Source organism: Kogia breviceps, chromosome 2 (genome assembly GCF_026419965.1).
Source record: "Kogia breviceps isolate mKogBre1 chromosome 2, mKogBre1 haplotype 1, whole genome shotgun sequence".
In the NCBI taxonomy this organism is placed as follows: Eukaryota; Metazoa; Chordata; class Mammalia; order Artiodactyla; family Physeteridae; genus Kogia; species Kogia breviceps.
The window spans coordinates 38,443,946-38,504,893 of NC_081311.1; the positions used below are offsets into that span (position 1 = coordinate 38,443,946).

Genomic DNA, 60,948 nt, shown 5'->3' on the forward strand with positions numbered 1-60,948 from the left:
CCAAGCTTACCTGAGCATTTAAGTCAGGGAAAGGTGAGGAGGGAAGGAGGGTGGAGGGAAATAGACATTCACTGTTGATCACATAGAGTGTGCTACACACCATCTTTTTCCTGAGCCTTTACTTACATTCTCAGGTTGACTCCTTCACAGGACACATCATGGAATTATTATCTCTAATGTACAAATGAGAAAGTTGAGGCTTTTAAAATTAACCAATGAGTCAAGTTCACACGGTTAGGAAATGACTGCAAAAACAGGTGAGTTCAGCTGTTTCACCCCAAAGTCAGTGGTCTTTCCATTATGCTTGCAATGGACTCATCAGCCAGTCAAGTGCACTAGAAACTTTGAGTATATTTTCTAGTTTAGATTACTGACTATTTACGTAAGGAAACACACTGTATTTAGGTAAACGGAAGAAAGCTGCTTAGCCATAGGAGGCAGCACGACACAGGGACTCACAGACTATCTCTGATGCCCAGTTGTCAGGTTTGAATACAAACCCTGCCACTGCGTGACCTTGGGCAAGTTTCTTAACCTCTCTGTGCCTTGGGCTTTTTATCTGTAAAATGGGAATAAGAATATCACTACTTATAAAGTTATGAGAATCAAAAGAGAAGGTAGTTAGAACATACATAAAAAACTACCTTCTGCAGAAGGCTAGCTCTGAGGGATACCAGAGGAGGAAGACAAGAGCAACAAGAGGAACAGGTAGATTCTAGTCCAAAAGTTTGAGGAGTGTGGCAGCTGTGCCACTCTAGGATATTTACAATGTCGGGTAATTAATCCAAATCCTACATTACAGAACTAGGATTTACTTTGCGTGGCTACTCTTTCTCCAAGTGTATGTGAATGCAGTACCCCATGCCACCTAACCCTGGAACAAGTCTTCTCACTTTGGGGAAGGCTGCTTTAGGAGAGCAGGTATCTGGCACTCAGCAATTTCTCCCCTCCCACAAACCCAGTGCAACAATCAAGGGGACATGAGAATGCTCTGATCCTGTTACAACTTTTTACTTGGTGTTTTAAAGAGTCAGGTGGATTGTTCCATTGGTAATTTGCATGTTGTTCCCACGATTACATTTTGAACTAGATGAGTAATATTTAGAAGTAGAAAGCTTTCCACTTCTAGTTCCTCTCCTTGTATGTGATGTAGGCAGTTAATTAACCTGTCTGGGTTGAGTGTTGCTTTCTACCAGATGCAGAACCATTCATCAAATGAATAATTGCTATGTCTTTTCAAATATAGCCAATTGCATTTCACTAGAAATGTCTTTTTTTTTTTTTTTGCAGTACGCGGGCCTCTCACTGTTGTGGTCTCTCCCGTTGCGGAGCACAGGCTCTGTACGCGCAGGCTCAGCGGCCATGGCTCACGGGCCCAGCCGCTCCGCGGCATGTGGGATCTTCCCGGACCGGGGCACGAACCCGTGTCCCCTGCTTCGGCAGGCGGACTCTCAACCACTGCGCCACCAAGGAAGCCCACTAGAAATGTCTTGTCCAACCTCCTCTCCCACCCCCCCCCCACAAAATCCCAAGAATAATTAACAAATTGAACAATAAAACATATTTACTTACAATTAGAAAACAAAAGACTGAGTATGTCATTCTGCCTGCATGCGTGTCCCACCAGCCTTTGAACCTCTGTTACATAGTAGCCTGCGAGGGTTTAGCTGAAAACCAGGAGACTGGATACTAAAGTTGCATGTGACATAGGTACATAGGAAAAATGGCTACATCTCTAAAAGGACGTATTTTCTACTTTAGCTAGAAGAAGGTGCCCAGGAGAAAAATAATAAAGTGATTTAATCAGGAACGATTGGACCAGGCCTGACTCTGCAGTGGCAGATTTCATGAAACAGTAAAAAAAAAAAAAAATTAAAGTTTGTTCATTAAGGTTACCAACATTTGTTTTTGTCAAATAAAAATTAAAATAAAGAAATGTTATTATCTACCAGCACCACATTTCAGTAAAGAGACATTTTACTAATATAGAAATAAGAGGTACTTAATTTTAGAATAAAAGACAGTTCTTAAAATTGAATAAATTTAGTGATGTGAAAGCCTCACTACTTTGCCTTGCTTCTCTCACTTCCTCATGCATCATTGAACTCCATCCCATAGTGACACGAGTCCAGGGGACAGTATTTGGGAATGACTGCTCTAGTGAAGAGTCCTCTTCTGGCTCATCCATGCGACCTGGGGCAAATCATTCTGCTTCCCTGAGGTTCAGTGATCATCCATGAAATGGAAATAATGTGTGTTTGCCTGACCTACCTCACAGGACTGTGGTCAAAGAAGACACAGTAACAATACACAAAATGGCTCTAGAAAAGGTGAAGAACTATACCAATGTTCAGGGTTGTTTAGTCTTTCTCAACTTAAGTTATACACTTATTCCCAAACTCCTGGGATTAGATGATTTCACTATAAAATTATTCATTTCAGAGACACAGCAAATGCCAGACGCTAACACATTTTCTCCACTAAGAATATAAAGCATGATTTGAATTGATAGTTTACTGTGAATACTAGGAACACCATCAAATATCGTCCACTATTAAGGGATATTTGTTTAGGTCCATCCTTAGACTCTGGGCAGGTTCCATCTAAACCAAGTCACACGAATGGGAGTTGCTACCATTTTAAAGATGTCAACAGAAGTTTCACAGACTCAAGATTCAACACTTCACAGACAACATATTTTATTCATCTCTGTATCCACAGAACTGGGAACAATGCCGGGAACATAATGGGGGCTCAGTGAATGCTGAATAAATGAATAAACCTAGGATCTGGGCCCTGAGAAAGCATTTTTCAGTTTATTGCCCTGGTGTCCTCACCAATAAACTGGGAAGGAAACTACTAGCCTAACTCCTGGGGTGGTTTCAAATATTTGGTATTAAAAACAACTAAAAAAAGTATATGGTTGATGGGAATGTAAAATAGCACAGCCACTTTGGAAAAACAGTTTGGCAGGTCCTTAAAAAGTTAAACGGTAGAATTACCATATAACCCAATAGTTCCACTCCTAGATATATACCCGAGAGAACTGAAAACATACATTCAAACACTAAGTTGTAAACAAATGTTCATACCAGCGTTATTCATAGTAACCCGAAAGTGTAAATGACCCAAATGTCCATCAGATGGTGGATGGATAAACAAAATGTGGTATATCCATATACTGGAATATCATTTGGCAATGAAAAAAAAAGAAGTACTGTTACATACTACAACCTTGGAAACATTATGCTAAGTGAAAAAAGCCAGACACAACAGACCACACATATTGTATGATTTCATTATATGAAATGTCCAGGACAGACAAATCCATAGAGACAAAAAATAGATTAGTGGTTGACAGGGGGTGAGCGGGTGGGGCTGAAAACTGCTAGTGGGTATGGTGTTTCTTTTTGGGGTGATGGAAATGTTCTGGAATTAGATACTGGTGATAATTATACAACATAATGAATATACTAAAAACCACTGAAGTGCACATTTTTTTAAAATAGTTGTGACTTTTGTTTTTGAATTTAATTTTATTTATTTTTTTATACAGCAGGTTCTTATTAGTTATCCTTTTTTTTTTTTTTTTTTTTTTTTTTTTTGCGGTATGCAGGCCTCTCACTGCTGTGGCCTCTCCCGTTGCGGAGCACAGGCTCCGGACGCGCAGGCGCAGCGGCCATGGCTCACGGGCTTAGTTGCTCCGCGGCATGTGGGATCTTCCCGGACCAGGGCACGAACCCGTGACCCCTGCATCAGCAGGCGGATTCTCAACCACTGCGCCACCAGGGAAGCCCTAGTTATCCATTTTATACACATCAGTGTACACACGTCAATCTCAATCTCCCAATTCATCACACCACCAACTCATGACTTTTATGTTATGTGAATTATAACTCAATGTAAAAATATATAAATATAAAAGGCTGTAAGAAACAGGAGTGTTAGGAGTGATGAGGGGAATCGTATTTTCTCGAATCAGCCTTAAAGAAATTCGTTCCCAGTTATGCTTTCTCTGCTTTAAAAAGGGTCCTCATCTGCCAGAATTATTTATTTAAATTTGTGTCAGTAAATTTCTTCCTTTCACAGCACCTGGTAGATAATATGCACTCAACACATGGTGAACGAATGAACGTATATGAGAACCCCACATTCAGTTTCCTAATAGACAAGATTTTTTTAAAAAAATACGTTACATGCAGGACATAGCAGGAAAGACTGGCAGACTTTACTCCCCAAATCAGAAAGAATCAGTATAGTGGCCCAACTCAACACTGAGTAAGCACCAGGATCCTTGACCAGAGGGGTCTGGAAGCTAAAGAAGTTCAAGAGAGTTTTACTCAATGAATGATTTGAATCAAGAATACCCAAGGGCGGGCTTCCCTGGTGGCGCAGTGGTTGAGAATCTGCCTGCCGATGCAGGGGACGCGGGTTCGTGCCCCGGTCCGGGAAGATCCCGCATGCCGCGGAGCGGCTGGGTCCGTGATCCATGCCTGCTAAGCCTGCACGTCCGGAGCCTGTGCTCCGCAACGGGAGAGGCCACAACAGTGAGAGGCCCGCGTACCGCAAAAAAAAAAAAAAAAAAAAAAAAAATGAATACCCAAACTTTGAGATGCCATCAGTTATATCAAGTAAAATCTTAAAATCTAAAAGTTTTCAAAATAAAATTAACTGGACTTTCTTACATGGTTAAAGTTAATGTATTCTCTCTATTTAGGCAAAGAGAATAGTACAGAGCAGGCTAATTACAGCCAGGAATAGAAACTCCAAAAAGATTTGGCATAGCAATAATGAAAAGACGCAATCAGCTGAGACTTGTTCAGTCCTGGTGAATAGTTCCAATGGCCCAAGTGAATTGTGTTTCTAATGGATACCTGAGCTGGGACTGCTTGGTTCTGGCACTTCATAACCCATATAAACTGAATCCTTCATTGACAGAGGAGGAAAACAAGAACGAGGGACACAAAGGGACCGGTCTGAGACCAGTCTGCTGGTTAGGGGCCGAGATGAGCTTAGAACCCAAACTTCTTGATTTCTGGTTTTGTCTTTTCCCACTGCTGAAATTCTATACATTGTGTTGTTCTCAAACCACATGGGACACGCTGAGAAAATTTTGGAATTTTAATGCGGGGAAGGTGACCGTAATGGGTTTCCTCCGGAATCACAAATTTTATAAATACCGTAAGTGAAGGTTTGGCCCAGGTTCAAAAGAAAAAAGTATTTCCTACTTGCCCATAGGCTCCTCCCCCTGGCCTGGATGCTTGGAACTATTTGAAAAGTTGCCATTCTTCCCATAAATTTAGCTATCCCCTTCAGGTGGGCAAATCCATCCTTGGGCACACAACTTCAGTGAATGCTACTCATTCTTCGAGTTGGTGAAGGGGTGGGAAAAAGCCAGCTTTGACTTCAGGCTTTGCCAAGAACAAGTCATATAATTTATAGCAGAACTAAGGAAGGTATAATCTGCAAATTGGCTGTGTATTTATTTTTCTAAGACATAAGTGAAGTGTTCTTGGGAGGTAACACCACATGGCAAAGTGTAAGCTCTTTTGGAGGCAGGGGGATACAGAAACAAGTTCATGAGAAGAAACTGCAGAAGCCAACATGGAGGGCAGTGGTTGGTTTTGCCTGCCCAGCCCCCAATTCACCTTCTTTTGATAAAAGTGCCCTAGTTGCCCTTGGAAGAATACCCATCCCTCTCGGTCCATAAAATTTGGACAGAACTAAAATTTGCGCCCCCCTCAACCCCCATCAACTCAAAGGGTGGTCGTGTGGCTGAGGCTTGAGCAGTCAGAATATTCTATCCCCCACCAGTTGTGATGGGATCAAGGATGGCCATGTGAAAAAGCCAAGCCAGTGAAACTCTACTGCTGAACTTCAGCGATGTTTTGGGAAAGTAGGCTCTCTTGTCCCTTAAATCACCAACTGTGAGATGCCACTAGAGGCTACCACATGGATTGACTCACGGTAGGTGAAGGCAACACAGAGCAGAGCAGAGCCAAGAGACGGTGATCAAGAGCAAGATGGGCAAGAAGGAGACCCAGTGGAAACCTGTATCCTGCCTACCTGGAGCGAGAGATACCTCTGGGCTTTAATCACATCGCCTTTTTGCTTACATCAACTTAAGTTCGGTTTCTGCCATTTGCAATGGAGACGGACAATACCATGCAGTAGTGATACCACAAAGTGCAGAAACCAAAGTGTGGGTCCTGGATCAGCCACTTTCCGGTTATGAGACCTTAAGCAAGCTGCATAATCTCTCTACGTTGCAGTTTTCTCATCAACAAAATGGGGGCAATAATATCGGCTGCTGGAAGCAATGAGTCAATAGCCTATCCAAAGCACTTGTTAGAGTTACTGCTGTGTTGTTCATGTCCAACAAATGTGAGCTATAACTTTTAATGAACAAACTATAATAAAAACAACCCAATGCCTGCTACCACAAGTTTAAACTTACTACAATATTATTTCATTTTCACTAAGCTTCACTAGCACACAAGGGAAACTTGGCCTTTAAGTAGCTTATCAGAAGGAGGCATAGAAATGGAGCTAAATATCATTTTTATCCTATTTTCTCATGTTTCTAAAGAATTTGAAATAACATGGAAAAAATGCTTGTGGTAGCATACTAAGAGAATAAAGACTGCTATAATATAGCCCGTGTTCTTTTTGGTGACTATATTCAAAAGAAAAAAGCAAAACAAAATCTTTAAACCTGCGCATCAAAAATCCTGGGAGAAGTTGCAATAAAACAAGAGAATGAGATTGATATTACAATTAATACCTGATATTTAGATTTTTTTTTTTTGTCTTCTATTTTTCTCTGTTTTCCAAGTATGTCAGTGAGCATTGACTGTACTTCTGTCTTGAAGGTTTCACTGTCTGTGTGATCCACAACCACATCATTAGGCTTTTAGAATGTTGGTTTAAGAAACGGAGAATCGCAGACTATTAGATGTGAAAGAAACAACAGAGACCATTTTATGCAACTCTCTCATCTTACAGAATGGAAAAACTTGTCCGAGATCAAATAGCTAGACATTGGCAACAACACTGAAATTACTGCCTAACATTCCTACTAATTCAGAAAACTCCTTGAGGGAGACACTGTTGATTGGACCACATCCCCTAGGTTAATTCTACTAATCTTTCATGGCCCCATTTAAATATTACTTCCTTCAAAAACCTTTCCCTGGGCATCAACTAGAAGGAATCCTCCCAACTTTTAATGCCCACAGCACCTGGTTTTCACTTTTATTATTGCAATTATTACTCTACAAGTGTGTATGTCTTTTTTATTAGTCAATAAGTTCTTTGAAAGAGGATTTGTGTCTTTTTTCCTTTCTCTACCTTGAGCATGTGACACCATGCTTTGGCACACAGTAACCACTTGATAAATGGTTACTGAAAAACAGGCTATTGTATTGCTTTAGGACCTATTGAACCCAACTGGCTTAGCTTGCAAATAGGACTGAATTGCATAGACAAAGTCATCATCATAGGATCCTTCCTGGGTATTAGGAAGACAGTAGTCCTAGCCGCATTGCATTATGACTAGTTTTGGCCACAAGATAGTAAGCAGAAGTCACGTGTGTCACTTTCGTGCTCCAACAGTGAAAAGCCCTTGTGAGATCCTTCAGTTATACGTCCCCTTATCTCAGCATCCCCAAAGCCACACGCTAAGAAGAAGGGGCCATAGAAGGAAGCAGTCACCACACGGAGGAGAGCTACACTTCCAGAGTCACTGGACTTGGATCAGGCTTTGTAAGAGTGAGAAAGATGTCTTTGTTACAGGTCACCAAGATGTGAGGGTTACTTTGTTGTTGCCATATAGTCTAGCTGGATAATAGCCAGACTAAAACGCAGATATTGTGGCAGGGGTTGCTGGTGGTAATTCATTATTGCTTTATTTCTTACTAACAGAATCTTGGGTAATATGCCTAAGCTGAAAAATTACGTTACATTACATTACATCACATTACATCACATTATATTACGTTATATTATATATCAGCTCAGGGTGGCCAATGGGATATAAGTAAAAGTTATTAATAAGATTTTCAAGAAGTCCTCCCTTATTTCCTGATAAGAACTCATATGTAATGACTGGAGCTTCAGCAGCCTTCTTAAATCATGAGGAGTCATTAACAGTAGACGTCACAAACTAAGGGTGGTGGGGCAAAAAGACAGAATGAACCTGGTTTTCTGATGGCGCTGTGGAGTTGCTATACTAAGCAAAGAATGCCCTACCTCTGTGCTTTTGTTTAAGAGAATCACGTGCTTATACGTTTAAGCACTGTAGCTAGATCTTTGTTACTAGCAAACAAAAGTAATTCTTGGGGCTTCCCTGGTGGCGCAGTGGTTGAGAGTCTGCCTGCCGATGCAGGGGACACAGGTTCATGCCCTGGTCCGGGAGGATCCCACATGCCACGGAGCGGCTGGGCCTGTGAGCCATGGCCACTGAGCCTGTGCGTCCGGAGCCCGTGCTCCACAACGGAAGAGGCCACAACAGTGAGAGGCCCGCGTACCACACACACAAAAAAAGTAATTCTTAACTGGTGCAGCCCTTATGTCACGTATTCCAAAATAGTATCCTTGTACTGAACAGTATGCAAGAAGGTAGCAAAGAAGCACTGTTTAACACCTAACCCAAGTTAGGGAAGAATGGCATTCTATTCCATTTTGCTTTGATCTTCTGAGGAACAGAAAAAATAATGACCTCTCATTAAATCTTTTTTTTTTTTTAATTTATTTTTGGCTGCGTTGGTTCTTCATAGCTGCGCACAGGCTTTCTCTTGTTGTGATGAGCGGGGGGTTACTCTTTGTTGTGGTGAGCGGGCTTCTCATTGCAGTGGCTTCTCTTATTGCAGAGCACGGGCTCTAGGTGCGCGGGCTTCCGTAGTTGTGGCACGCGGGCTCAGTAGTTGTGGCTTGCAGGCTCTGGAGCTCAGGCTCAGTAGTTGTGGTGCATGGGCTTAGTTGCTTTGCGGCATGTGGGATCTTCCCAGACCAGGGCTCGAACCCGTATGCCCTGCATTGGCAGGTGGATTCTTAACCACTGTGCCACCAGGGAAGTGCTAAATCTTATATCTTTTTTAAAAATGCTTTTTTCACATTAGCAAATTCTGAAGGAAGCATAATCAAAATTACACTTTCCCAACATAATCATAAGTATCTTAACTGTGAAAATATGTGAAGGATGAGGTTTAGTCAATTTTTTCAATGAAAAAAATTTCAAAAGTAAAAATGACTTGATATTTCACATTAATAAGAAAAATTTTAAATGGGAGGCATTCTTCTGGGGGAAGCTGAATTTTGAGAGACTAGAAGAATTTAAACATTGGAGATTTTAAAAGCTGGTTCAGTGGAGCATTTTTTGTTCTTCTTATTGCTAGTGATTCTCTCAGGGACTCATCCACATTTAATAAAGTTTCATTATGTATGTGTCTGTTGTTACTTTAATAAGAACTGACATAAAAATTACAACTGACTCCAGAGCAAAGACTTAATATTCAGAATCACCAAGACATTCCTCTTTTCTGCATTTCTTTCTGGACCAAAATGCTAGCTCATTTCATCTCAGCTACACATGCCTCTCAAAATCTGGAGTTTTATAAAACAAAACAAAAAGTTTTTTAACTTATGCAACCGCTATTCCCCATCAAGTTTGCTTATTCAAATTGACACTAAAAAAACATAAAAATCTGTCCCTCTGGTAATGGGTGCAAACTCCATCTTTCTAAGTTATGTGACTCTGCTTTTTATAAGATTAGGAGACGTTCCTCACCCTTCCTGACCAATGGGGAATCTGAAACGGCAAGTGTTTCCAACATCAGGCATTTCAGGCCACCTGAACTAGTGACAACTATAAACACAGGGCAAGGAACATGTGCCCAGAAGAAAAGATTTCATTATCTGCCTTTAAATATAGCAGAGCAGAGTATTCCTGTCCAGTGTGAAATTTCTCAGGAAGTCTTTCACCCACCAGTTTTCCTAGAAAACATTGTAATGCATGTGCCCTTTTACACCCTATCTTCCCAGTTGTCCAGAGCTGGGCTTTCAGGATAGAACGGGAGTATGACCAAGCAGCAGTTATTTTAAATCTTCTTTTACTGAATATGACAAAATACCTTTTCAGTTGGAACTGCATTGTTTCTTAAATAATCCTTATTTCAATACAAAGCTTTTTAGACGACAACGGTTATGAGTTCCAGCATTCATCTAAAAATTGGAAAGCCTTGGGTGGCCTTAATAGTTCTTACACCCAACACTGGATTGCATAGAAGGGTTAAAAGTTAAGAATAAAAAGAGAAAGGCCTGAATTCCACTGACTACAGCTGCTACCAGCTGTGTGAACTTGAGCAAGTTACTAAATCTCTCTTAGCCTCCGTTTCTTCCCATGTAAAATGGAAGAGATAGTTCCTACCTTACATGGTTACCGTGAGGGTTGAACAAGACGATGCAAATAAAGCATTGAACATAATGACCAGCACATAGTAAGCACTCAATAAACATTAGCTATTGCTAAAGTATTCCTCTTTCTCTTTAGCTGACAACTCTGGAAGAATCACTGAAGGACAAATCCAGAAATTCTTGGAATTAATGCCAGACACAGATACTAAGTGGGGCCTCTGTGGGTTTTGGCCATTCTGAGCAGCAGTACTTGGTCCAAGTGGGTAAGCCAGGCACACAGCCTGCAGATCTGGGCTCTAAGATCCACCCACAGGAATTTTAAACGACATTTGGCAAACTGATGCCTATTCTGCATCTACATCTACCATGCCGCCCAGAGTGACTAAATCCTTTACAATAAACTGTTCCAGATTGCAACCTTTTTTCCCCTACCAGGCATGCATAAAAATGAATCCATATGTGTGTACGAAGTAGCAGTTCCAAAAATAATGGTGACTTAAAATACTGTGAGACTATAGGAGAGAAGAAATTGTCCTGAGGTAGGATGGTTAGGGAAGCCATCACTAAGGAAATGAGATTTGATCTGGGTTTTGAAGGATGAATAGGAGTTAGATATGTAGATTAGAGAGAGAGGAGGCCTTGAGTAGAGTAGAGCATGACAAAGCTACAGAGGCAGCAATGAGCAAGTGGGGGCAGTGGGGACAGGGGGCAATCAACAGAGCTGAGAGGCTATGTAGGGAAATGTGGGGATGGGACAGGAGGCCAGCTTGTGATGACATAAAGAGCTGAGGACCACTGAATAAGAAAGGGACCTGATAGGGTCATATTTATCTTTGTGTCCACAGAACAGTGCCTGGCACAGAGCAGTGCTCAGTAAATACCTGTGAGTGAAGCAGTGGATTCGGGTTCAAAAGCTTTTGCATTAAACTTTTTTCCTTTGGACGACATCCTAAAATTATGTTAAGCACTTCACACAGTATTTTGTGAAAAACTGAGATTCAGAAAACGAGATTTTACGGCTGGTATCATGCTGCTACTCTATGTGAAATCTTTCACAAGGGCTGGTGTAGAGCCTTGTGCTTCAAAAAACATCTACGTCAGGGTGGCCTGGGCATAGGGTCCAGGGATCTGCATTCTAATTTGCCCAACAAGTCATTCTGATGCTTGCTGGAGTTTAAGAATGACCAGCACGGGGGAAAGAGAAACTTCTAGATCGCCTACTGCTTTTGACCCACTGCAGCAGAAGGCAACCTAAGATAAGTGGTTAAATGTGAGAACCCTGGAGCTGGACTGGCTCGGTTCAAATCCCAGCTCTTACTAGCTGCCTGAGCTTGGGCAAATCATTTCATTTCCAAGGCATTAAATCTCTCCAATATTCCCCTATCTAAAATAAAGGAATAATAACAGTATCCCTTCATGGGGTTCCTATGAGGATTATGGGCGTTACCATAACATAGAACAGAGTTTTTCCACTTTCCTACCCAACTGTCTTGGGTAGGATAATTCTTTGTGGTGGGCCTGTCCTGTGCATGTAGGACATTTAGCAGCATCCTGGGCCTCTACCCAGTCAAAGCTGATGCATCCTCCTCACATTGGTGACAATCGAACATGTCCCCAGATATCGCCAAATGTGCTCTGGAGGGCAAAATCACCCTGGGTTGAGAACCACCGACATAGAACAGTGCTATCTCCTGAGCATTTGCCAGAAGTGATGCTGATATTTGATGGAACATCCATTGGCTCCATAATTCTCCCAACAACCCAGAAAGTTAGGTACTATCTCCAGTTTTATAAGGGGTCAGAGGGGTAAATACTTGCCTAAATCACTCAGCCAGTGAATTGTGGGGAGGAGCTCCAATCAAGGTCAGCCTGACGGTCAGTCCCCAGCTCTTTCTGAGCTGCTAGATAATCAGGGCTTCACAAGGCGGCTGATGGGGCAACTGTCCCTGTCACACTTTCCTCTAATGCCAGAAAGAAATCGCAGTCCCTGGCACCCTGTATCCGAGCATCACAGGAATGCACCTCTCTCCTGCCCCGAATCCTGAAAGTCTGCCATCTGTGGATTTCATCCATGTCAGTCAAGGGGTAAACTCCAGTTCACAGGAACTAACACCTGCCACTCACCTCGCTGTCTGGGTTAGGGCCCTGTTCCATCTGTTACAGGCGGTCACTCCCCACTGCCCACGCCCCAGTCCTCTTTGTCTCCTGTGAATGTTCCCTCCCGGGACTGGATGCTTCCACACTTCTGTTTCCATTACGTAAACACAGGCATGGCATATGCAGAGGCGCACTCTATGGGGACGGTTTCTCAAATAAATGAACGGCCTCCCTGTCCATCAACTCTGAGATACATCAGGGTTGGCCTCTGCCTCACTCTGATGTTCTATGAGCTCAAGGAAGGTACTACAGGCTTCCAGGGGTTCATCCAACTGGCTTTTCTAAACCTGACCAGCACGTGGGAGATTCAGGTGAAGTGCCTGAGTCCTTTAAGCAGGCGTTTCGGCTGAGATTGTTTAAAGAATGCCCGGCCAATATTGTGCTGAAAAAATCAGGGAGCACGCAGAACAAGGAGTTTTAACTCTCAAGGATGCCTTCCCCTTCTAGTTAACTATGTTTCAATCTATTTCCTCTTTTACGATTGAAGAGCTCTGGCATTGGTGTCAGATGGATGTGGGTTGGAATCGCTGCCCTACCACTCATTAGCTATGTGATTTTGGAGCAACATGTCTCACCCCCCTGAGCCTCAATTCCTTCATCTGTAAAATGGGAATATGAATAAGTACATCACAGTGCTGTTGTGAGGTTGGAGTGCATGGAGATACCTAAAATGTTTGAGACAGTGTCTGGTATACAGCGAGCACTATTATTGGTCATATTTGTATTGTCTTTCACAATAAGAAAGAATTATTTCATCGTAATAAGATGTCAAAATAGAAATGTGCCCAAGGCAAGTTTCAAAGGGAGGTGCTAGATAAAATGCACATGATGAGTTCAAAAGAGTGTTGCTCTTCACTACCTGCACCACTAAGTTCATTGTTATCATAAGAATACTAGAGACGTGCTTCACAGGATGCAAAGATAATCTGCAAATGACAGTTGGACTGTGCTGACACTAGGTAGAGGGGAGAAAAAAGGGCAGGAGGAGAAGATTACAGACCCAGATTTCACACGGAGCCCAGGCAGCCAGCGAGAGAAAGGTGTGAGGTGTGATTTGTGACCTAGTGCTTCCTGCCACAAAGCTGAGAACACATTTTCAACAAGCTCTGTGGGCACGGCACCCACAGTGTCCCCTTCTTACCCCCAAACTGGACTCTCAGACGCTGTCACCTGGAGCTGCAACAGATAACTTGGTCAGTTCTTCCTCTTAGAGCCGGTCTCCTACAACCTCGGTATTACAGGTCATGTAGAGTGCAGCCCCTCAGAAGCTGTGAAATAGAAACTTTCAAAAGATAAGCTCATGTTGAGCTGCACAACTTGTGTCATTTCATAATTCTAAACTTTCATCACTTGCATTTCCTGGGTGTAGCTGGCATGACGAAAGTGCCATGTAATTTGCTCAACACGGTGCTAGGAAGGACTCAACAAGGTTCTCAGGCGAATTGAATCAATCTTTGAAGGATACACCGAGCTTGATTTGGAATCAGTTTAAGAAAGCAGGGGTTGCCTTTCAGGTCCTCGAATATTCCCTTGACTCTCACCTCCTCCACCTTGCTATCCCCTCCCAAGGTGCCCTACACCCACCTGCCTCGGAGGACCCGCTCCTATTTCCTAGAGCTGGGGACACTTGACTATCTCCTATCTTCCATCTCTCTTGTATCTTCAATCAGATTATTTCCCCCATGACCTGGAAAAAGAGCTCATATCTCCTCTTTTTTTGCGGTACGCGGGCCTCTCACTGTTGTGGCCTCTCCCGTTGCGGGGCACAGGCTCCGGACGCGCAGGCTCAGCCGCCACGGCTCACGGGCCCAGCCCCTCCGCGGCACGTGGGATCTTCCCGGACCGGGGCACGAACCCGTGTCCCCTGCGTCGGCAGGCGGACTCTCAACCACTGCGCCACCAGGGAAGCCCATATTCTGACAGAAAAATTAAGGGAAAAAAAACGACCAGGAAGACTTCCTCAGCCCTACTCTACCCTCAAGTACATCCAATTTCTCATCTTTAATTTTCTCATCTTTAACCAGTGATTCACGAATGCTGCTGCTCTGTGGACTGGCTTCGTCTGAGCCACCTGTGGAAACTCAGTTTCATAGGCACAACCACTAAAGATTTGACTCACAAGGTCTGATGTGGGGCAGAGGAATTTGTATTTTTCAGGTCTCCTCCAAATGGTGAGGATGCTCGGCGAAGTTTTAAAACCACTGGTTTATCCTCCCTGGATTGATTTCATCACCACCCACTCCAAACACCCGTCAAGCCGACCCGATCACAGCAGCTTTCTCAAGAGTCGACCGTGACTTCTAACTGCCATATGCCGTGGGTTATTCTCAGGGTTCATTCTTGGCTAGTCTGTGGCAGTCAAGGCGGGAACAGGGCTCCGTTTTCTTGACATTCTCTTCTCCCTCTTCTGCTGTGAACTTTCTAGTAATAGTCTTATCACCGGGGCCATTACCCCACGTCTTTTGCTACATCCACTTCCTCCTTTCACCCAACACATGAGCATAAGCCGGACTGAGAGGACAGCTTCCGGCCGCTCCATCTTTGGAGACCTCATGCAGTCCGATCGCTCTAATGAGGCTTGAATGTGACTTCCACATACTCTCTCCAGCTCTGACTGCCCCCTGGAGCTAGACGATCACCTTCATCTCTATTCTCATCCTTCAACTGAGCAAGTCTCAAAGTCATCATTTCCCTTAAACGAATCACCCTTCCAGAAATCCCCACTGCAGCCAATGGCATCTTTCCTTCAAGAATCTCTCTTCACAACCTTGCAGTGTCTCTCACTTTTCTTCCCTTTTCCCCACACACTCATGCTTTTGACTCTTTCTTTGCGACATTCACCAGCATTACTTCTTGCACATCTGCCCTCCACCTGCAGAGCCTTTACCCGAGTCATCTCCTCTGCCTGGCATTCCCTCCCAACTCTCGTCTCCATTTCTTTAACTCCTGGACTTCCTTTAGGTCCCAAGCCAAATGCTACCTCTTTCCTGAAGCTTTTATGTCATGTCCACTCTAGAACATGGAGATGTCTCCTTCCTCTGACCACCATTAACATGTATATGCCGTTCTACTCAGGTAGCGCCCACCCCTTGCCTCCTGGTAATACTATTTCTCGCTCACATTTTGTCCCTGCCACTGGATTACGAGGGTTTCTGGAGGACAAAGACTCTGTCCAATATCTCTTTAAACCCCATCTTATAATACTATTCCTACATTTAATAAATGTTATTGACCACAGTTATAGAAACAAAAGCCTTTTGCCTCCTCAAAGCAAGAAGAAGCCTAGTTATTTGCATGAAAGGTAGAAGGCTAAAGGACTGAATTTCATTCAGCAGCTAGGACAGCTCACGCATCCATCGCCCTCTTGGCAAAATATGCGTGAGTGCTTCTCCCTTTATTGCAGGCTGGTGTGTCCAGCCATCATGTCCCAGCTCAGCAGAACGGCACCTGGCACCAAGGCAAACACCCATCCCAGCTGTCTGGGGAAGAACTGAGTCCCAACATATCTTATGGCCCAGCCCCTCCTTCTCACCTGGCTTAATATCCTGGAGGGACCCACCCAGGTGGGCAGATCCTTCTCATTTCCATTCTCTGCTATTCTTCATTGATGCCAGGCTGAAGGACTAGGTCCCTGTCATTAATTCAAAGCAGGTGAACAAACTCCAGAGAAAGGCATGATTGTGTTCCAGGTGCCTCTACAGAGGGTCAGAAGACAGAGTGAAAGGGAGCTGCTGAATTTTAAGCATTGTCCCAACCACTGGAAACCACTGTCAACTGGTCCAACTGCCTCTAGCATTGTAACATAGCTTCCTTATGAAGAGACCCTGGTGACAGAAAGCAGGAGTTGGTTTTCCAACAGGATATGTCTGTGCTCCCTCCCACCTCCTCATGACACATCCCTGCACATGGACAGAAGAACCAAGCAAAGTTAGTGGTTTGTACTGTGGCAGCTATGTAAACCAGATATGTCACAGCCAACCCAATTTCCAATCCTCTTGTAAACAGCAAAATAGTATCTTTAAGTAGAAGCTTTCTGGTCATTTCTATCTAGTCTTTTCTTGTATTTTGTTCTAATTTTCCTACAACCATCATGCATCACCTATGCAATAAATAATAAAAATGCAACATTGTAATAATAGGAAAAGAAGCATACACATGTGGAGAAATCTTTTCAGCCATTAACATCATTTATTCTTGTTGAGTCAGATGCTTCCATTTTGGTTTGAGAAGTTTGCGTACCATATAAGGCCAGGGCAACCCGCTGCCCTGGGCTCTTGAACCTTCTATAACCACGAATGCTAGTGAGTGAGGTGTTGGTAAACCAGGGGCACAAAATGCCTCAAGCATTTTCCCCAGCAAATGTACTTTCAAACTAAAGTGATTCAAGGCAACTGTGATCCCCTCTAAGACATTTCATACAGATTGGCTCTGCATGCTGGGCTCATTCTCTCAACCTTAAAATGTCATCTCGTGGATGTTTTGTGGAAGGAGAGGCTCTGACTAGGACATATGCATGGATGCCTGCCTGCTTTGATCCCCTAATTTAGACAGTGATTAGGGGAAAGGAGAGAAATGAGTCAGATACATTTCTAGAGGACTCCTAAGTTATTTAAAAGAATGAAGTGGATCTCTAGGTTACTAATTTGGAAAGATCTGCAAGGCATATTAAGCAGAAATCAGTGTGAACGGTATGATCCCATTTTTCTTAAAAGAATAAAGCTATAAATTTTCTCTATGTAAATGCATAGAAAAAGTCAAACATAATAGACATTATCTCTTTCTTGGAAAAGGACAACTGTGGTACGGTAAGTGGGAGTGTTCATTTTGCACTATATGACCTTTTATAAGAAGGATAGAATAATGGTTTCCTTGTATAATTTGAGAAATTAAAATATTATTTAAAAGAAGATAAGAAGTATCTAATCAAGAGTAATAAATATCCTAGGTACCTTTCTATCTAGGCCCGAAAATGACTACAATAACTTTTAGGTAGGGAGAAAAAAATGACTTCAAATAATCGACTTTCGTTATCCAATCCACCAGCAAATCCATTTGACTCTTCCACAAAATATATGTAGAATTCAAGTGCTTCTCATCACCTGCCCTGCTCCCCTTGTCTAAGTTTCACCATCACTCACAGGCATGATTGCAATGACCTCTTGACTGTTCTGTCCTTGTGTTTGTACAATCTGTTTTCCATACAACTAGTCCTGAAAAATGCTCCCCCTCTGCTAAGAAACTTCCAGTGGTTTTTCCTGTTATTCAGGGAAAAAGCCAGAGGTCTAACAGTGAGTGCAAGGCCCTGTGAGCCTCCGACTATCTCTCCAGCCCCATCTCCAGCCACACTGGCCTCCTTGCTTTTCCTTGAACACTCTAGGTACACTCCTGCCTCAGGGCCTTGGCACTTACTATTTCCTCTGCCTGAAATGCCATCTCCTCAGATTTCCCCATCATTTGTCCCTTCACTTCCTTCAGGTCTCTGCTCAGATGCCATCCTCAAGGCCCTCTCTGACTGTCCTAAACATTCCCATCTCATTTTCCTGCTTTATTTTCTGCTATCGTCAAACATACTATGTATTTTATAACTTATTTTGTTTATTGTCAGTCTCCCCTTACTAGAATAAAAGCTCCTTTTAGGTGGAGTTTTTTGTTGATGGTGGTGGTTTATTTGCTTGATTGTCTGGGTTTTTTCCAGCTTTATTGAGATGTAATTGACATATAACATTGTGTACATTTAAGGTATAAAGCATGTTGATGTGATACACTTATATACAGCAAATGATTACCAGCATAGCATTAGTTAACATCTCCATTCCGTCACATAATTACCATTTCTTTTTTTGTGGTGAGAACATTTAAGATCTACTCTTTTATTCGCTTGCTTATCTTTAATCAGTTTAGTTTTTGCTGCGTCCCAGCATCTAGATCGTTTCCTGGTCCTTATTAGGTGCTCAGTGATGTTTTGTGGAATGAATAAAATTTGAATGAGCCTCTTTAAAAACTGTATAAAAACAAAAAAAAATTTTAATAAGAATAAAAAGGAAAACAGATCAACAAAAAATTATGTAACCTATAATAAATGATAGTCATTCTAGTAGCATAAATAAATAAAGGAATACTCATTCAGTCTCAAAAAAAAGCAGGGGGAAGGACCTGAATCTGACCAAGTCATTCCTCTTACAACGTTTAGGTGACCTCCCTGTTGCTCTTAGGACAAAGACTAGGGTCCTTCTCCAGGACCTCCAGGCCCTTCCGATCTGGCCTGTATTCATCTGTGCAACCTTTCTGGGTCGCCTCTCTCCAGCCACCCTGACCTTCTGCCTCTCTCTTGAAGACACTGTCTCCTCTGCCAAGAATAGGCCCTGCTCCCAGCTCTTCACGGCCTGATCCCTTCGGGGCCCAACGGAAACGACATTTTCTTAAGGAAGATTTCCTGAACCTCCAGACGAGATTAGGTTCCCTAAGGGGCTCATGGAGACTTCTGCTTTCCTTCACAGATGTCATATTGTTAGTAACTCATTATTTGTGTGAGTCCACTGAATGTCTACCACTCCTAGACACTAAGGTTCATGAGGGCTGTGACCCTGTAGTCCTTTCTCATGGCTGAAGCAGTCCCCTGAGCTTAGCAGGGCTGGTCATAGAAACCGGCTTCATAAATATTTGTTGAATGGATAAGTGGAGTCATGCCTGGGTGGATAGATGCTGTTTTAGTCCAGGGGCGCCCAGTTCAGATCTCTGCAAGGTCCCTCTGGGGAATGTGGGTCATTCTGAGAGACAGATGGGCCGTAAATAGTGATCCTCTGAAAAGTGGAGGGCAAAAAATGTGTATTGATGGAGGGAAGGCCTTCATTCACAGGGCTTGTCAGCTAGGAGTCAACTCCATCAACAAAGGACACATGCACTGCTGGTGGTGGGCATGAGAATAGGACCTCTGCAATCCCAGGGCAATGGCTGCCCTCACTGGTGGGTCTAGCCCTGCCCTGTCCAATACGGCCTAGCCACGGGCCACATGTGACTAGCGAGCCATTAAAATTTGGCCCATGGGACAAAGAACTGATTTTTAAGTGTTATTTTATTCTATAACTGATATTTAAATTTAAAACTGTTATTTGAAAAAATTTCAGTATGTTTGGAATAACTTGGGTAGATGAAACTACTCTTTTAACTATAAATTTTAGGAAGTCTAAACATGGATTAAGTATGCCTTAATGAAAATTTAACATCTCATTTGAAATGCAACATGTACCAAAGTTCAAAGATAGTACCCCCAAATGGTGAAATTTCTCATTATTAATTTGTATACTAATTACATACTGAAAAAATATTTTAGAAAGGTTAAATCAAATAAAAAGCATTTTTTAAATTAATTTATCGGACTCAGTTTCTCTTTTCAGGGTGGCTGTTTAGAAATGTTTAAATTGCATATGTGGCCTGTATTCTGTTTCTTTTGGACACTGTTTCTCTAGACTGCTGATTTAGAGAAAGAAAAATGAAAGAACATATTCCTTTCAAACCAGAGCCCATAAGTTTTAAACCAGCATCACCGTGGCCCATATTTGGAAGGAAGAGACAATTGAAAAGAGGACCTTCCTTCTTTACATGAAAAAATTACCGTACTAAAATGTGAAATGGTAGACACTCGCGTTATACCAAGCATTGTGGAAAAGAAGCAGGATTTATCTTCTCCCACAGATAGCTGTAATGTTCCTCACTGCAGTATTTTCGACCATGAGGGAGTTGTAGATTGTGGAGACAGCCTCTTTGAGACTGAGCTGCCTGGCATATCAGCGAAACCGGTAATGAAATGACGATAGTGACTATAAATTACTTTGTTCGCCTGAAGTACCTTTCCTCCATAGATCTTGCAAGCTTTCACAAATGCTAATTAAATCTTTCACAATAGTCTACAAGGTCAAAATCTCACCTCGTTTTTTTGACTGGTGAGAAAGCAGAGTGGTGATTTGCCTAAGGCCACAGAACAAAGCCATCAAGACTAAGAAGGCCAGACGCACAATCCCTTTGCGGGGCTGCTCACCCAGCTTGCTTCTCTGAAGATGCCAGCCATTTAATCACAAAAATTATTCTCTCTTCCCAGAGGGCCAGCCTCCACTACCTCTGAAATAGCCCCTTCCTTGTTCAAGAGGAGTAATTGTCTTAGGTAAGTGACAAAAAACTGATTTTACCACGTACTGCTTCAGTGGAGAAGAAATGGTTGAAAAACAAAGTTTAGGCTGGTGAATTTTTACTGTTTCTTTGTAGACTGTGTGGTTTGGAGCCTTACTGCTCAAAACATGGTCTGCTGATCAGCAACGTTGCCATTATCTGGCATCTTGTTAGAAATGCAGAATCTCAGGCCTCACTTCAGACCTACTGAGTAAGAACGGGCATTTTCACAAGCTCCGCTGAGATTCATGTGCACATTAGAGTTTGAGAAGCACTGTCTGGGAGACTTGGGTTATAATCCGAATTTCTTTCCTGTAAGCGATTGAAAGAAATTCACTTGCACTCTCCTCTAAACATCTGTCCCTTTCTCAATCTCATTCTCTCTCTCTCTCTCTCTCTCTAATACACACACACACACACACACACACACACACACACACATTTCTGCAGAATTACTTCTTTGTAAGGCTCTCAGTTTCCCTCTCCAGTGACACCAGTTTGCACATCGGTGAACATCTCAAGGTGCCGAGTTATCTTCAACTTTAGGCAACCTTAACACTCTAGTCCTCAACCATTGGACTGGGAGGGTTGTGCAAACTCGAATGCCTACAGGGGCCACGCAGGTAATGTGGATGGGTGTCGAGAGCCATGTTTGTTTTAGAAAGAAATCTTTTGTCTGAGTGTGTGTGAGTGTGTGTGTGTGTGTGTGTGTGTGTGTGTGTGTGTGTAATGTAAGATAATCCTATTCTTTATTCTTTCTTTAACCATTTTTAAAAATGAAGGTATAGTTGATTTACAATGTTATGTTAGTTTCAGGTGTACAGCAAAGTGATTCAGTTCTACATGTATAGATATTCTTTTTCAGATTCTTTTCCATTAGAGATTATTAACAAGATATTGAATATAGTTCCCTGTGCTATACAGTAGGTCCTTGTGTTTATCTATTTTATACATAGTAGTGTGTATCTGTTAATCCCAAACTCCTCATTTATCTTCCCATCCCCCTGCCCCTGTCGCTATCCCCTTTGGTAACCACAAGTTTGTTTTCAGAAAGGAATCTTCATCTGTGTTCTTTCAGTTCAGACACATTTGGTTTGCTTATAATAAGCCACTTAGAGTCATCGTTACTGTCACAAAGCAGTATGCTCATTGTTGTTTTTCATAAAACATGGTCTTACATTTTGCTCTCCATTTTTGATAGAAAGAGAAGGTACAAGAAATAGTTCATATTTCCCTGAACACTATTATACCAGCAAACTAACAAGACCAGCACAGCTTCCGTTCCCCCCCTTCCCTCTCCCCCGGGGGTGGAAGGCCCTGTGCAGATGGAGAGGCATGTTGGTGGGAAGGGGGCAAGCCATCACTGCTCCAGCCATTGTCTCCAGGCAGGAATTTGGGGCCATTTTACCGGATCCTCCCATTTCTTAAAGAGAAGCCGGAAATCTGGATTTTTATGTGAAATCTTCCATTTTTTAATGTTGGCAATTAATTCAATTGCTTTAAACATTGTACGGGCCAAATAAAACATATCTGCAAGCCAAAATCTACACCCTCTGGACTGTGGTTTCCATGTCTCTTAGAGCAAAGTCTCAAAAGAGAGCATGTTACTGTTTTAGTTTGGCGTAGATGTCCACCCATGGTCCTATCAAGTGGGGTCAAGGTATGGAATCAATCGAAAGAAGCATAGGCTAAGCCCACCCTTCAGCAGGGACTGGGGGGCAGGAGGCTGTTTCCAAAGAAGCAGATGTGAGTTGGGTGGTTACCCCAACATGTACATTACATTGACAAATATATACATAGAAGATTCTGGGGGACAATAAACTATACACTTTATTAAAAGTAGGGCATATTGGGGTATAAATTCACGCTTTTTAGAGTGTGGTTCTGTGAATTTAGACATATGTAGACAGTCTTATAATCGTGACCACAATCAAGATATAGAAAAGTTCCATCACCCCCCTAATTTGCCATATGGCCCTTTGTAGATAGCCCCTACCTCTAGCCCCTGGCAACCATTAATCTATTCTCTGTCCCTATAGGTGTGCCCTTTTCCAGAATGTCATATAAATGGAATCATACAGCTATAGCTTTTTGAGTCTAGCCTCTTTCACTCAATATGATGCATTTGAGATTTCACCACATTATTACATTTATCAGCAACTCATTTCTTTTCATTGCTGAGTAACTCTCCATTATACAGATGACCCACCATTTGTTTACTCACTCACCAATTGAAAGGTATCTGGTGACTGCAAATAAAGCCACTATAAACAATCACATGGAAGTTCCAGTGTGAAGATAGCTTTAATTTCTTTTGGGTAACTACCTCAGAGTGGGATTTCTGGGTCTTATGGTAAGCATATGCTTAACTAAATAAGAAACTGCAGACTTGTTTTCCAAAGTGGCTGAACCATTTGGCATTCCCAACAATATTTGAGAGTTCTCATTGTTCCGTATGCTCTGCAGCACTTGTCATTGTCGGCATTTTGTTTTTGTTTTATTTTGTTTTGTCTCAGCCCTCCTAAGAGGTATGTGGTACACACCCCTCTTTGATGGATTGTGCCAAGCGTGTAGACGATGATCCTCTAAATCTGTGGTCTCAGCATAAGCAACTAAAAATTATCTCTGATATAATGTCTTATCCTTGCACAGACCGACCTATCCATCTTTAGTACATTCACATGTGTAATAAGGTAAGTGATTTTTAATTCTGCCAGACTCAAATCTCCCTGACATGACTTATGGCTATTCTGCTACCGAGCCTTGAGAGATTATGGGTAAGAGCCAAGAAAAAAAGATGACTTTGAACTGCTCTTTCACCAGTTAAAAATAATACTGAAACCAAATGTAAACATAAGAGAAGTGGTCAGATTCAGGTTACATATTAACGGTGCTTGGTCAGGCCAGAGCAAGGCACAGCTGTAGAAAACACCTTTCACTTATCACTGTTTCCAAACCTCCCTACCTGGACGAGACTTGACTGGATTTACAAGAGATCTTTTGAAAAGATGCAGGGAAAACAAACAGCACACATTTCCTGGCAATAAATTTAAAAGGTTGCTAAAACATTCCAGAGATTTTCACTCCACATTCCTCTGGCCAACACATCTGCAATCTGCCAATCCTTAAAAATCAGTGTTTTTGCATCTTAATCTCACAAACATCTTTGAAAATACCTTTCCTCTCGGTCTCCATGTCGGACAAATCCAGCTCTTTCCATTTTCTAAAACCACAGAAATATATTGCTGCTTTAATTCATGCAAGATTGAGCTAACTGAAATGAAAATCGTTTTTCGGATAGTTTGTTTGGCCCACTCTTCCTTATACCAGATGATTCCATTCTTGAAATGGTCCTGTGATTTTATTCTCTCACTACAGAGGTGTCCAGCAAAATAAAGGGGCTCAGTTCAGAAATTATATAGAAGTGAAACTCTTACTCTAAAAATAAGGATTGGATAGACTGTGTCATTAACCCCAATTCCTCACCCCTCCCTGTATCCATATGCCTTCTGCCATGTTCTTCCCACAAAGGAGCAAGTATATCTTCCCTCCCATGGACTTTGGGTTCAGCCATGTGACTTTCTTTGGCCTATAGAATGAATCAGAAGTGATGGTGTGCTGAGTGTAGGCCTTCAGAGGCCTCATGTGTTTCTGCTCATCGTCTGCCATCACCATGAGATGAGCATGCCTCAAGTAGCCTACTGGCCTCAGGAAGACAATGAGAGAGACATGGAGCAGAGCTCGGTCAGTTGCTGCAACCCAGGTGACCGATCCACAGACCTACATGGACAAGCAGAGCTTCCCTGTCAAGTTCAGCCTAGACCAGCTGAACCCCAGCCAAACCGATGCGTGAGCCATAATAAATGTCTATTTTAGCCACTGAGCTCTAGACTGGTTTGTTAAGTAGCCAACTGATATAAGCACATTTCTGAATTATTAAAAGACAAATACTACCAGCTACTTAGTATCTTTAACTCTGCCTATTTTCCATAGAGAGTGAATTTGTCAAGGAAGAAACTTGGGAGAGGTCCCAGGTTAGCTGGAAGAAATCCCTCATAGCTCCATGTAGCCCTGTGCAGTAAGCCAGCCAACACTTCATCTTCATTGTTGCTGACGCATGGGGACAGGATGTGAAGTCACTATAGTACCGTGGACCATTCCATCTCCAACACTTCCTCTTGATTTTCTCATTTCTCTATGGCAGAGGTTCTCAATAGGGATGATTTTGCTCTACAAAGGACATTTGACAATATCTGAAAACACTTTTGGTGATCACAGCTGGGTTAAGGAGAAGGTGAAACTGGCATCTAATGGGTGGAAGGTAGAGCTGCCGTTAAGCCCCTCAACGCACAGGTCAGCCCCACAACAAAGAATAATCTGGCCCCAAATGTCAATAGTGCCAAGGTCGAGCTACTCTGTTCTATGGTTTAAGTTGAAATTATTTGATGTTTCCCCCTTACAAAAGTATATAAGTGTGAGTCATTGTATGGTAAAAAATGTATTAAATATATAAAAATTATCCTTTTTTAAAATTCAAGCCAACTTTCTGTATACAATGGGCAACACATATAAATGCATACTTTCTTCAAAGTATAAATGACTCTTTTCCATAAATGTCCTGAGCAAATAATAATTGAGTAAACAAAACTTTCTTTTGAATATTTCCAATTATCCAGAAATAATTACTAGTACCTCAATTTAGCTGTCAAGACCACTTCATTCCAAATATTTTTGAATAAACAAGTAAACAAAGACATCCATTCCTGATCGGGTCCCTCCCCCGAACCCCACCAAGGGCACCAGAGTTTTAAAATGTGGCAGTCACAATGGCTGGGACATGAGGCCATTTTGAGTGAAATTGCTATGTTATGACAATATCCTTTAATGTTTCAGTAAGTAAACACTATTAATGACATCCTGGGGAGACCAGCTTACTATTGAATTCTAACCTCAACATTTGGGTCTGTGTGCCAAGAAAAATAACCCACTCCCCAGAATCACTGAGAATTGATAGGGGTTGTCAGGCTGGTGAATCAACTGTGGTTGAAACATAGGTGTGGAATAGTACATATGTGGCTAATTCTGATGAAATTCTGTATTTGGCTAGGATGTCTAAAATAATGAAGCTGGTAAGGCTGAGAGAGACTCATGAGATTAATGATTAAAGGTTTTTAATGCATGGATGTGTTTGGTAGGTTTTGTGCAATTTTAAAACTACACAGAACTTTAAAATAAACTGGGGAGTTAACAAAAGAGAGGACCCAGGATGGTCTGCTCAATATTTGAAAGGATGAAGAGAAAATAAGTCTGCTGGAATAGCGTTTCAAATCACGAACAAAGGATAAAGTTACAGAGGAAGAGCTGTAAAGCCAGAATTAAGCTGAAGGGCCCCCAGAGAGGACAGGTGAGATCAGGGAATTACCAGGAACTGTGGTTGGTGTGGTCATTCCTCAGCCATGTTCTGTGACAGAACAACATTTGCTGTACAGTAGAAGCTAGCACAACATTATAAAGCAATTATACTCTCCCCCAAAATGAATTTAAAAACAAAAAGGTAGCGGTCAAGATTTGATTGGTTTGAAGAATCAGGGCCACAGGAGTAGCCTAACTTAGAACTGAGGCTGAACCCTGGGATAATATTTTTACAGAGCCTGATGATCCTTAACTTGTGCCCACCTTAAATACATACAGTATTGCTAACCTAACTTGACTAAGGAACAAGAGTATTCAACCTAAAAAGTGACAGCACTTTAAATTGTTGGTAGCATATGCTCTAGCAGTGGATTTAATCTATGCTTCGCAAAGCTATGAGATTCAACAGAGACACACACCAGAAGGAAAGAGAGAGAGAGAAGCCAAATGTGTGGGTATCAGCTCGCTACCCTCACTTCAACCAAGAAAGACTCCACCTTCTCTGTTTTAAACATTGGAGCTTCTGCCTAACGTTTAATCTGAAAAAGTAGATTCTGCTGCTGAAACAAAGCTTGGGAAGGAATATTGATGGAGGATGAAAGAAGTCAAACTGTGACCCCAGGGTCAAGAGTCTTTTAGACAAAGGCAATGGAAATTTTTCTGAGCAAAGCAACACTATGAAAAAGGAAGCAGGCCTGTCTGTTGGAAGGCTCCTCCTTGATTTCATACATGTTGGGGGACCCATATAATTTATTGTCCTAACTGGGACACTTTTGAGAATGAAGTTGGTTTCTATGAAAATTTGCTGATTGAGACAAGAGGCATAATCAACCAAGACAGCCCTGGGCAAACCAGAATGTTTGGTCACCCTAATTAAAGCAGGTACTGGCCGTATTGACACAGGCCTTAGTGGGAAAGACAGACCCATTTCTAAGTGTGTCATCAGTGTGAATTGCTGTCACATTGACCAAAGAAGATGGTGCCAATAAAGAAGTTAATTTGTACAATTGGATTGAGCATACATACCAAGGCGCTTTTTTTTTTCTGTCGACTAAACTGGAGAAGAGAGAGAAAACCTCCTTAAAGTTTCTATAATGTTAATGTCATAATTTTATACTATAGGCCCTCCCCTCCCCTGACTCTGAAAGCACACAGAGCGGATTATTGAGGACTGCCCAACCGAAGTCACGAAAATGACAAGGAAACTTAGTTGGTGAGCCACTGTTCATGGATAGTCCCCAGGAGTACATTTGGTTACGCCATCAACCAATCTCTAAAGCGCATGGAATGTTGCTCTGATTGTGGATGTGTACGTTTGTACCCCTCCTCTTTACCACTGCTAGCCACCACCATATCCCCAACCCCAAAGCCATTCAGATTCCATTTGGGTGAGAGTTAACACGCCTAACCACTTCACCAAAAGACCAACAAGAGGAAACTGCCAGTGAGAGAAAGTTAGCTTATTACAAGTGCTGGCCACCTCACACCTTGTGTTTGTTCACTGAGTTTGCCAGAAAGTTCCCTTCTGACAGCCTAATTTACAACTTTCTTTGAGCTGCCAAATCATCGCCCAGTAGACTTCTGTTACTCCTACTCTGCCCCCCACCTTCTCATGGAGGATTAAACAAAAAAGCTCAGACCAAGCAAAAGTGTGACCCACATCAGGCACAAATAATCTACCTGTCACTCACCGGCCACACATGGCAGTTGGCAACAACCATGTGAGCGGCCAAGTAATTATAGCAGGGAAGTTGGAAGAAGAAATTTATGAGTTTCAATCTAAATGCTTGGCATGCTGTATCACTAGAACACTGAGCTCCTAAAAGTTGGGAACAGAGAACTGTAAAAATTGTGTGGATTAAGGGCTCTGAATTACAGATCAAGGGTCTCATCATTGTTAACGAATATTCTACTTACTAGGCATTTATCGTTCCTTGCCCTCAAGTGGTCCCTGGATCTGTCCCTGAAGAATTTAGAAACTGAGGAGGAATGATAAAAACCAACAAGCCACCAGCACCAGACCCAGACTCCAATGCAAATATCACTACCAACAGGGATACTTGACCATCACATGACCATCTCCATGTGCTGGAATTAGAGTTGGTTTTTATTCACTTCCTGCTGGCTTTCTGTATATTCTAAATTTTCTGCTATAAACACATATGACTTTTATAATTAGAAAAATAGAAATGTTGATAGAAAAAGTTTGCGGAATTAGAATTCAAATGCAGGTCTGTCTGATGACAGAGCCCACTCCTCACGACCTCTCTACCATGTCCTTCTTTTACACTCTTATCTATTGTATTTTTATGTACTAAACAGATAAATAGAGTTGAATGTGTGCCAGATACTTTTCTAAGCATTTTAAAAGTATTAACTTGGGCTTCCCTGATGGCGCAGTGGTTGGGAGTCCGCCTGCCGATGCAGGGGACGCGGGTTCGTGTCCCGGTCCGGGAGGATCCCACGTGCCACGGAGCGGCTGGGCCCGTGAGCCATGGCCGCTGAGCCTGCGCGTCCGGAGCCTGTGCTCTGCAACGGGAGAGGCCACAACAGTGACAGGCCCGCGTACCAAAAAAAAAAAAAAAAAAAAAGTATTAACTTGCTTAAGCCTCACATCAACCCTGTGATATGGATACCATTCATATTCTCTTTCTACAGATGAGAAAACTAAAGCCTAGAAAGATGAGGTAACTTGCTCAAGGTGGCTCAGCTGGTGAGAAGCAAAACTGGGATTCTTCCCCTGGCAGTCTGGCTCCAGAGTCTATGATCTTAAGCACTCTGCTAAGCTGCCTCAACCTTCTTCTACTTGAGATAGATGCTCTCTGGCCCTCATAGTCTTTTCCAACCTGACCAGGCCCCCATCGCCTGTGTCAGAGCAGGGCAGTCAAGCCAACGGAGAATTTTCAACAAGAGATGGCCTAGCCAGATTACTAGTGTAATCAGCTCTAGCCTTAAAGCCTCAGGATGAAAAGCTTCAGATGAGATCAACTCCGGTCAGTGTCCATGACGAGGAGGAATAAAAGATGCGAAGGATCCTGCTGCCTGAAAACAAAAATCACCACAGCATCATTTTTCTCATCTCATCCAGCACAAATTTAAATTAAGATCCTTGGAGATGATTTTGCCTCCTTGACTGGCCCCTGGCTTTCTATTTTTCTTAAGTGTGACCTTCTCAGCCCACTCCTCCCGGCATCACACACAGGCCATCCACGTCCATCTCCGTAAAGGGACTCACCCACACTGAGCCAGACAGCTGACCTCCCTAGACCCCAGATTTTCATCTGTACATTCGGGGGTTTGAACTGAGGATATCCAATTAGGATGCCACCTGGCATTTGTATAGGGATTTATGGTTTGTAAGCTACTTCCATGTTCATTACCTCATTCTCTCTCCCGATGACCCCAGACTGTAGACACAGTAGGAAGGTTACCCTCAGTTTCCAGGTGAGGACACTGAGGTTCCTCTGTAGCAGAGAAGAAAACTCAGATCTACTGATTAGAAGCCCAAAGCTCCTTCCTCTTCACTCCCCAGCATCCCTAAGGGCCCTTCCAAGCTCACTGTCTGTGCTTCTGCACCTGTCTCCTAGGTCCCTGACCCTCACTAGGGAAGTTCTCTTTGTAAGTTGAAGCTACCTGCAGCAGCATCCTGGCTCCCAGAGATAAGTAAGAGGCTCACTTGGTACCTGAGGACCACGGTGATGAAAGTCTGCCCTTTAATTTTCATGCCCATGAGTCTGGAGCATCAGAGCCAGCCACTGAGACCAGGAACAGATGTCAGATTTGGCCTGGGTTTTCTGGGAGCCACATCTGGCTGGCCTTGCCCCAGCCTGTTACTTCCTTCCACCGCTGGTCATCATGGAGGTGGCAGGCCCGCCTGCGGGGGCCGGTGGGGTAGGGTGTGGTGAGAGAGCTAAAGAATTATCTGGGTCCTGGATTGGCTCATTCTCTGCCTTTCATTTGTCTCTTTATGTACATCTGACATGTTATTTATACACGCACGGTGCCACACATCTTTAGCTTTCCGGAAGGTCCTTACCTACATAACGGGAGTCCCTGGCTGAAGAGGAAAAAAACTGATGTGATTCAAAATGAGTGGCAGCCAGGTAAGTACTGTATGAAGGTTCACAACACACAGAGCTTGGGGCTAAAAGTGTGCACCCTAACTAGAGTAAAAATATACCCCACTTGCCTGAAACAGTTCTAATTTACAACTGCTGTCCAGTTGTAAATTTTAATAGCAGTCTCTTTCGCTCTCAGAAGTTTCCTACTTTGGACAGTAAATTACATGAATACATTATCTATGATGTAAGATCAAAGACCACCAAACTACAGAATCTCTAAGCGGGAAGGCGTGTCAAAGACCTTTAAGCTGAGCATCCCTTCCAGTGCTTGGAATCCCCTCTTAAACACAAGAGACTTTAAGCTCTATTAAGCAGTGCATTTGGACCCACAGCTTCATAAAAATTTTGAAGTCACTTCATATGTGTCTGTTTTGTCTCAGTAGTTTATAGCATTAGAAGACATCATAAACATTAATGAAGGAGAGAATGATACCAGAATAATTTGGTCACAGATGATGCAGAGATATTTAGCAGAGAGGAGAAGGGAACTAAAATTCCTGAGGGCCCACTATGTGTGGTACCCTGAGGTAAGAGAAGGTAAGTGAATCTCTCAAAATTCTATAAGCTAACATCCATCAGCAGCACCGGGATTTTAACTCTACTCTTTTTTTTTTTTTGAAAATTCAGTATTTTCATTTATTTATTTATTTATTTATTTATTTATGTATTTATGGCTGCATTGGGTCTTCGTTGCTGCATGCAGGCTTTCTCTAGTTGCGGCGAGTGGGGGCTACTCTTCATTGTGGTGCACAGGCTTCTCATTGTGGTGGCTTCTCTTGTTACAGAGCACGGGCTCTAGGCGCATGGGCTTCAGTAGTTGTGGCACGCGGGCTCAGTAGTTGTGTCTCGCGGGCTCTAGAGCGCAGGCTCAGTAGTTGTGGCGCACGGGCTTAGTTGCTCCGTGGCATGTGGGATCTTCCCGGACCAGGGCCCGAACCCGTGTCCCCTGCATTGGCAGTTGGATTCTTAACCACTGCGCCACCAGCGAAGTCCTGAATTCTACTCCTTCTGACCTCGAAGGCCATGCATGTTGTTCCTAGTAGAGCCTGTGGCCTCCCACTTGGTCCCCCTCCCCATTTCCTCTCTCCATTTGTGCTTGAGGTCGGAAAGCAAAAAGTGTCAAAGAGAGTTTTCACCTCTTATGCCAGGTACCCTCTCCCACAATCTGCCAGTTCCTGAAGAACACACTTCTTCTATGAAGGGCAGAGACAGAGCACCCCGCCGAATAAATTCTGTTACAACCTACCTCCAATTTACAAGTGTCTGCTTTGGGCGCAGTCCAGATGTCGTGTGAAATGACACTGAATGGTGAACAAAGTTATTAAATAATTTCAGTGTTGTCTTTCTTTTCCAGGGAAAGATAAGGGCTGAGAGAAAGAAGAAGAAAGGGAATTTGGAGCTGCTCTTGTGCCCTGGAGTGACATTGCCATGGCCCCATTTCCTGCCGGGGCTATCACTTCAGAGCAATTGTTTTCTTCTGTGAAGACACTTCAAAGATTCTCGGAGACAGATGCTCTTGTGACTGGCCATAGCAAGTAGCAAAAGGCTTGGGGAGAATGACGAAGCATTTCTCATGCCCCGTAGACTGGGAAGTGCTTCACAGCCATGTGGCAGATATGAGTGGGCAGAGCATCTGGGGAACAGCCCCAAAGGAGGTGGCAAAGGAAGCAACAAGCCAGGGGCCGGCTGCAGTGGCGGCTTGCAGAGGTTCACAGGTGAGGCCATGGCTGGGGGTGATGGAAAACTAACATCATCCCATTAAATAAAGTCTGAGGAAACTATGAGGAAAGCAAGAATGAATCGAAACCCTGCCAGCCACTAACTGTAAGTTCAGCTGTGGGTGTGCACGATCATCTGTGTGCACGTGCTTGCAGTTTCCTATTACATTGTTTCTACACATAATTGTAGCATGCCTACCATACAGTGGTGAGCACTACAGGCTTGGTCCCTGTCCTAATGGAGAGTACAGTATCAGGGACTCTGTAAGCTCTATTCCTCGGTGCCAGGTCTTGAGGCAATGTGGCCTAGTGGAAAGAGACAAAACAGCTCAGTGACCATGTTCAAGTTTTTTCACACCTATTTGGATCTCAGGTAGGGTTTTCCAAAGCGCAGTCCTTGTAGTATTTTTATGTAGTGAAGATGTTTTGCTTTAATTGTTTTGTAATCATTTAATGTGTGAGTATCCCATTAGACCCAGTGTTTTCATGGACTTTGTGGCTTAAGCAAGGCTAAATAAAAATAGTGAATCAATTTTTTGTTTAATTAAGTGAGTCATAGTGGAGGTGGTACAAAGAAACAGCAAAAATTGTGAAAAGACGACTCGAAGAACTGATGTTTTCAAATCCCTAGGATAATGTGTGTGAAAATAAAAATGCATGTGGCCCATAGAACTAGAAGAGGTTGTAATTACCCCTCAGTGGACATTTGCTCCCTCAAGCATCCAAACAACGTTGGACGAAGCAACGATCTTGTAAAGAGCACTGCTCTGACTTCCTATGCCCTTGCAGACAGCTTGGCCATCATTCAGAAGGCACTGTGTGCTGATGCCGTGGGGAACTAACAAAGAGCGAGACCTAGTCACTGGCCCCAAAAGAGTATAATTTAGTAGGAAAGAAAAGACGAGCAGACAAATAACTGTAAAATGGGATAAGCCCCAAAGAGGAGGTACAAAGTCCCCATAGGAGGTGCTCAAAGGACGGATAAGTCACGCCTGCTGGACGAAGTCAAGAAAGACTTCATGGAGATTTGAGATGGCATTTGAGATAAGCCTGGAAAGATGGGTAGAATTTCAGTGACCCAAAAAAAGAGAGAGAGGGGGATCTGGGAGACATTCCAGAGAAGAAGAAACATTTGGGCAACGGTACGAAGACTGGGAAGTGGTATCCGGATAGCAAGTCCCTTGTATTTTGCTGAGATGTAGAATACAAGTCAGGCAGAGGATGAGGTGGGATTATAGTTTAACAGGCCTTGAACCAGACTAAGGATATTCTACTTCACGTAGTGGAACAGGATTGGCGGTAATGGAGAGTTTAAAAAGTGATTGGATCTGCACTGGAGAAAACTAAACTTGAAAATGGACTGGAAGTAGAGGTTATCATCACCCCAGCCCTGGTTATTGTGATTGACTAGGAGAAGTGTAATAAAATGTGAGTTTGGAGGACCAAAATGATGACTTTTCAGAGAGACTGTCTAGGACCTGGGAATTGATTACAGGAGGAGTTGTGATAAGAAAGATCCAAGGAAAACTAGACTCCTTCCTATTCTTCTGATATATATTAATAATATATTAATTGTATTAAAATAAATATGTTAATATGGTATAATAATACTATCTTACATATCATATATGTACATATATGCAAATTTGTGTATATATAATATATAAAACATGTTATTTAATATAATACATAAATTATGTATTACATATAATGAACCATCGCCACTTGGTATATTTAATCTTGATTTTTTGCTGTGCTTGGATTTGCATGTGTGAATATGCAGATAGCAAGCCACCTATTTTCTCTTCCAAAATAAGGATCATCTTCTTGGTCTTCTGTTCTTTTTACTTCCCCTGGTCTTTTCTCCTGGACACCTTTCTCTCTTGAGGCTAACGTGGTCCCCAAAGGCATTTATGTTTCTATTACATCACTTACAAGTGTTTGCTTTGGCCTACAACTTAAATATATATAATGTTTATATATATTATATAACACATTTATATATATTGTAAACAAACTTTGCAGATGTAGTTAAAGTTACACACCCTGAGAAGGGAAGAGTATCCTGGATCATCCAGTTGGGCCCAACCTTATCACATGAGTCCTTAAAAGTGGAGAATCACTTCTTTTTCTCAGCTGGGGTCAGAGAGAGAGAGACTGAAGACAGAGCCAGGGTCGTGGAGATGTGATGTTGCTGGCTTTGGAGATGGAGGAATGTGGGCAGCCTCTAGACACTGGAAAAGCCAAGGAAATAAGTTCGCCCCAGAGCCACCAGAAGGATGCAGCCAAAAGGCACACAAAAATGATGCTGCCTGCCTGGTCTGCCTCTTCCACTACTAGTATGGCTAAAGGCCTGAGGAAGTCACTCAAACTCTCTGAGTCTCCTTGTCCTCAACTAAAATGGGGGTGATGCCTTGTCATGGAGGTTCAGGAGGTGCAATCAGATCTCAAATCCATTGTCCCTTGCTTCTCATTCACAGGCCAGTCAGTAGGAAGTGTCAGGGCTTCTGCAAAAATAGCTAATTGAACATCACTTTATCAGACCATGTTCCTTCTCTGTTCAAAACCTCCCAGAGACTCCTCTTCTTACTTATAGAACAACCTAAAGGCTTCCCCTGTTCTCAAGGCCTTCATGACACAATCTGACCCCACTTCCTCTCTGACCGTATCTCTTTCCGCTCTTCTCCTTGCTGACTTTGCTCCAGCCATACTGGCCACCTTGCTCTTTGGCGGGCACACCACGCATCTACCAGCCTCAGGACATTTGCACTTGCTGTTTTCTCTGTCTAGAATCCTCTTCCTCCATATCCATATTGCTTTCTCACTCAACTGCTTCAGACCTTCACTCAAATATTACCCTCTTTCTGAGGCCTTCCCTAATAGCCCAACTTAATATTGCAGGACCCCCAACCAAACACTCCTCATCCCCCTCCTCTACTTTAGTTTCCTCCACAGCATTTCATCTTTTAACATAATACATATTTTATTTATTTTGTTTACAGCAAAACACATTCCATGGGAATGTAAGCTCTATCAGGGCTCTTCATGGGAGACATAGAATAGGTACATCATAAATATTTGCTGAATAAACAAATCAGTGTGTACACAAATCTATCTGTAATCGAGAAATAAATATCAGCATTGTCTCCCATTAAGGACATCTCCTTTCACTTACAGATGAAAAATGAAGTCAAAAGAATGGTAATCAACTTGTCATTGAACAAGGAAGCTGCAGCTAAGATCAAGTCTTTGACTGGTCTTGTTGAGCCCAACCAGCTCAAAGTAGGAGTGGAAACATGATCCAGGGTCGCAAGACCCAGCTCTTGTCTCCCAGACAGAGAGAAACCAGAGAGAGCCAGCCTTCTGATTTCCTATCCTTCCTGGTTTCAACCAGTCTCTAAAAACCATAAGAACAGTTTGTCTCAGTATTTCGGTACTTCCGCTTCCAGGCCCAGGAAAGAGCAGGAAGTGCGGGGGCGTGTGAAAATTGAGAGAAAAGAAGAATTAAACCCACTACACCTAAAGGGCTCAAAGATTTCCTCTGCAGCCTCTCACATGGGTTTTAATGTGCTTTCACTGAGCCTGGGGGGGACCATTCTCAGGCAGAAGACCAGAACCCAAAATGCAAGTGCTGGTACTCATTCATCCAACACAGACTTACTGCAGCACAACTTTGTGCCCAGAGGAAGACAGATATGATCCTTGTCCAAGTGAGCTTACACTTCACGGTGGTATGATTTAGAAGGATAAACTCATTTCAGGATCTACCTTCCCAATAGCCATGCCAAGTAGGCTGAGTTTCTAAAAGGGTCCCCAAGGAGTGCCTTAGACTATGAGGAATTGTATGTAGGGTTCAAGGCAAGCTTTAGAATAAGGCCTATGAAGGCTCTAGTCTTGGCTCTGCTACACTTACTAGCTAAATGTAAACTTCCTAAAGGAAGGACTGTGTTTATTTCATTTACCACTCTATCCCCAGCACTTAGCATAGCACCCAATACTCTTAACAAATACTTGCTGCCTAAAAAAATTAAACTCTCAGAGCTTCCATTTCCTCGTTTGTAAAATGGGATTACAAAACCCAATTCGTGGCTTCCCTGGTAGCGCAGTGGTTAAGAATCCTCCTGCCAATGCAGGGGACACAGGTTCGAGCCCTGGTCTGGGAAGATCCCACATGCCATGGAGCAACTAAGCCCGTGCACCACAACTACTGAGCCTGCGCTCTAGAGCCCGCGAGCCACAAGTGCTGGGCCCGTGTGCCACAACTACTGAAACCCACTCACCCTAGAGCCCGTGCTCCGCAACAAGAGAAGCCAGTGCAATGAGAAGCCCGTGCACCGCAACGAAGAGTAGCTTCCACTCACCGCAACTAGAGAAAGCCCGCGCACAGCAAGGTAGACCCAACGCAGCCAAAAATAAATAAAATTTTTTAAAAAACCAAAAACCCAATTCGTGAAGTTACGTGAAGATAACATGAAACTGAGTATGGCAGTGCCTGGTACATGATAAGCATTCATTTAAATGAACTGCCGTTTGGGTGGCAAGGGTGGTGGTCTGATGGCAGAGGAGGTTTAGTTAGCTCCGGGTAAACTGCAGCACATTCTTATCCCTAAAGATTTGTTCTATCTGGAATCTTGGACTAAGCATGGGCTTGATGAGTTGGATCTCAGGGTGATCCATTTCTGTTAGAAAAGTCCTGTTCAAATTGAGCCAGAAGCTCTGGAAAGGGGAAGGATGTATTTTACATCCCAGCTACTGCGGTGGCTGGCAGCAGAACTGAAAGAGAGTGACTCAGCACAGCCCACATGGGGGGCTAAGGCCCCTCTGTCTCTGCTGTGGGACTGGAGGGGGGAGGGGTAACAGGTTTAATTGCATCTGATAAATGGATTGCAAAGAGCAAGGGCAGGCAATTGGAACATTTTCCCAGCCATTCCTCTGTTAGATTCTCAAAGCTAAAAAAAAAAAAATGCTAAATATCCTTTCCCTAACTACCTATCTTCACATGCAGCCCAGCTAAGTTTCCCTTGAAGTTCACTAGCCCACTTCCTTAGTAGGTCTACATGGCCATCTACCAATCTGCAGGGGTTAAATAAAGACCGAAGGCCTTTCTAGAAGCTGAAAATCTTAGGATTCCTTCAAAGCTTTGGAGGTTCACCTAGGAATCTCCTTGGTTACAAGGAATGGGTCTCAGAGCTTCAAGCTGAGCCATACTTTTTAGAAAACTGTGCTCTTTCTAATACTTCTCATAAAGGTAATAATATAAATGAGATATCTTCCAGAAGTAAAAGCAAATAGCCTTGAGCTGGATGCCAAAGACATTTGTGAAAAAGATCCACAAGAATAGGATAGGAGCAGCCTTGTTTGCAATAATCATTTCAGAAGTGCTTGATGATACAGGTGAGTTTCGTCTCATCAGTCATGGTGGAAATGGGGAATGTCTTCTCAAAGAAATAGAAAATGCAATGGCAATGATTTCAAGTAATGGTCGATATTACTGGATTTAGCCATTTATGTTACCTTCTCCTAATATTAGACACCTAGCTTTAAATCAGCTGCTCTAAGGAGCAATTTAATTAGTAACGGGCAATAGGTTCTTTTGATTTTTGCAAGGACTGTGTGGTGGAGAAGACTCCTGAGTTCCACTTCTCTAAATAGCCAAGTATTCCTTGCTGTCCTTCTGTAAAGCCACCGCAGCTGCGGCGGGGAGAGACATTTTAGGAACAGCTCAGAGCAAAGTACCAATTGAAAATCTTCTCACAAGGCAAGCAGCGTCCTTCACTCCTTCACCCTTTGACTGAGGCCCTACTGTATGTGACTCCCTGTGCTAGGTATTGGAAATACAGGGGTGACTGAGGAATGGGGCCCCAGCCTGGTAAGAGGCCTCTATGTGAGCAGACAAATGCAATGAAATATCATGTGTGGTACCCAAAGCGTATGAAAAGTGATGAGGTTGGGGGGAGTCAGACTGCCTCTTAAAGGATGACTAGGAATCTACCAACCTGAGAAACGATGGAGCGGTGGGCCAGATACACAGGCTCTACTTCCTCTGGGGCTTTGCTTTATGGATTAAAGCTGCCTGAACCATGTAAAGGGACCCACAGTTGCCTTCGGAAGGGAACAGTGATGCACCTCGTCCTGAGGTCTTTACTCTTGCTTCTAGAGCTAGAAATAAGTTTTCTCAGATGTCTCTTAGGTGAACCTTCCAGGCAGCTACATCTGGGGCCATTAGTGCTACAACTGGACAAGAAGAAATGAAGGTGTGAACACTGCAACAGCCTTGCTGTGAGCAAGGTGACTTCACCCCCTCCCCCCACCTTAGGTTTGAAATTGAGAAACCCAGAGATGACTACAGCCCTAGGCCACTGTGTGCAAAAATGGGAAATGTCACTCACCAGGTCCTCCCCTGTGTTTAACCAGAATTGTCAGCCTATAGATTCAGGAACTAAGTGGCTTGATCATTTTGCACGTAAGCCATATGCATTGGTCCAAAGTAGACCAGTGAGCAACAATTCAATTTAGAGTTCACTGAACCCTCTGGTTTGGGAAGGAAATTGCTGGTAATCAATTGCAGCAAGCTCACAGGCTCAGGGCCAGGAAGGGAAAAATCACTTTAATGGGCAAAGCAGATGTTGCTAAACTCATTGCAAAAGTGAGATGGGCACGGAGCCAGGCCTTGCATGAGAGATGCTGATCTGTCCTTCTGAATGAAGAAAGCAGAGATACTTCAAAACGGGGGTTCTACGAGGAAAGCCAGAGGTCCGTGTCCCTGTTAGATTGAATAAAAGGAAATGCAGAAGTGCTCAGGTGTCCCATACACCACCGGACTTAAAGCTGTTAACATCCCATAAGGATGTTAAGCAAATCCAGAATACTAGCTAAAAACTACCTGAGGAGTCTTCATTCTGTTCTCAGGTGACTCTGGAATAATGGAAAGAATTATTCAATCAATTGAATTATTCATTCAAGTGATGGGGGAATCATCAATTCGTTGATTCCACCATCAAGAGGTTGTAGGACCTTGGGCAAAGTTCTTACTCTTTCAGTCTCAGTTTTCTCAGCTATGAAATGGGATGAATCTGACTTATCATCTGAGACCAGTTGTGAGGATTATTAACATGTCTGTAAAGTACAGTAGAGAAATGCACTTAAGCAATAACCTGTTTTCAGAGCCCTGACAAGACTGGTGCCATAAGGATGTGGGAGAACTCGTTTGTGATGGAACGGGGAGGTGGAGGAGGGTGAATTTCTGGTCCAACATCATCTAGCTTTGCCACTGCCTCTCAGTGATGGATTACTTCACAGACCAAATATTTATGTGTATGATTCAGTGGATAAACTAGCTCTCAAGCATATAAGAGTTCAGAGAGTACAATATCAAGGCCCAAGAAGGTCACCATGTATACCAAGAGTGTTTCGTAAAGTGGCTTCTAATACAAGCCCCCGAAAGAAAGAGTCGATTCTGATTCCCCAAATTTGAAACGTTCCTCATTTACCTAATTCCCACTCATTCTTTAAGCGTGAACCAGACCCCTCCTCTGAGAATCATCACAGACTGCTTTAGACCTCACCGTCTCTACCTATTCAGACATTGCCCCCGTTTTTATCAGCTGATTTAAAACCCTCACGGAACAAGATAGGTTCAATGTCAGACTTATTCATTAAAAACTTTAAATGCTACTTCTCAGTTCTTTGGCCTGCGGTAGCAAACTGTCTCACATTACTCTTTACCTGACTCGTGCTGACCTCTCCTAAATATTTTGTAAATTCCTGGAGTTCAGATATTGATCATAAACTGTTGAAAATCTCCAAACCAGAAAACAGAGAGACCAGAGGCTTCCCTTAAATTGATTAGCTGTGTTTTTTCTTACCTTTTCTAAGCCTTACTTCTCGCATCTGTAAATTTCAGGTAATAACAGTGCTTTTCTCCTAGGACTTGCGTGAGGATTATAGAAACTCAGTCCTACACAGTGCTTAGCACTACCGTGTTAGCTGAGTGCAAACAGTCACGCTTTTAGAAGCTTCTTCACCCAGAGGGAGTAGCCCATGCCTAAACACCTAGAGTATCAACTGCATTCACATCCTCTGAGATTTCTAAGCCTCAGGCCATTTTATAAAGTGGCCCCCCCTTCAGAAAGCTGTGTCCCGCTGAAAATTGGTTTCCAAGTTGCCCTCAGCTTTAGAATGTCCCTGATAAGTAAGCAAAGCTGCTGAGGGACTTTGGCAGTGAATTTCTAGGGGCTGGTGAGAGGAGGATGTTTACCAGAGCGCAAAGGCCAGGTCCTGAGCAGAGAACATTTTGGCCCAGATAGATCTCAGAGAAGGCATTTTTGCCAAGCACAGACTCCATTCTCAGGTCCTGAAGTCAGCGTCAGAAACTAAACAAACCTTCCCGGGTTCACATTTGTTTACTTTTGGCAAAATGCAACTTCCTGTTTGAAAGGAAAGGGGCAGTAAAGCTTTCTATAACCTCTTGGACATAAAGTCTCCCCTCGAAACAATTGATTTGTTAAGCATAAATGAATCAAACCCACACAATGAGGATCTCCCTTCCCCTCAAAATATTCACGTTTTAGCAGGGAAAGCGCTCAGCAAAACCAAAACAAATATTTTTTCAACTGTTGGCCCGTGAGGATTATTCAGGCCGTTTCTTCTTCTAAGAGCAAGAAAAACAGACATCAGGAGAGAGCCAAGCTACATGTGCTGTGTCAGGAAAGTCACTTCGACACACTTGGGGGTTGAGATTTGGGCTACACAGAAAGTCAGAAAGTTTAAGTTCCCACAGCCACTCAAACCACACTCCCCAACATGAACAGAGAGCACTGGCTCTTTCATGACGTGACTACGTCCCCCGTCACGCCCTCCAGGGTCCCGAAATCCCCTTGGATGGTCCCATGCCCTGCACTTGGGTTTGAAGGCCGACTGACAACCCCTCACAAATCCACCGCAAGCCTTTTACAAGAACCCTAGATCACTTACTCTGTGTATATGAGGAGTGAGCGGGAGTGTCTGTAATTAATTTTTAGAGCACCTAGCAAAGTTAGCATCAACCTTGGGCTTATTTGTAAGCCAAGCACTCTCTATAAATCTTGGATCTTTTTGTCATAAAATATTAAATTTGTAAGGAACCTTAAAAATCATCAGATTAACCCTTCCATACTCATCCATATAAATAATACAGATGAAGAGGGAAGACGTCTGGAGAAGTTTCCTCCCAGTATAGTAAACTTCTTGCTCCTTAGAGTATCCTTGTGTTCTCCATCAGAGTTCTATGATCACAGTAAAGACAGGAAGAAAGTGGTGAATGAACAAGTCCTCGTCTGCAAAGTCAGGGGCAGCACACGGGACTTCTCAGCTCTGTGTGGTCCCCACAGCCCTACCTCTTGTGTATCCACTAGATTGTAAGCTGCTTGAGGGCTGGGGAGGTAGCTTCTTGTTCATTTGGACCATCATATCCTAGGCATTGAACTTTGCAAGCACTTGATAAAAATATTTTGAGTGAGTAATGAATTAGTGACTGAGTAGATGAACACAATTACATGAATGAGATCACTAAGCATCTTTCTTGAGTGATTTCAGTATCCTTCCTGAAAGGGGACATTCTTTCCTCCTCTAGGATGCTGGATTTAAGGAGAAGTAGATTTGTACGTGTTCCATGCCTCCTTTAAACCCTTTCCTTTTGGTTTAGATAATTATAAAAGTGAGAGGCAGCTATAACTGGAGATCTCACCCCCCTACACTATTGCCAGGTCTCTTCCCACAAACCTAAGCTAACCAAATCCATCATCTACTTAAACCTTTAACGAAAGGTTTGGCCCATGACCCCCTTATCTGTGGTTCCCATCTGCCAATCTATCTTATCTGCAGCCTCCCGACCAAGTGAACTTCTCCAGGTTTGGGGACTTAGTGAGATCTTTCATGACCTCATGCTGGCGGGCGTGCTGAGGTCTCTGTCTAGAATATACTGCAGTAACCATGACCGCTACCGTCACCACAGACACCTCACCACTACTACCATCACCATTTTCACCACCACCACCATCACCCACCACCATCACTGCCCCTCCTCCACCATTACCATCCAATGACCACTACCTCCTACTACTTTTTTAAGCTTGAAAAAAATGTCTTCTTCCTCTCTTAAGAGCCAGCTCAAATGGAACTTCCTAAATCCCTCCTGAATTTAGTGCCAAGCCCCTCTCTGATCTCCAACCGTCACTTGTTCTCAACTATGTAATTGCCATCAGGCACGTTGCCTCATAGTTTATTCTTTTGCATGTCATTTCTAATAGTTCATCTCCTCTGCTGGACCCTGAATCCCTGACTCAAAGGAAATATTTAGGGAGGGTCTGAGCACGGATCACAGAGCAATGAGGGTTAAGAGGAAAGAAATGTATCACAAACCGTGGGGTGGGGGCCATCTCCCCAATCAAAAGCCAGAAGGTTTCAAGAGTGACTGACCTTGCTCCGCAGCAAAACTGAGGTCTGACTGCTCTTATAACCTGCCTCTTCCATGTTTCTGGGCTTCTCGCTTCCATTCAGATAGTGATTAAACAAAATTACACAGCACCTGTTCAGTACCAAGATGGCAGCCATGTTGGGGAGATAAATAATCAGACCACTCTCACACAGGATTAGGATAGGGTAAGGGTGGGGTTGTATGGGAAGAGTGTTTGGAGGTCAGGAAAACCTCCAAGAAGAAGTAAGGTTTAGACTGAGGTCTGACATCTGGATAAGGACCAGCCATGTAAGGGGAAAAGAGAAGAGTCCATGATTAAGAAATAGATTTTTTTGGTTTTTGAACGTAAGAAGCTGATTACCACACAACTCCTTGAACTTTCCATTCCCACAGCCTGGAATGCTCTGCTCCCAGATCTTTACATGGATGGCGTCTCTTCACCTAGGTCTCAGCTCAGATGTCACCTCCACAGAGAAGCCTTCCAAACCCAGCCAACCTAAAGGATCCCCGTTTCCAAACACTCCCTAGCACAGTGCTTTTCAAACATTAACATGCACAGGAATCCTGGAGGGAGTGGGGCGTGGGATCTTGTTAAAATACAGATTCAGATACGGTAGGTCTGGGGTGCTTCCTAAGACTCTGCATTATAACAAGCTCAGAGATCATACTGGGTAGCTCTAGCTCCAGCATATCAATGTGTCTGATTTTTTTTCATAGCTCTTATCACTATATGAAATTATCTTGTTAATTGTTTCTATTTATTGTTCTCTCATACACACAAACCACCCCCACCGGAATATGAGTTTCACGAATTTAGGTATGTTTTTTGTCTTTTGTACTCCCGTATCCCCAGGATTTGGCGTATAGTAATTGCACATCAAATATGAATGAATGAATGACAAGGAATGTGGCCTCCTAGCTCAGGGCTACAGCTCTCCCACACACTAGGCTTCTATAGCAGGACATCGGTACTTCATGCCAAAGGCCACTGTAGGAAATCTCGAGAATCGACCAATGCCACAGCTGTGAGTCAGCGTGTAGCCAGGGTTTCACGGTTCCTTCCTCTTTATTTCACCCCAGTTTCCACCGTGAGCTCATTCCAGCTTTAAGAACACACTGTCCTTTCCTGCTCAGCTTCTGATATAAGCTTTTGGGTTTCTAGTCAAAGCTACCCTCCCCATCTGAACCCTGCTTCAGTGGAATTCTTGGATTCTGCAGTCTTTGCTTTAATCTGTCTGGCTTTTCCAAGGTGCTTCCTTGACCAACAACCAAGCTGCGCTCTGAAATTACTCTTAGAAAGGCTTCCCTCCGGTCAGTTAATGAATCTCATTCTGTTCTCAATGAGCCTTTCAACGTGGGATAGAGCAAAGTTTCCAATTTTTCATTTGTTCAAACTAGATTCCTTTTTCTAAACACCCTCTTTTTTCTCCCTGACCCCAGTGGGCACAGATCAACACTGCCAAGCGTTTTGGAGCATCTCTTCAAAGTCAAGTGCCAGGCCTGGTATGGGGAATTCTGGAGGCAGATATGACTCCAGTCCTTGGAGATGATAGATCTCATCACAGAGGGAAAGCAGCCTACACACAAAAAGAGAAACAACATCCCAATGCAAGATATATAAAGTGCCAAATGGGTGGTACAGGACACCACTGTGCTGTGCAGAAGAGAGATGGGCCCAGGAAGCCCACTTTGTTGACAATGCTTTGCCTTCCTTGTTCTTCTCACTGGCTATTCCTTCTCACTGGCTATTCCTTCTCAGTCGCTTTTATAGCAAGTCTTCCCTTCCTTGCCTCTAAATGTTGACATGCTCTGGGTTTAGCAAGGGGTCTTTTTCTCTTCCATCTTTATACTCTCCTGCTCTGGGAAATCTCAGCCATTTACATGACTTTAAATACTATCTCTATGCTGACAACTGCCAGATTTCTAACTCTATCCCCAGACTCTTCTTTCAACAACAGGTTTGTATAATCAACTCTTTGGTTCACAGCACCGCGTCGACGTTTTACAGACATCTCAAGCTTTACATATCCAAACTGAAGTCTTGGATTCCATCTCCCTCTCTGTCTCTCTGTCTCTCTCTGTCTCTCTCTGTCTCTCTCTGTCTCTCTCTCTCTCTGTCTCTCTCTCTCTCTCTCACACATACACACACACACACACACATACTGATAAACACCACCCCCATTTAAATTCAGTTCTTCACCCAGTTTTCCATTTAAATAACTGTTCAGGGAAACAAAAAAACAGATTAAAATCATCTTTGATTCTCCTTTCTTACTTCCACTACATCCAAACTGAATCAGTTAGAAATTTTGTAATTTATAAAAATTTAGTAATATATAAATAATATTTAACTTGCAATGATTTAGCCAAATAGGAATTTGATTATATTTTTCAGAAAAAAGTCCCCCAAAATTGACAGTCCAGGGTGCGACGGCAGCTTTGAATGTCATCAGAAATCGGGGTCCTCTCTTCCTGTCTCTTTCGTGGGTAACTTCATCCTCATCTTGTTGCCCGGCCCCCACCCCGCCTCCCCCCCGCACGCCCCCCACCACCCCCACCCCACCCCGCATCCTCCAAGATTACGGTTCCACCTCAGAATCTGCCATCCATGCAGGACGAAGAGGGAGGGCAAAGGGAAAATGTCATTTGGCGATTGAATTCATTTCCTTTTAAAGAGCTTTCCCAGAACTTCCCTGGTGGCGCAGTGGTTGAGAGTCTGCCTGCCAATGCAGGGGACACAGGTTTGAGCCCTGGCCCAGGAAGATCCCACATGCCACGGAGCAACTAAGCCCTTGCACCACAACTACTGAGCCTGCACTCTAGAGCCCACGAGCCACAACTACTGAGCCTGTGTGCCACATCTACTGAAGCCCGTGCGCCTAGAGCCTGTGCTCCGCAACAAGATAAGCCACTGCAGTGAGAAACCTATGCACCGCAACGAAGAGTAGCCCCCGCTCGCCGCAACTAGAGAAAGCCCGCGTGCAGCAATGAAGACCCAATGCAGCCAAAAATAAATAAATAAATTCATTCATTAATTAATAATTTTAAAAATAAAAATAAATAAATAAAGAGCTTTACCAGACTCTCTGCCCAGAAATTTCTTCTTGCATCTTTTTGACTAGAACTATATCACATGGCCACCCTCCGCTGCAAGAGAAGCTGGCAAATATAGAGTTATTTTTTATGTTAGGCCCATTGTCACCCCAAACAACATTTACATTATAAATGTTATATAGTTTATATTATATAGCATTATATTAGTAAGGAAGAAGGGGAGAATGGATTGGGAAATCAATCTGAATTGTCCACCACAAAATCCATCAGCAAGCTATTATTCCTACCTCTAAAATATATCATAATTTCACCCTTTTCTATGTACACTGTGCCAGCATCATGATCCCTCCTACCAAGTTACTGCAATAGCCCTTTAAGTTAATTTGATTCTCTATCTGCTGATCTCTACTTCTTTTTCCACTCAAGTCAGAGTAAGCCTTTAAAAGCATATATTGGATCATGTAATTCTTGTGTTAAAGTACCCGTTACTTGCTACTTCAAGTAGAATAAACTCCAAGTACCTATCATAACCCACTGGCCCTATATTATTTCATCCTTGCCTACCTCTCTAGTTTCCTTTTGTTGTCCTCTATTCATTCACTCAAACATATTTTTTGAGTGCCTACTACATATAAGCACTGTTTTAAGCACTAGGGATAAAGAAGTGAACAAATCAGACAAAAACACCTTCCTTCATGAAGTTTACACTCTAGGGTAGGAAGACAGATAATAAACAAGATATGAAAGATCGTATGTTGGGTGGTCCTGGGTCATTTGCTCTGCTCCAGCCTCACTAGGCTTCCTTAAGTTATTCCAACTCTTTTAACTGAGGGTCTCCTCTGCCTAAAATGCTCTTCCTTTACCATTCCCAAACCTTCTACATTAACCTTTGGGTATCAGCTTAAAGGTAGCTTCTCCAAAGAGGCTTTCTGACCACTCATTCTAAACTAGGACCGTCTTGGTATTCTCTTTCAAAGTGCCTATCACCTTTTGAAATCAAATGGATGGATGGATGGATGGATGGATAGATGGGTAGATAGATAGGTGTGTGAATTCATATGTTTAATTGTTCAATATCTGTCTGTCACTGACGATTAATTTCTGTAATTGGAGAGATCATGTCTACTTTGTTCGCCATTCTAGCCCTAGAAGAGTCAGTTCCTAGTATATGGAGGCACTTAATAAATATTTGTTGTTGGATGAGTAAATCAGTGAATGAGTGAAGTGGATGTGATATGTATAAGCCTTTGAAAGGCAGTAGCAGTACCTTGATAAGCAGAGAGAGAGGAAAAAGGTTTTTGTAGACAGAGGGAACTATGTGCACAAAAACAAATAGGCAGAAATCGGCTTGGTCTGTTTTGCTGGGCAATTAGCCATTTGGGGCTAGAATTAAGGGGCATGACGTTAGAGGGATGGATTGGAGACAGATGAAGGAAGGTCTCTAATGCTTGGCCTTATGTGGGGCAGCATGAAAAAAAAACAAATAGAAAGCAAGCTCACCTTCACAGAATAGTGCCATATCTCTTTGGGACAACCCCCCGGACCCAATCCAAAGTCATTGCAGTAAGTCACTCAGAGAAAACAAAAGACAAGAGAAGTCCACAAACTTGGGATTACTCGCTGGTTGGCATACAAATCACCTCTTTCCTGTTAACCAACTTTACATTTTAGAATTGTTTCTTTTTGATTATAAAAGTAATACATATTTATTATAGAAGATTTGGAAAGCACAGAAAAATATAAAATAGAAATGAAGTATCACTACTGTGAACATTAACATAGGCTTTCACCGACAAAGAAGTTGCTGGGAAACTTCGTTATGGCCCTGCAGAGTATACTGGGGGGCGGGGGTGCAATGGCTATGGAGAACATGGGGGCAACACCAGTGACTAAGCAGCTGGGACAACCACAGGAGGAATTGCTAACTTTGGAGTCAGTGAATCCTTGGCATCTGACATTGAAAAGTCATGTTACTCCTTTACCCTCGGTTTCCTCATCAGTCAAAAAAGTTTTCTGATCAGTGGTTTTCAAAGTGTGTTCCTTGGAGCTTTGTGGAGCCCTTTAGAAAAGGTGAGGGCAAAGGCTTGACCTCCTCACCTCTCCTCCCGGCAGCAGAGATCCACAAGCACCTGTTTCTCATATTGGCTTTTGGCATAAGTTTAATATATTGGATTTTTGTTGTTGTTGTTTATTTTGTTTTACTTTTAACAACAGATAGGGGGACTAACACAGGATTGCAATTCACTTTTCCAGATACTCAATAAAGTTACTTCGAGTTCTAACTTTTCATGATGATTCTAATTCCCTTCTGGTAGAAATTAATATAGAAATGAACTGGGTGCAGCTGAAAACTCCTTTTGCTATGGGCCTAAAGGAACTTCCTAAATATTCTAAAAGTATTAAGGTATTCTAATAGAATAGCATATATCAGCTCAGCTACAGCAGTATATGAATTTGAACAAAGTATTTAACTTCCCCATGTGTCAATTTTCTTATCTGTAAGGTGGGGATCATGTCACCTACCTATTGTACTGGATACAGGGAAAATGAAATTACAGCACATACACAGAAATGCCTACAACACACCAAGAAATACAGCAGTAGCTTACATTTCCTGACTTCTTTCTATATGCCAGGACCCATGCTACATATCAAATATACAGTCCATCATTCAATCTGCACACAAGCCTATGAGGTAGGCACTTTTTGTATTACCATCTATTATTGTTCCCATAATAGAAACTGAGACTTAATGAGGTTAAGTAATGTTTTAATCAATTTTGCACAGAGCTTGGATTTGAACCTAGGTAGTGAGATTCATGAGGCTGTGCTATAAAATGAATCATGGTCACAACAACAATATTAACCACAGCTCACATGTTTTGAGTGTTTGCTTGGTGGTAGACACTGTTATGAAAGCTTTGGCTCATTTAATCGTTATGTAAATCCAGTGAAGCAAGCCCTGCTTTTACAGATTGGGAAACTGAGATGCAGGGACGCTAAGTGCTATCATCTCTCTGCTGACTTTTTTCAGTTGATTGCTTAGAACTGGCTTCAATTCCTCAGGTAGTTTCTCTACTGGACATTAGAAACATATAAGATTGTCTAATTGATCCTTCTGAAAGCATGGGAAAAGAATTACCCTCTAGAATGAAAACTCCCAGTGGAGGGAGTGCATTCGCTCAGAATTTACCACAGAGAAGAGTAATCATCCAAGACTCCTTTCCCTCCCACTCTCCATCTCCATTCAATTATGGGTCCTGCAATCTCACCTTCTGAATATGTCTTTAATTCCTCCCTTCCTTTCCATCCTACCTTGACCACTTTAGTCTGGGCCATTTTGTCTCTTAATAGCCTCCCACCTAATTTCCCTGCTCCAGTCCTGACCTCTACCCTACTCCTCTTAAACCTACCCTCCACCCTGCAATTTCCCCATTAAATGGCTCCCCATCAAATGACCTACAGAATAGAGTCCATGCCTTCACATTGGTCTCCAGCCTCATTTCCTAGCTTAAAATATATATTCTAACATCAAAAAATCACTCATAGGGAGGGAGGAAATTGGAGTTTGGGGTTAGCAGATGCAAACTAGTATACACAGGATGGATAAACAAGTTCCTATTGTATAGCACAGAGAATCATATTCAATATCTTGTGATAAAACATAATGGAAAAGAATATGAAAAAGAATGTATATATATATGTATAACTGAATTACTTTGCTATACAATAGAAATTAACACAACTTTGTAAATCAACTATACTCAATAAAATAATTTTTTTAAAAAAACACTCATATTGTCATTTCCCACCTCCGTGTCCTTTTACTTCTCTGCGTGGAACTCCTTTTCCATCTTTCTGCATGTAACTAACTCTTGCTCTTCCTTCCTTGTACAGCCAGGTTAATCCATGCTCCTCTCTGCCAGGCTCCTGATGAACCCTGCATTCTCAGCACATGAAGTTGCAGGTATGTTTATAGTCTGTCTACCCCACACCATCCATTTCCTGAGGGCAGCCACAGCCGCGTTTTATTCGTCTCTTGTGTCCATGACCCTCAGTACAGTGAGTGCATATGGTAAACACTCGATAAATATTTATCTAAAAATCAAACCAAGGCAGGGAATGAGAGATTGTAATGGGCAGTGTGTAAACTTGTTAGTTATAAGTAACATCCAGGGAATGCTCCCAAGTTTGAATAATTCTATTAAGCAGCTAACATGAGCCATTTGCTCTTTCTTTGTTTTGTTTTGTTTTTTATTTGACAGAGTTTTTTAAAAATTTATTTTATTGAAGTATGATTAACTTACAATGTTGTGTTAATTTCTGCTGTACAGCAAAGTGATTCAGTTATACACACACACACACACACACACACACACACACACACATTCTTTTTAAAAATTCTTTTCCATTATGGTTTATCACAGGATATTGAATATAGTTCCCTGTGCTATACAGTAGGACCTTGTTGTTTATCCATCATATATATAATGGTTTGCATCTACTCATCCCAAACTCCCAATCCACCCCCCTCTTCCTCTTGGCAACCACAAGTCTATGAAGCATTTATTTGCTCTCCAAAGCATTCTACCTTATTTCCTTTTCAAGATAGTCCTATGAGTTAGGTGCTGTTACTGTCCCCACTTTATAGATGCAAGAGCTGAGAGAAATTAAGCCACTTCCTAGGGTCACAGACCTAGTAAATAGTAAGAATGTGGTTTGAATCTGATTCCACGGTCAATTCTCAACCAATAATGACAAGTTTATAATGCCAACTGAAAAACATCTATCATAAACCCAAGGCAAGAGCTGCCAGTGCTGCACACAGGAGACCAAAATAAGGGTGTAATATCTGTCTTAGAAAGAGAACCAAGAGAGATTTATAATCAGCATAAACTGTCAGGGCACAGCTGGTGTCAAGAAGAGGGTCACCCAGCTTACACATCTACATGTTGCTCTGATGATTGAAAATGAGTTGATGCTATGGCCATATCCATTTAAGCCACTGTTTAGCAGTGAAAAGGAAAGGGCTTGGAGTCGAACAGCCCAAGGTTTCAACCTCAATTCCATTGATTTTTAGCAGGAAACGAATGATCCTCTCCAAGCCGCTATCCTCATCGTGAACTAGGGATATTGATACTTAACTGGTTTTGAGGTTTAAAGGAAATAATGTTAAGTATCTAGTGATGTGCCTGGCACAGAGAAGGCACTCAAAATAGCTACTATTATTATTGTGATCTTTACTATTACCATGAAAGCACCAAATCAGAAATCATTCCAGGAAGGAGGAGGTCATACAATATACATGGGTGCTGGGAATCCATCCCTCCCTCTGGGGGTGGCAGTCCATCAGGATCTGGGAAGACATCCTAAGAGCTTGTCTATAGCCAGAGACTACTGATTGCATGTTCTTCATGAGTGGTGGGAACAGCTCAGCAGTGTTCATGATGTAGGCTGAGAAAAAGGCCCTGGAAGCTTCTAGTGTCACATTTCTTTTGATTTCATTTTAAAAGCTAATGGATCAGAAATGTAAGGATGGGTCAGAAAATGAGGTCTTTGGGGATTCTCCAGCTCTTCCAGAATCGGGTCAGAACATCGCTGAAGAATAATGTTCCCTCTAGCCCTTGAGAAAGGTGATGTTTGCATTCCCTGAGGACTCATCACTGGTATTGATTTGATCAACAGCTGATAAACTGGGTCTTTTCAAAGACATTTTTTGCTAACAAGGCACTGCAGGTGGTGAATTGGGGTGCTGTTTAAAAGCCTTATTCATGAACCACCAGTCAAGAGTCTCTTTTAATGATCTTGACTAGACCAGGATTGGAATAAGTTAAAGAACTGATAAGAAAAGGCTGAAGGAGACTGCCCAGCCATCAACCTCTGGGGGTGCCGCGAAGGCGTCCCACCATCTACAGCTCCCTCGTCCACATCCTACGCAGAGGGTCATTTTACTCCTCCCTACATCTCATTCACCCCACTCCACCTCTCCTGCTGCCCACGTCCAGAACACCATGCTGTGTGAACGAATATAGGCCAGGACAATAGAAAACTATTTCCTAAAGGGTGACTAAACTCATCTCACTCCCTGCTTCACCATATTTTTTATGAGAAAATTCCTTTTGATCCATTCAGGAATGCAACATTTGTGTATATCAAGGAGGATTTGTACACTTCCTTGACTCAACTGTAATAATTTTAAAAAGCTAATATTTCTGGAGGGTTTACTGTGTTCCAGGATCTGTCTCTTGGGAGCTTTTAATGTATTTTATATAATCCTCAAAATAACCTCATGACGTAGGTACAATTATTATCCCCATTTTATAACCAAGGAAACAGAACCTGAGAGACAATAAGTAACTCATTCAGTCACACAGCTAGTAAAAGAAGAAAGTGTTTTTTAAACTTAGATATGCTAAAGTCTACACTAATACTCTTAACCTAGAACCTTCTACTATACTCCAGTGCAAACTGTTTACTGACTGCCCCATAACAAACTACTCAAGGGGCTCTGATATCAGATTCTGGGACCATATCTGAGAGTCCTATATCTTTTTAAGATAAATTCAGAAAGACAAACTCTTCCCAGGTGGTCATTTCTCTTATAAAACCTGTACCAATAGCCTAAACTGTGCAAGAAGAGCATGGGCCGAAGACCCCAGTGGCCTGCCCTGGGCACCGGGGCATGTGTTACTCTCTAACTGGCCTCAAGGCTGCCCAGACTTTGATCTCTTCAGCCCATCCCCTGCTGGTGCCTTCATAACGATGCTTAAGTTCAACACTGCCCCTGGAAGTCCTATAATGTGTCAAGATGAAGAGCTAGCAGATGTAAGATCCTTTCCCAGCACCATTTTTTGGACTTGGTTTGAGGGCTTCAGCCTGAGCATAGCAACAACACTAGAGAAATGTACAGAGCCAAGACAGACCGCAGGGCTCTGAATCATAACCAGCCCTGCCTGTCACCTCGCTGTGGGCACCTAGACCTCTGGATAATGAATGGAAGTGCTGATAAGATGCGTTCTCAGTAACCCCATGTGCTCTCTTCTGGAAAACAAACAAAGAAACACAACAGCAGGGTCGTCTGAGTTCATAGTTAGCATGTGCCAGGGCACTGTAATATGCATTGTCTCATTTCATCTTTACACCCACTGTAACGTTTATCTCATTAAATCCTTATATACCCAAAGATCTGTGCGGTTGATACAGACAAGAAAACTGAGGTCTAGAGAAGTTAAGCAAACTGCTCAGTGTCTCACAACTGGTTGGGACCAGGATTTCATCTCAGGTGTTCTGACACTCTTACTCTTCACCATATCTTTATTCTATACTCCATGAAAAATGAAGTAACCAACATCAAGGTTTTGAACATAGCTTGATGTAGCCATTTTCATCAAAGACCCACAGGGCTTCCAGATGGATGCCATACACTAACCTATTCCAGTTATGAATTTCCCCTGCCTGTTGTGGTTCAGCTTTTACATTTTGACTGGAGGAAGATCCCACAAACACAACTGAGTAATGGCAGTGGTGAATATCCAAGATCGGCTACTGGAGTTCCCACTTTGAAGTCCCCATTTTGAAGAGTGGTGGTGTCCTGGATTGCTCCCAGAAAGAGTGATCCCTTCCAAGACTGGACATATAATAAGGAAGTGGACAGAATAGAGAAACTAACATTGGAAAACTTCAGTGTTTCCATGAGGGAATTTCTTCCCAGCATATCTCTAGAAATTACTATGTTTTTTCTGAATCCCAAACCCCAACAAAAGTTGGTCAAGAAATTGAGAAAATGGGGAAAATATTACAATTACATTGAGAAAATGAAAGCCTAATAATCAGCTAAGAGACATTTGAAGGAATCCACTGGCATCAAGTAGGAAGCAAGAGCAAACAGCTGACACAAGCAGCCAAGGGTTGAGGCCAACATTTCAGGAAACTGGACCAGCTTCATGTTGGAGGGAAACTGTCCCCATCCAGTCAGTTGATCTTTTTTTTGTAGCTGTTGCCATACTGTAAGTGTGTGTTCATGGTCCTGTTAGCTGTCAATGGTGAGTTGTTTTGGGGAAAAAAAGTAACAGTAATAAATTTATATGCATATATACTTTATTAAAAATTCTATGAGTATACTAAAAAATAAAGTTTTGGAAGTAACATAAGTTCTTAAATTGGCAGTTTCAACATGAGATTCTATTGTGCTGTTAAACTTGCTGGGACTTCCAATGTTACATTATTCAAATACTACCTAATAATATTTACTGGCATTTTCAAGCACTTGAATACTTGCTATATGCTGTATAGTTCCTTGCAAATACTACTAAACCTAATGTTTCTTATTTATTAAATACATTTTCTTAGATATTCATGATCATAAGTAAAGAATGTGAAGAATGTTGAAGTACTTTAAGAATCACTTGGGATTTGGGGAATTCCTAAGAATTCCTGGGAATTCTGGTTTCTCATCTCTGAATCCTGAAGATTAATATCTGTTGGAAATTTGGAAACACCAGAATTCTCAAATGAGATGATTGACATGGGAAAGATGGAACATCCTTTTGCATGCTCAAGAGCCTATTCTTTTCAGCTCCTGGAAGCAGCAGGGGCAGCCCCCTATCCACATCATCCCACTAGCTGATTGCTAACAAGTTACAGCTGGCATGAGCTCTCAGGCAAGAGACTTGGGATCAGCTGTGAACTCCAATATGCTCACTGCAGTGGGCAGAATTCAGTCTGCTTTTGATGGAGCCATGTCATACTGTCAGTATCATCCATCTGTAAGTTATTGACGGCACTTCAAGGACCGATTTCTTTTAAAAAAAGATAAAGCCAAACCTAAATCCAAAGAAGAACAAGCTCTATTTTCCAGAGACAACATGTGGAACTTAGACAAAATTTTTCACCCAAATTTGTGCAACCATGATCTAGAGAAAAACCTATCCCAATAGATGGGACAAAGAAGGAGTCAGAACCTCCCATCAAAGGTGTAAAATCGAAGGTGGATACCCCAAAGAACATCCACAGACAGTGAGCACAAAAGGCTCCCTGAGAACAAGCAAGAGACCCGTGAGTGCAGGACAAAAGAGAAGCTTATGTGCCTTCTCTTCTCCTTTGTTTTTTTTTTTTAAATATTTATTTATTTATTTATTTGCACTGTGTCTTAGTTGTGGCAGGCAGGCTCCTTAGTTGCAGCTCCAGGGCTTCTTAGTTGTGGATCGCTGACTCCCTAGTTGCGGCACGTGGGCCCTTAGTTGCGGCATGTGAATTCTTAGTTGCGGCATGCATGTGGGATCTAGTTCCCTGACCAGGTATCGAACCCAGGCCTCCTGCATTGGGAGCATGAAGTCCTATCCACTGTGCCACCAAGGAAGTCCCATCTTCTTCCTTGTTTTTGTACCTTCTTCCTATTCATGGCAGATGTGTTCAACACGAGAACACTTTGTCATAGTCCTCTTCTCTGAATGGCAAGTGCCTCTTATTTAAGAAAGATTGTTACTCCCTTCATGCTTTCTAGCTGAACTTTCCTTATGTACCTTTTGTACCTTTTCCCCCAGTGGGCTTGGGCAGCCCACCCACTCATTTGTGTATTTGTATATAGAGGAAAAAAATTATATACATATTTGAAGATATGTACATATTGCAAAAAAAAATTTAAGCAGTTTGAGGACAACAATTTATCAAGAAAAGTTCATTATTGCAGAAGGCTACTGTCTGTGTATGGACATTGTATCAAGTTTCTTCCTTTACACATGCACCTCACTCACAGAGCTAACTGTTCTGAAGGACTTCACGCAGATGCTACTCCAAAAATGAATATATAAAACCCATCAGGTTATCTTTGTGCAAGGACCCATGCCAATCTTTTCTCAAACCCTTCAGTCTGAGTGTATGTGCTGTCAAAATGTGGTCTCCTGCAGGTTTTTTTGCATTTCATTTTATTTTATTAACGAATCCAAGCATTTCTTTAGAAAAGATGTAGTGCTGTCACATTTTTAAAGAAGCAAACAACATACTTCACAGACAATCCCCAACTGCAGTAGCAAGCAAGGACTCAAACCCTTCTCACGAAGAGTGACATGCAGAGTGGCCTGGCATGTACTGTCCAGGCAGAAAAATTTGGTATTTATTCTGTGGAAAATGGAAGTCCTTAGAAGATTGGTATAACATGACCAAGGTAATATTTTTGAGAAGATAAATTTGTCTTTTGACTGGGATGATACAGTCATCTGTCAGCTAGCTGTTGGCCCATTCACCAAAAGTAGCTCTCTACAAACCACTTCTATGTTTTTAGTCAGTTTTTGCCTATGGGGAAAGAGGCTGAAATACACGATTGTACAAATTGCTAGGAGGTGGGGATCTTGATGGAAGCCAAAGACCTAGAGGATGGATGGATGGATGAATGGGCAAGTTACTGAAGCCACTGAGCCTCAGTTTCTTCATCTGTAAAATGGGAGTGAAATACCTACCACCTGAGAATGGGTGTAAAATGCTCAGCAGGGTGCCTGTCATATAACCATTACTTTTCAAATGTTAGCTAATGTCATCACCACCACAACTACCACCAGGACCAACAGCGCCATCATCACCAGCAGCTACAGCAGCAACATGGCACGCTGTCCATATAGGGCTTCCCGAGCAGGCCTTCCTAGAATCTCTGGAAATCTGATCCACAGGCAGCTCATTACTGCTTGTCCTAGGACTCCTCAAGATGCTCTTCCCGAGTGTGGAGAAGATCCAGCCAGGGACAGAGTCAGAGGAAATAATTAAGAAGGCTGAAAGTGTCCACCAGGGAAACAAAGTAAGTGTTAATTGAAACACATTGACAATCCCCAGAAATTTTAAATTGGTTGGACTCCCATTGTGTTATTCAAGTGTTCCTTAGAGATGCTAATCCACCCCATTGAGACCCCTTCACAAATGGCAGGTGCCAACAAAGAGCCTTGGTTAAATCCACCTTAAGAGAAGTATTCAGGAATGGACAACCCCTGGGCTCCTCCAAGAACCACGTTAAGATTATTTGTCCCCTACTCAATTCATCTTTTACCCCCAAACACATTCTCTAGGAGCAATCTTCCTCTTTAGAAGTTCCTCTCTTGGGTTTTAGAGAACTTTTTGGCTTGAACTCTTTCTAAAATTAAAGCCAACTGCTCTTGCTGTCAGATGCAGTGATATTTCACTCTGGCCAGAGCTGACTATCAGAGACGCATCCCAAACCACATAAGTTCTTATTGTTTAAACTGTCTTAAGCAGCTGTTAAAACATACCCTAAGATATCAAAGCCACTCTAATTAACTTCCTGCTTCTCTGGGACTTCAAAGTCTTTCCAAAAGTTTAAAATAGGGTTTTTATAGAGAATTTGACCTAATATTTAAAGAAAAATTTGCAAGCTTGCCCAAGAGACTCCACTTCTCCTTCCCTTTTCCACCCCCCTTCCCTCCCTGCCCCACAGAGTCTTAGAATTCTGCTACTAGCAGGGAGAATGGAGGAGAAATTTTTAAAATCTGCCATAACCAAAAACGTGAATCTCTTGACGCGCGTCCACGCTATTTCTCAGGTGGTTTGTTGACATCCTGCCTGAATGGCTTTCCCTGCTTCTCAACCTGGCAACACTTTCCCATCCTTCAAGACACAGCTCAAATGTACCTTCTCTGGGAAGTGCCTTTGACTCCCCAGGGAGAGGGTCCCACTCCCTTCTCTGGCGCCCACACAATCCCCAGGTCCCTATCTGGCCCTAATTTCGATGGATTGGAATGCATCCATTTATGTGTCTGTCACCCTGTCTAGACCGTGAGGTTCACAGGGCAGGAACTGTTTTGCGTGAAGCTTTGTGTTCCCACAGCTTCCCATGGGGTTCTGCGTATCCATGGTCAGGGCTCCATATATGTCTGATAAATGACTGAATTCCAGCTCATTCTGGGGAAGGTAGGGTTGCATTTAATTGATGCATCCCTTACTCATTTTTCTCTCTCTCCCTAGGTTTTCTATAAACTTCTTAACACAGGTATTTTACCTAGAGATTGCTGCTCTAAGAAATGTCATACAAATACCCAAAACTTAGAAATAAGGCCCCAAGAAGGAGGGGGTGACACATCTTTCCAAAGCCACCAAGGCCCCTTTTCTAGGAGAATGCACTCAGTTCATCTTATGATTTACTACTGACTTAAAGGTCCCTGCCTTCGTGAAGAAAATCTTATAGATTTTTGTCTGGTTGAGATGCAAATAATTTCTGTCCGGTGGAACAGATAACCCTTAAGATTTATGGGCTTGGAGCATTAACCAGTTTATATCTAACTCAATAATCTTCTTCTAACATTTCTTTATTAAATTGCCTGTAAATATCCTCACTTCTTAGACAGTTTTTGAGCAGGCCATAACATCTTATTGGTTCCCTCATTAATTAATGAGTTAAATAAAATCTTTGATTTGTGTTCCTTTTATGTTTCCTAAGAGTCAAAATTTTACGTTTTTGAAAATCATTTTTTTTAACCTAGGGTGTAAGCCAGACCGACAGTGTAAAACCAAAGGTCCACAGGACGGGTTGCATAGAGCGACAGAGGGTTTGGGGCTGGAAGTGGAAGAACCTGGCTCTGCTAGGAACTCTCTAAAGCTTCTGGAACCTCCCTTTTTCCACTCTTGCCTCCACCCTCATCCATTGTCCACCCAGCAGCTGGTCCTCTTTCAAAACTTTAAGAGAGATCCTGCCACACCCCTGCTTCAAGCACCCCAGTGGCTTTCCAACACTCAGGTTTTTTTTTTTTTTTTTTTTTTTTGCGGTACGCGGGCCTCTCACTGTTGTGGCCTCTCCCATTGCGGGGCACAGGCTCCGGACGCGCAGGCCTAGCGGCCATGGCTCACGGGCCCAGCCGCTCCGCGGCATGTGGGATCTTCCCGGACCAGGGCACGAACCCATGTCTCCTGCATCGGCAGGCGGATTCTCAACCACTGAGCCACCAGGGAAGCCCCACTCAGGATCAATTTTATGCTCCTTTTCTTTTCTCACCTTCGGGCCTTTGCACTTGCAGTTTCTTCCACCTGAAAATCTCATCCCCATCCTCCTTTCTTCACGTTACTGGCTTCTTCTTTTGATGTTAATTTAAATGTCACCCTCCCAGAAAGGTCATCCCTGCCTATCCTTTCTAAAGAATATCTACCATTATTCTCTCTCTCAGTACCCTGTTCTTTTCCTTCACAGCACTTCTCAGGATGAGACTATATTATGTACTGTCTGTCTCTCAGACTATAAACACTACATTGGCAGAGACTGTGTCTCTTGCGTTTGCCCTCATGCATGGCACGTACTAAGTGCTTAGTATCTATATGTTGAATACATGAGCATAAAGGCACAAGAAATCCAGCTGGCTCCAAGGAAAAGTGCCTGCCCTTCACTGTCTGTATACATTTCTGAACCAGTACAATGCAAGTTCCACAAGCTTGAGCACATGTTTCAAAAGACTGCAGTCAAGAAGAAAAATTCCCAAGCTCACAGCGCATCGCATGGACTCAGAGCTACTTTCAAGAACGGCGCTCCTCAGAAATACTTTGCTTCAGGAACCTGTAATAACAGGTCTTCTCACCGGCACTTCATTTCCTAACTCGAATAGATATCAAATCTCTTCATGAGAAAAGAACAGCCCTTCCTACCAAGAATTAAATGTTACCCAGAAGCACGGGGGGCATCTGTACCCAAGGGCTAGGTTTAAAGCAGATGAAAGAAACAACCAACTGGAATTCAAGAATGTTTCAACAGCACAATGGGGGAGAGAAAACCCCAGGCTGCGCTTCAGGGCATCAGATTACATGGCTCCCTCTAAACAAGCCTGTGTTTCTTAATCAGAGCCAAAGGGCGCAGCTCCATTTCCAGGGCAAACCAGGATTTTACAGATTCTCTGATCACTCCTGCCAGGCACTCCACCCACTTCTGCAAAATGGTCCCTTCTCCTTCTAGATCCTCCCATGGGCCCCTGGGCTGTGCTGTTGGGCTCACGTGAAAAGACAGCCTTCAACAGGCAATGTTCCTTAAGAGGTGCTGGTTGATGGCGTGCTGGTCTGCTTTCTCACTTTTCATATCAAGGATGTCACATGGCAGCCAAAGAGGTCATGGCAGCAAAAAGCTGTTTCCTGGAAAGGTATCTGCTGGGGGAAAGGCCAAAAAAGATTTCGTTCACCGTGTAGCTGCCCCCCCGCCCCCAGATTTGCCTTAGATCAGACTCTGCTGGAAATCTGCCCCCTGGACGTCCTTACCCTAAAAGGCTCGTGGCCAACTGTATCACTAAGGCAGGGGTACCAACACAGTTGCCTCGCTTTGGGGTGACTGTTACCTTGTGATCCAAGATAGGTTTATGATGGGCGGACAATGCCTTTCTCAGTGTTTCCTTTTTCAGGTGCAAAAGGCATTTTTCTCCACACCAGGAAGTCTACCTACAATCAAAGGCCAAGCTGTAGCCTTCAAGGCTTCAGCTGGGACCCACCCATGCAGGCTCTCTGCTGCCCAGAACCCTCCCGTCCTAACCCAGGAATCCAAATTGAGTGGTTCTTATCACTCGGAGACCAGTGTCTCCAAGAAGCGGCTTTCCCCACCCCCAAAATGCATTAAACTCTTAAAACTTCTTCAGACTCAAAACACTACACACATGAACTTGTTACCATCCTTTGTTTAATTTTTTTTTTTCCTCAGAAATATTCTTGTGGCCAAAAATAGAACATTTTCCATTCTGAGGAACAAGCAGCATCCATGGGAATTAAAGTAGGGCTTCATGCCTCTCCAGAAAATTCCTGCCAAACACGCATACTCATACACACACAGACACTCGCAAGTTCTAAAAAGCTGCTTTCTGTAGGTGCAGCAGTGGTCAGGAGCCAAAAGTCCTCTGTTTATTTTCTATCCAAGAAAGTTACCAGAAAAGAGCGCTAGGGCACCTCAAGGACGCTTTATAGGAAAAGTCTAACTTAATCCAGTGTAATGATTTTGAAAATGGCCCCATTGTCACCCCACCTCACTCCCACCATCATATCCCAGAATTCCTCTCAAGACTTATTTGTCTAAAATTCCAAAGCTTGCCTCAGAACAAAGTTCACGGCGCTTATTCTAGCCAGCCACTGTTGGATGATCAGCCACTAGCGCTCTGTAAAGTGATTCCTACGATAGGATCAGAAATGGTAAATTTAGGAAAATATGCTCAAGCTTCAATACTGAACAATATGTGCTAATAAAGTCAGATGTGGGTAATGTAAGAATAACAGTAATCCAGAAAATTATGCTACCAGCACGAGATACGGGAGTGTTTTGTACACTCCGTTCTCAAAGTTTGTTATTCTCAGCATCGCTGTAATCCTCTTTAATGGAACTTACATGGCTTCAACGACATTTCATATTTTTATATTTGAACATGTAAGCCGCTGTACACCTTCCAGCCCCTCCTAAACATGGGAGTAGGTTGGTTAGCTATCAGATCTGTAGGGGCTGCGTTTT

The 60,948-nt window shown here is 42.8% G+C and overlaps 1 pseudogene; it reads left to right on the plus strand.

The window, feature by feature from the left end:
* The first annotated feature begins 51,780 nt into the window (after window positions 1-51,780).
* LOC131750308 (mediator of RNA polymerase II transcription subunit 6 pseudogene) lies at window positions 51,781-54,510 on the plus strand (annotated as a pseudogene).
* Window positions 54,511-60,948: the final 6,438 nt, after the last annotated feature.